Raw genomic sequence first — 72089 nt, 5'->3', positions numbered from 1 at the left:
TTTCGGCTGAATTATTTGCAATTCTAAAAGCACTATCGTTAATACAAAACAAAAACCAAGAAATATGTATAATAATCACAGATTCTCTAAATTCATTTTCCTCACTGACTCAATTATACTGTGACAACCCCCTTCTACTTCTTAGTAAAAAAGAACATAAAAACATTTCAAATAAGAAAATCCAAGTTCATTTTTTATGGGTACCTTCTCATGTCAGAATTGAAGGTAACGAAGTTGTAGATAAACTAGCTAAAAACGCACCAACTAACCTAATGTCCGAAGAAAGTAATATATTGGTACAAAACGATTAACCTATAAACTTATACTACAAAAAATAATTCAAAAATGGCAACAAACTTGGAACAACACTCCATCAAGGCTATATGAAGTCAACAAACATCCACATCTTTGGAAACCAAAAATAAAAGACAGAAGAGAGCATGTGATATTTACCCGTCTCCGTATCGGCCATACACGACTTACTCATGGCTATTTACTACAGCGCAAAAATAAACCAGTTTGTGAAGTGTGCAACCGTGTTCTAACGTTAAAACATTTTTTAATACAGTGTCCTAAATATAACAGTGAACGAAATATAGCATACCCAACTGCCCTAGAAGAAAATACAGATACAAAAAGAATAATTTCTTATCTTAAAGACTGTCAACTTCTTCATAAGATTTAAAACATACATTGTAATACACATACATATTATTATTATTAATTGTGAACTAATGTATATACACTATTTGTATCAACTGTAACATTAATCTAAATACGCTAATGTCTCTGCGTGGTAGATGCGTTTAAAAAAGAGGTATTTATATTAGACTATAGATTATGTTAGATTAGATATTCAGTTTTGTGAAAGCGCCTGTCTTAGACAAATTGAAGGAGCGCTCCTAAGATTTTTCGGGGTTTGGCTTAAAATTAATTCGTAGTTCATTTTATTATATTTAAGGCAATCATTTAGATTTTTTTTCACTTCAGCAACAAAAGTTTTGGTTGTGCAATGTATCGTCTACATGAAAGTCCTAGTATCTACTGTTATCGGTTAATCATTTGTGTAAATGTAATACAGTTACGCCATTACGCTACCCCAAGCGAGACCATTTATCTGCGTTCTTCATCTTACCATTGAATGATACGAAATATCTTCTATTCTGTAGATATACGCGGATAAAACAAGTAATGTTTTTATCCAAGGCGATGTCATGCAGCTTTGGAGAAATGTTCTCTTATTTAATATGTCGTAAGTGGCATTTATATTGACAAATACCACCCCTGATACCCGATATCTTTCGTACTCGTTGCTTTTTGCAAAAACGGGTACGTTATTACGTACGTTATTAAGTATTACGAATAAAAATAAATAAGCAAGAAGAATATAAGTGATCTATATTTAAACTAAGTGACAGAAAAAAGAATATTATATATACATTTACTTCTAAATTAAAAATTAAATTTTGATATGCCTGACAACGAAAGATACAAAAACACAATTATATAAAGTTGAAAATAATAATAGCTTGTACAAGCGACAAAGCATTTAAAACAATAAGACCGAACATATTATATGTAATTGTAATAGATATGTTGCCGAGAATCAAGATACCCTAAGGAACCCAAATATTTCTGCTTTTAGTATCTGCCATAAGTGTATCTATGTGTTTATGTGTATCTAAAATATAGTATATAGGATATTGAATTCCCTACATATAAAAATCGAAATATTGAAATTAGACGGTAAAAAATTGAAATTTTAAGAATGATTTATAAATTGTTATAATTTAAATTTTACTACTCCATGAAACAAATATTTTATACGTCATAAACTGTAGCAATCGAAACATCGGAACGTTCATTTATATAATAAATATTTCAGTGCCAACGCATTTAAAAAAAAAACTAATAAATAAAAATGAACTCTTGCCTTTTCCAAGTTTATAATAGGCACTACTTAAGTTTAAAAATAATTAAAGCAAGTAATATAAATTACCACTCTAAAATATTTAACAGCATTAACCAAGTATTTGTGAAATTTCTCGATGACTAAATTGATTGATATTTAAATAAATTTGAAGTTCCAAAATGTACCTGCTGTAAAATTTGAAAGTCTACGACTAATCAAATTCTTGGCAACATCGCAAGAGTTTAGTTGTGTACGCGAAGGTATACATACGGATCCCAAAAGTGTTTTAACCTATTACAGAGTTCACTTATTCCTACGTGTTGCTCGGAGTCTATATAAAGCGCTACGCAGATAATAATATACACGGTGTATATTCTACTGGAGTTAGTATAATACCGTTTTAGAACGGAGCTTACATTAACCGCTAGATGTATATATATATATATATATATATATATATATATATATATATATATATATATATATATATATATATACATCTAGCGGTTAATGTAAGCTCCGTTCTAAAACGGTATTATACTAACTCCAGTAGAATATACACCGTGTATATTATTATCTGCCTAGCGCTTTATGTAGACTCCGAGCAACACGTAGGATTAAGTGAACTCTGTAATAGGTTAAAACACTTTTGGGATCCGTATGTATACCTTCGCGTACACAACTAAACTCTTGCGATGTTGCCAATAATTTGATTAGTCGTAGACTTTCAAATTTTACAGCAGGTACATTTTGGAACGTCAAATTTATTTAAATATCAATCAATTTAGTCATCGAGAAATTTCACAAATACTTGGTTAATGCAGTTAAATATTTTAGAGTGGTAATTTATATTACTTGCTTTAATTATTTTTAAACTTAAGTAGTGCCTATTATAAACTTGGAAAAGGCAAGAGTTCATTTTTATTTATTAGTTTTTTTTTTAAACGCGTTGGCACTGAAATATTTATTATATAAATGAACGTTCCGGTGTTTCGATTGCTACAGTTTATGACGTATAAAATATTTGTTTCATGGAGTAGTAAAATTTAAATTATAACAATTTATAAATCATTCTTAAAATTCCAATTTTTACCGTCTAATTTCAATATTTAGATTTTTAAATGTAGGGAATTCAATATCCTATATACTATATTTTAGATACACATAAACACATGGAGACACTTATGGCAGATACTAAAAGAAGAAATATTTGGGTTCCTTAGGGTATCTTGATTCTCGGCAACATATCTATTACAATTACATATAATATGTTCGGTCTTATTGTTTTAAATGCTTTGTCGCTTGTACAAGCTATTATTATTTTCAACTTTATATAATTGTGTTTTTGTATCTTTCGTTGTCAGGCATATCAAAATTTAATTTTTAATTTAGAAGTAAATGTATATATAATATTCTTTTTTCTGTCACTTAGTTTAAATATAGATCACTTATATTCTTCTTGCTTATTTATTTTTATTCGTAATACTTATTAACGTACGTAATAACGTACCCGTTTTTGCAAAAAGCAACAACGAGTACGAAAGATATCGGGTATCAGGGGTGGTATTTGTCAATCTAAATGCCACTTACGACATATTAAATAAGAGAACATTTCTCCAAAGCTGCATGACATCGCCTTGGATAAAAACAGTACTTGTTTTATCCGCGTATATCTACAGAATAGAAGATTTTTCGTATCATTCAATGGTAAGATGAAGAACGCAGATGAATGGTCTCGCTTGGGGTAGCGTAATGGTACCTACACTGTATTACATTTACACAAATGATTAACCAATAACAGTAGATACTAGGACTTTCATGTAGACGATACATTGCACAACCAAAACTTTTGTTGCTGAAGTGAAAAAAAATCTAAATGATTGCCTTAAATATAATAAAATGAACTACGAATTAATTTTAAGCCAAACCCCGAAAAATCTTAGGAACTCTCCTTCAATTTGTCTAAGACAGGCGCTTTCACAAAACTGAATATCTAATCTAATATAAATCTAATATAATCTATAGTCTAATATAAATACCTTTTTTTAAACGCATCTACCACGCAGAGGCATTAGCGTATTTAGATTAATGTTACAGTTGATACAAATAGTGTATATACATTAGTTCACAATTAATAATAATAATATGTATGTGTATTACAATGTACGTTTTAAATCTTATGAAGAAGTTTACAGTCGTTAAGATAAGAAATTATTCTTTTTGTATCTGTATTTTCTTCTAGGGCAGTTGGGTATGCTATATTTCGTTTACTGTTATATTTAAAACACTGTATTAAAAAATGTTTTAACGTTAGAACACGGTTGCACACTTCACAAACTTTTGTTTAATGACGGTTGACGATATCTCTGATTTCTTAGGTTTGTTTGATGTCGATAGCCGGAACAGATATTGTCCATGGCGCAGGGTTGTGGATTGAGGAGGTATCATAAGTTTTTGAAAATTGAAAATTTAATTTGGATAAGTATGATCGTATACGAAAGTAAAAAGGATGATCAATTTGATGTGTTTGTTAAAATTTATTTGTAAATCGATCAGCAAAAACGTTATGCACAACTGGATTATTTCGGTTTGATGACACTGCTGCTGCTTATGTTAGGCTTAGTGGAAAATATGAATTTTACTATAACGAAATATAAACAAACCATGAAAATTTGATGATTTGAAGAAAGAAAATGTCAAATTAGGCTAGAGCAATAACTGAAACAAAAGAATCAATTGGGAATAATGTCAGTCATCATATATTTACTCTAAAAATAACTAACAAAAGATAGACATTAAATGAGAAGTAAAAAGATAGGACTAAACTAAACAGATAAAAGTCAATGTTTACAAATAAGAAATTGAGTGTGGTTATTAGATTGAGATCGTCGAATGTTATGTATGGTCGCAACTGCTATATGGGGTAGAAGCTTGGACCCTGACAGCCAAATCTGTAAAAAAATCAAAGGCATTCGAAATGTGGCTATATAGGCGTATTCTTAAAATTCCTTGGACTGTAAAAGTCTCAAACGAAGAAGCGTTAAGACGAATTGTCTATCTGGACATCGTATCTGGGCTACAGTTCGAAACGATAAATATTCTCTTCTACGCGTCATCATGCAAGGAAGAGTAGAGGGAAGAAAAGTCTTGGGAAGAAAGACAAAATCTGGCAGAGAAATATCAGAGATTGGACTAACTTCAGTGTTGAAGAAATAATATATCTAAAAAATCTAAAAGAATATCTAATATATCTATACCGGATCCTGTAAAATTTTAAATACATTAAATTAAATCTCTCGTAAATTATAAAGCCTATTCTTAGATTAAAATAACAAATTTCTTAGTATTATGATATGTAGTATTGTGATAATGTGTAGGTGTCAGTATTCTTTTAAAAGAGATTTATAGGTTGGTATATAAATTTCACGGTTATGTGTCATACAGTTTCATCTTTCATACAAACATTAAAAACCTTAAAAAGTTTCATTTTACATACAATTAGCACGTTGGCTCTGGAAATGAGCTATAAATATGCATTGTTAAAAATGGTATACATTTATATAGATTATTATATCGTCGGTATACTGCGAAAACCAGGTAAATGTCGGAATACCGAAATCGAGAAAAAACGTTTTTAAAGTTTAGTTTTTTATTGTGAATTAAGCAGTCAGCTTGTTTTTGATATTAGGTATTCTAGTGAAAGATGCATATATCTGAAATGATATTCTATCATTAGTTTGAAAAAGTTGAGACACCTATCTGACTCATCCTAAATTTAAGTTGGAAATGCTATCACTTACCTGGTTTTACCTGTAAATCTAAATAAATCAATTACTCTTCAAATAACATATTTAACACAAATATAATAAACCAAGTATAATATTTTTCAGTTTTGTGATCGATATATGAGGCTTTTACTAGGTAATAGCAATGTTTTAAGGTATTAGTCGATATTCATGACATTTAACTGGTTTTCCCTGAAAATTTTAGGCAATGATAGGCAGTTTTATAGAAAAAAACAAATTTATTTCGAATATAATAATAACAATATTCTTATTATGAGGCTTCCTCGTCCGACTTGTCACCAAAATCAGGCTCTGGCAAGATGTCTGTTACATCATTTCCCGTTTTTAAATTACGATACCACCCGTGATATTTCTCCGGTATCACATAGCTGTACCAAATCTCTCTTTTTTGCTATGCTAATTGGCAAATGTGCATCATAAAGTCGCTTAAGTTCTTCAAGATTGCTTGTATTAGTTGATAACTTGGCGTGCTTTTTTCTTGTTGACTGCCGTGCAGTATCAGTATGGAAATAATTGAAGCTTGTTGACATGTCATAATTAAAATAGTCTCTTTTAAAACATTCTCTTTGTCTCTCCTTTCATGAATCTCATTCTTTTTATCTTCAACCACATTATTTTTTCGCCGTTTTGGTCTTTTGTCCGGTTTTTAATTAAAGTGTGTGACAAATTTTTTAAATCGTAAAAGTCATAGTATTTAAATTCTTTACATTTGTATGGTTCTATACACACTTTTTATCATCAACCTTGATATTTTTAGTTCCTCTTGCATTTTGAAAAACAGACAAGTAATCTGGCATCCCACAGATAGATCTGTTTTTTAGCGGTTTCAATACTACTATGGATAGAGTCAACTTCCATATAGGAATGTCCAGACTCTAAAAATTTGTGTTCAATAATATTTAAATGATCTATGTTTTGAACAGCCCTTAATAGCAAGGCTGCAATATTCTAATTACGATTCTCTCCCTCGCAGGTATCAGAAAATAAACTTATTTCACTTACTTACATATTCTGGAACACATTTTGATAAGTAGTGGAGTATAATGTTTCCTATTTCAGAACTTTCTCGTCTACCGTTGATTTCTGACCAGGCAAAACAGTAAGCTGCATTTGGTAATGCGGCTTCATATACACACAAATTGTAGACATATAATTTTCGAGAATAATATAGTTGTCCAGTCAATTCACTTGGAATCTGTAGTACGGCCTGTAGATCGAAAGTAATTGAAACAAAATCACATTGTTCATTAGATATTTTCTTATCATTTTGTTTTTTAAGATTACGTTGGCGGTGTATGCTTGTCTCTTTTATTCATATCTGCATAACAGTCTAGAATATCAGTTTTTCTTACATCTTGTATTAACGACGCTGATATACAAAGTGTCTTACAAAAAAATTTCTCACATACCTGTATGTCTTGATCATTCAAAGAAAAGTAACAATTTTTGGAAAATGCACGTGGTTTTTTAAACTTCGACGAACTGCAAAGACTCTCTTTGGTGGCTCCGTTTTAATACGTGCAATAAGAAAATGTTTCTGGCCTATATGTTCTAACTTTCAATAATCACGACATAGTCTTTGTCTGTAATCTTCGCTGAAATAACTGGCATATATGTAAAAGCACTCTAAACAATTAACTGGTTTTGTCAATTTTGCTGGTCGATGTTCTCTTTTTTATCTTATAAGGCAAACCCTCAGCACGTCTCCTTTTTGCGACATTTATTACCCAATCTTTGGGGTTAGCTTTTCTCCAACGTTTTAGTGGACGTAGGTCTTTTCATACTTTGTCAAGAAGTAGATTTAATATCCAACTAGCTATTTCAGTTGACACTAAATTGTTCGTGGGTGCACCTATTTTAGTGTTTTTTTTTTCTCATTTAGGCTATCAAAGACAGCTGTGTGTAAATCATATAGACTTCCTAGAAAGAGCGATCCCTCTTCACTTGGCTGATATGTGGGGTCTACATCTGAAAAGTCACTATCAAAAATGGATTCCATTATTGAGACTATATTGTTATCAGAATCATCAAGAATTGAACTGCTGTCTTCAGTTATTCTATCTGTGTTTGTGTTATAAGATCATTTATTGGTTTAGCTTAATAACCATTTCTAAATTTTAACTCAACCCGTTTTCAGGTAAAATGAAGTAAGTGTACTTAAAGGTTTTTACTAGTCGATATGAAAGAGAAATTTTAATAAATCATACACGTAAAATGTATTAAAGACACTTATCACCTTTTTACTGAATATGGTATGCAGTAGTAGAAATATTATTGTTGTCCGGCATAATAATATATGTGGGCTTACTTTGTTTTACATGCAACAAAACTTTAATTTTATGGAAGTAAGTAGCGATATATTGTTTTATTTGAAAATAAAAAGTTGATTAGGTGTAACTTATTTGTTTATTACACAAATTATCTGCTGAATGGTAAGTCGTATCATTTATTGGGTTTTACCTGTATGTAGAGCGGAAAAAGCTGAGAATTTTGGTATACTTAACTCAATATTTTAAAATTTGTCATTTACCTGGTTTTCGCAGTATACCGACGATATATTATATAGATTTTCCTTTGTCGTCTTCTGATTATGTATCTCAATTCGTTCCTAATTAAGCACATGTTGTCCACAAGGTACCTCTCTCATGTTTTAATCACTACTTTTATGTCGTATGTTAATTCCATTTTATTTAACAACAAAATACTAAAAACTTTGTTTTCAAAACTTACACCAAATTAATTGTATCTTATTACTACAGCTGTTTCGGCAGAGTGCCTTTCTCAAGTCTCAAGTTTCTCGAATCCGTCAATCATCTATTGTATTTCTTATCATGATTTTGAAGCAGCTGTGCTCCATTAGTCCATTTTTGTTGCTATTTGTCACTGTTTCCCTTTTTTCTTTATTGTCATTATTACGTAGCGCTGCAATTTCTAAGATATGATTGGATGTTTTCTCTCTATTGTATACTGAGACACCCAAGTGGCATTCTTCTGTGCTAAGTTTCTTCCATACCAGTTTTACAAGTTTGACATCTTGGCGGCTATGCATGTGTCCGATCTACCTTAAGCGATTTATTTTCCTGAATAATATCGTTATAAGAGCTTTCTTTATTCAGTATATGTTCTTATTCTATACGGATTTGTAGTGATATAATAATGAGATTAAAAAATTTTAGAAGAATTATGCTCTGTATTTCTTTAGTGACATTATTATTAACCATGATTATTGATCTAAGATATTTAAAGTATTCCATACTTTCAAAATTGTAGTTGTTGACTTTATTATTTTATCTAGATGTACTGAATTGCTCTCTTCTCTTGATTCGCTTGTATTTGGTTTTCATTTTGTTGATTTTAAGTGAAACAGTTTTGGTACTCTCCTCACTTTGTTACAGATGTCGTTTGCGGATGGGAGAGAGTTTCTTATGAGATCAATGTCATTAGCATATGCTAGGAGTGCTTTGTACCTTGGTCCATTAATGGATTGCATCTTAAATATGCGTTATTTCTATTTTAGTAAGCTGTTCATTAATTTTTTTGAATATTTAAATCGAGAATCTGTATTTATTCGACTGTTTTATAATACAGTTTCTTGGCGCCTATTTTAATCTCTGTTTTTTTGACATAGGGAGTTCGGTGGTATGTCCTTAACGTTTTCATAACCAACGTTCGAAAATTTGTCTTACTGTAAAGTGATGACGATTTTACTAGAAAATATAGTGCTATTTAATAATAATAAAGTTCAAGCTACAATTCCTATATGCATTAACTTGGTACGGATATCTCTGCTCCCCGATCCCAGGTAGCAGTCAGGAAAACATTAAAACTGCTACACTCATGCTTCCTATTATCCAACGATTAGCCGGTCCAGGACTATACGCCTTATTATAGTACTGATATTGCTTCTGCCCTTCATAAGTGAATTTAATATTCAAGGAAGGTTTTGGAAATTTAATAGGATTTTGTATGTTAGAATATTATTTCTCTGAGAAAGTGAAGAATATCTATTTTCTACCCGGTTTAATCCATAAATTAAATATTAGAATGCTATAGAATAATGCTACAAGCAGCAAAAAACGGTCTAATAGTCAGTAATCAGAAAACCAAATAAATGTTCTTTAACATACAAAAGAAAGGATGTAGAGTAGGGCATAACGTAACACTAAACCCATATAATTTTGAAAGATTGCAGCATTTTGGGTATCGTAGATAACGTTGTCACATAAGAAATAAAATGGAATATTTAGGTAACTAATTGATGTATATATAACCCTCATAACACTTTTAAATCCAGAAGTCTAATACGAATCCCTAAAATAAGGATATATAAAATAGTGATTAAACCAATGCTATTGACTGGATACATGACGAGAACGCTGACAAAACAATGTAAGTAAAACTCAGGTATTAATTAGATCAGTATTACCAGAAAACCCATTAGAAGTATGGCCAAGAAATGTAGAGCATATAGTGAAATCTAAATATCGTAGAATAAGATATTCAGACAGTATCGAGCGAAAACATTATTTATGAGGAAAGAGAGATCCATCGCTGAGAAAGTGAGAAACTAATTGCCAAAAGCATAGGGTACTTTGTAATAAAGTACCCGTACTCTAAAGCATAAGCATGTCTTTTCCTACTCTTTAAGTAAGTGATGGATTCGACTGTCACTTGATGGAAATTTATTTTATCTGACAATAAAACAGGTATGGGTTTACATGTTATAGCCTGTAACTGAATAAGTTGAAGAGGGGACAACTGTTTGTCTCAAGTTGGTGATTTAGAATTATGGCTGTATTTTTTAATTTGCTGATTTCCCTAAATTCTAATTTCCATAGAATCTAAAAATACCTTAAGGCTTTTATTTTAAATATACTTTTTTAGTAATGAAAATACGTAAACAGAACCTTTAATATACCTGTAACCTTTGATTTCTGGGATAAACCCATCTTCTGAGCAATACCGTCGATATATTTATTTGAAATTTTGTACACTTATTTTACCCGTTTATGTCCTTATTATCCATATATGAGTTGTCACCGATATGATAAACTCACTTACTTTTCACAAAGAGACTCTATATTAAGTACGGTGATTACTATACATATCTGATTCGAAATATCGTCGAAAAGTAACAGTATGTAAAATTTAAATTTTTAATGAAAAGTTAAAGATTAGCTATTTATTATGGAGTTCAAAAGAGAAGCCTTTACGAAAATTTAAGTACTAATACGACCACCGCAATCTGACGTACCCTGGGTAATGAACAAAAAATTAATCGGCTAATCACCCGTTCAATATGATTTTTGTCAAATCGGCCCTTTTTAGGACCAACTATTCTAATTATGTCTATAAATATTAAGGGTGCTTAGCACAAATGTGACGTATTTCTAGTGCAGGAAACATATAGAGGGCCAAACCTAGGGTATTTGGTATTAATATGATCTGAGCACAAAGTTTATAAAATTTGTACCAAAAACACAACAATTACTGATATCCAAAGTCTGCAGACAAGCAAAGCAAAGACAAAGTTGTTACCTTGCTTAAACCTGCAAAAACTCCAACGACCACAAAAGCTATCGGTCAATATATTTATTTTGTCAGCTATATAAAATACTTCTGCACATAATCCTTAATATAATTTTACCGATAAGTTTTTTGAGATTAACGTTTTAGACTTACTTCGTCAATTTTGGGCTATCCAACAATAATTGCAGAATGTCATAAGTGAAGAATATCAATTTGCTATCCGGATTTAATCCATAAATTAAATAATGGGATGCTATAAAATAATGATATTAGCGAAAAAAAACGGTCTAATAGTCAGTAATAAAGCATATAAATGTTCTTTAACATACAAAAGAGATGACGTAGAGAAGGGCATAACGTAACAATAAACCCATATAATTTTAAAGGATTGAAACGTTTTAGATATCGTAGATAACTTTGTAACATAAGAAATAAAAGGGGCTATTCAGGTAGTTAACTGATGTATACATAACTCTTATAATACTTTTAAATTCAGAAGTCTAATACGACTCTCTTAAATCAGGATATATAAAACAGTGATTAAACCAGTGCTAATGTGTGGATATGTGACGAGAATGCTGACAAAACAATGTACGTGAAACTCAGGTATTAATTAGATCAGGATTGCTAGAAAAGCCATCAGAAGTATTTTCCGACTTACAAAGGTCCGCGTACTAACCATTAACGAACGGAAATAATGCCAAGGTCAAACACGTATATAAAGACAGCAACGTCGTACAAGAAGCTAAATCTCAATGCTAAAGTTGCGCTGGCTATATCCAAAGGCTTTATAATAACTGCATTGCCAAGTTAAATTGGGAGGATGCCCCAAAAGAAAAAATGTCCTTAGGACTTCCACAAATGAAGGGGGAAGGTAACATGAGGTCAGATTTAGGAATCATGAGACTATCTACCGACCCATCATATTTATCAACACATGCCTGTTCAACTACCTGCTATCCTACCTATAGTCAATACTCATCTGTTGGGGACTATCAAATCAATTACATGTAATCAAACAAACCAGAATAAAAAAAATTATCCCAGGAAAGGCACTTCAGAAATATTGACATAAATTTTTAAAACGTTATTTACGTGGCTTACTAAAATTTAAATTTTTAATGAAAAGTAAAAGATTAGCCATTTGTTATGGGGTTCAAAGAACAACCTTCACGATGTTAATTTTTTGAGATATGATTGGATGTTTTCTCTTCATTGCATACTGAGACGCCCAAGTGGCATTCTTCTGTGCTAACTTCCTTCCATACCAGTTTTACAAGTTTGACATCTTGGCGTCTATGCATGTGTCTGATCTACCTTAAGCAATTTATTTTCCTAAACAATATCGTTATAAGAGCTTTCTTTATTCAGTATGTGTTCTTCTTCTATACGGATTTGTAGCAATATGATAATGAGGTTAAAACAATTTTCCTTTTATTTTCCTTTCAAATATTCGTAGTTCTTCTTTATCTGTTTTAGTCATTGTCCATGATTCGCATCTATGTATTAAAATAGGTAAAAAGTTTAAATTATGATCTGTATTTCTTTAGTGGCATTATTATTAACCGTGATTATTTATCTAAAATATTTAAAGTGTTCCATATTAATGAAATTGTAGTTGTTAACTTTAATATTTTATCAAGATTTATTAAATTGGTCTCTTCTGTTGATTCGCTTGTATTTGGTTTTCATTTCGTTGATTTTAAGTAAAACGTTTTTCGTGCTCTCTTCACTTTATTGAAGATTTTTGCGGACGGGAGAGTTTCTTATGAGATCTATATCATTAGCACATGCTAGGAGTGCTTTGTACGTTGGCCCGTTAATAGATTACATCTTAAATAGGCCTCATTTCTATTTTAGTAAGATGTTCATTAATTTTTTGACTATTTGAATCGAGAATTTATATTTTATTCGACTGTTTTATAACTCAGTGTTTCTTGGTGCATATTTTCATCTTTGGTTTTTTGTTTCCCGTATCATGAGTATAAGGATTTTGCTGGATATCCACATAGGGAACCCGGTGGTATGTACATGATATTTCCATAACCAACAATCGAAAATTTGTCTTATTGTAAAGTCATGATGATTTTACTAGGAAATATAGTGTTATTTAATAATGTGTTTAATTAAACACATATACCAAAACGCAATAGCCAGTGTTAGAGTGGGTGATCGTCAAACCCAGAAATTCCCTATACAACGTGGAGTACGCCAGAGGGACACCATATCACCGAAACTGTTCACTACGCTTTTGGAATATATATGTAAAAGGGCAAAACTGACCGACAAGGGCATAAACATAAACGGAGAAAAGCTTAGCCATCTAAGGTTTGCAGATGATATTGTACTAATAGCTGATAGGATAGATGAGGCCAAAGAGCTTTTAAATCCGCTCTACCTTTCCTCGCTAGAAGGGGGATTGAAAATAAATATATCTAAAACCCAGATGATGACAAATCTTGTAGTCAGCGAAGATATATGCGTAGGAACAAGATCCATAGACCAGGTAATGGCCTATAAATACCTAGGTCATGAGATTCGCATAGGAAAAGATAACCAAACCGTTGAGCTTCTCCGTCATATAAGACTGACTTGGGCAGCCTTCGGCAAGCTGAACCATATTTTTAAATCGTCTGATATACCAATATGCCTTAAAAGAAAAACGTTTAATCAGTGTGTTTTGCCAGTGTTAACTTACGGTGCGGAAACGTTGACCATGACAAGGAGAACAGTTCAAAAGATCCGTGTGTGTCAAAGGGCGATGGAGCGTGCTATGTTGGGCATTTCACTACGAGACAAGATCCCAAATGGCCAGCTACGACAAAGAACCGGAGTGGCTGATGCAGTAGGGAGAGTAGCAACACTGAAATGGAACTGGGCAGGTCACGTGACTCGAATGACAGATAATAGATGGACAAGCGGATACTGGAATGGAGACCAAGAGATGATGACTACCGAAGCAGAGGTCGTCCACCAACACGTTGGACTGACGATCTAAAACGTTGTCATAGGAATTGGATGCAAGAGGCACAAGATCGAAATAGATGGAAAATTATGAGGGAGATCTATGTCCAGCAGTGGATAAGCGAAGATTAAATGATGTTAATAATAATAAAGTTCAAGCAACAATTCCTATATGCATTAACTTGGTAATGATATTTCTGCTCCCCGATACCTGGTGCAGTCCCGAAAGCAATAAAATTGCTAGACTCATGCTTCCTATTATCCAAAAACTAGCCAGTCCAGGACTATACGCCTTATTTTGGTACTGATATTGCTGCCCCTCATAAGTGAACAGAATATGCAAGGAAGGTTTTGGCAATTTATTAATTTTGTGTGCTATAATATTTCTTCGAGAAAGTGAAGAATATCTATTTGCTATCTGGATTTAATCCATAAATTAAATATTAGAATGCTATAAAATAATGCTATTAACAGCAAAAAACGGTCTAATAGTCACTAATAAAAAAATCAAATAAATGTTCTTAAACATACAAAAGAGAGGATGTAGAGTGGGGCATAACGTAACGCCATACGATAAAGCCATATCATTTTGAAAGATTGCAGCGTTTTAGATATCGTAGATAACGTTGTCACATAAGAAATAAAAGGGAATATTCAGGTAGCTAATTGATGTATATATAACCCTTATAACACTTTTAAATCCAGAAGTCTAATACGAATCTCTAAAATCAGGATATATAAAACAGTGATTAAACCAGTGCTAATGTGTGGATATGTGACAAGAATGTATTAATTAGATCAGGAATCAGGATGGCTAGAAAAGCCATCAGAGGTATTTTCCGACTTACAAAGGTCCGAGTACTAACCAATACGAACGGAACTAATGCCAATGTCAAACACATATATAAAGATAGCAATGTCATACAAGAAACTCAATCTCAACTCCAACGTTCAGCTAGCTATATCCAAAGGCTCTCTCAATAACTGCATTACCAAGTTAAATTGGGAGAATGCCACGAGACGATGTCTACAAATGAAGGGTGGAGGTAACATATGATCAGATTTAGGAATAATGAGACTACCTACCGACCCATCATATTTATCAACACTTGCTATTCTACCTACAATCAATACTTCTCTGTTGGAAGATATCAAATCAATTACTTGTAATCAAACGAACTAGGCTTAAAAAAATTATCCCAGGAAAGGTACCTCAGAAATATTGACAAATTTTTAAAACGTCATTTACGTGGCTGAGTTTACAATAGAAATGAGGAGACAAAAAGAAGAAAAGGCAATAGAATCTTGCTGTATTTTGACTATGCGATGACGATGATCTTTATATAACATAGAGGGAGATATAGAGAAGAATGTCTATGTTTAATCTAGAAACCGCTGGTTTTCTCCCTTTCGAATTGGGTATGTATATGTATTGCCATAGATAATAAAAGCAAGAGGACTATAATTATGAAACTTTATCTAAAAAGTAAAATCAATAAACAAATTATATATACAAAAGGATTATATAAGTAAATCCCTAATATTTACACAGACTGCTTTACAAAAAGTGAACGGATGAGCATAAAAACACAACTGTTTTAAAAACATAATATTATTAGACGAATTGTGGATTCATTTCACGCAAACTAAACCGGTTTAGTTAACATACTACAAAATAAATCAGAAGACTATGCTAAAATATGATACGGCAAAAAAAAGGCAATGACTTTTACAGCTGATTGTCGTATACATATCAATATAACGCAATTATGACGATTTGTCTACAGCATATGAATATTGTCTCGTAATTTTATATGGACGGCGTAATTCATCACTTGACCAAGTGCCAAAATATGATTTTGAGATATTTGACTTTAAAGTTTTCACTCTATTAAAATTCACTATATGTTACAATTGTCGTAATTTTTTGTTTTCGAATACAGTTTTTCATGTTTCTTATAAGTGCGAAATAGTAACTTGTCCAATATTAAAGAAAAACAAAAAAAAAAGTCTTTTGGTCGACTTACGATTTTCGCCACATTGTGTAATTGTGTTATACATCAGTAGACCAAGCGACATGGAGGTCGTTTGGTCTAGTGATGAGTAACTAAAATATCACTTTTAGTGAATTATTGGTAGGCCAGAAGCTATTATTTCTTTTTGGGTATGACAAAAATAGTCGTTGTTTTTGAATATTTTATATTACTTAAGAAATTAATCAAAAATATAAAATCTTTTAATGTCGTCTTCTATTGTATTGTTTCTGAAAAGAGAGCAATACAAAGGTTTTGCATCATTTGGTATTAGGTGCGTTAAAGATTGTCATTAAGCTTGGGCACAAAAAGTGGCTTGCCTGTGGGCCAAAGAGGAATCAAGTGGTTACTTACGGATTGCATTGCAACAGGCCGTCCTTTTTAAAAATCCTTGTAAAGATTTACTTCAACTTCACTAGTGTTAAGTTTTCATAAAAATAATGAGTGGTATATCCTTTCTTATTTAAATTTCTCTTGTTTTAAACCAGCCTTACTGTTTTCTATGTCTGACTTACGGTTTGTAATCATAGTTTCTAACTTCTTTGTTCCAACGAATTCTTCTTTTTTCATTATGTGAACTACTAGTGGTTTCTTTTTACGGGATTTTTTTATCACGTTTATTTAATCATCAACGATATATAAACGTTGTTGAAATTTTAGGGCATTTTCAAAATCTCCAAAATCACTACCATTGGGTAAAAGCTATGACTAGGAAGAAAATAGCGTAATGTAATTTTTTTAATGGTAGGATGAGTTTCCAAAATCGTTTTCAGAATCAAAACTATTTTGATTTTGCGGTTTTGGCCGCCACAAGAGTCTGACCAAAAAATTACATGTCTCGCAGAAGTAACATTTTCTTCAATATGTTTCTTAAGACAAATGCCTACGTCCTGGGCTCCCCGACCAGCTTCACCTTCTATCCAAATATAACAATGACCTTTGTTAGCCTTGGCGCTATGGATACCAAGATTGTAAATACATAATTGACGCTTATAATATACAATATTTATTAGAATTCTCGGAAGGGGAAGAGTTTTTGTTTAAATCAAAACAAAAGGTTTCCACTTCTGGTTGATAGTTGCTTATCTTCTAATGGCACATTTTTTCTTGTTTTAACTTGCTTAATTGTTCGTTATCTGCGCAACTTTTAATTTCTAATTCGAAACAATCACATCTACTACAAGTAACTTTTTTCAACTTTTTTCTTTGGAGATTAAATCGTGTTAAAAACATTTTTTTGTAAAACGAAAATTTAACAAGGTCATTGTCTGCTTCTTTAATATACAATTCATACATTTTACTTAGTGTTATGTCTTTTGTTAGGTATTCTCTTTCTGTGTTAGCTCTTCTGTAATGTGACTATTATAGAAAAATTTAAGCAATAACTGCCTCACTACTGCCTCAACAAGTTGCCAACTTCACCATTGTTAACAACGTTTATGTACATATGTTGCCAAATATTCGATTTACAATCATTAAAACGCTCGCAAGAGGCGCTTGGTCTACTGATGCAAAACTAATACACAAAAATTAGTCGCTTGCTCCAGTTATGCAAAATTCAAAATCCAAAATAAAAAGAAAGGCACTTAATCTTTTTAAATATATCTGGTTATCCATTACTAACAGGTTAATGGGATTTATTACGTAGATAGTTTATGCTTTTTTCCACCTTCTTCTTTAAGTTCCATCTTCTATCGAAGGTTGGAAATCACCATGGCTATACGGACTCTGTTGACTGCCGCTCTAAAAGGTTCTGCACTACTGCTTTCAAACCATTCCCTTAGGTTTTTAAGCCAGGATATTTTTCGTCTATAACTATTCTAATTATGTGTATAAATATTAAGAGTATATCTAGAGATAAAGACACTCCACTTTACATATGCGCTTAACAAAATGCAGGAAGCACATAGATGGCCAATCCTATGGTATTTGGTATTAAGCTGATCGCTGAAAATTACATATTAAATGCAGGCAAAGAAGCAAAGAAAAACTTATAATGAAAGAAAACAAAACCAGTCAGCTGAGAGAATCTTTCAACGATGTTGAGCTTGGATCCGCTATCCACGTATATAATGAACAATATTACGGCTCCTGGCTGAGGATCTGAGCACAAAACTAACTCTAAAATTTGAACCAAAAATACAACAATGGCTAATATCCAAAGTCTTTAGACAAGCAAAGCAAAGACAAAGTTGTTGCCTTGCTTAAACCTAATTACTATTTAACTGGAAATAAGCCACAATTAAAGGTTAAAATACGTTTATTGACGTTTCAATTTCCACTTCGGAAATCGTTCTCAAAATACAAACATTAGTAAATTAAACAAATTTGTTTAATTTACTAATGTTTGTATTTTGAGAACGATTTCCGAACTGGAAATTGAAACGCCAATAAACGTATTTTAACCTTTAATTGTGGCTTATTCCCAGTTAAATAGTAATTAATTTAAAATGCCACAAGAAAATAGCTTCAGAACAATATTGCTTAAACCTGGCAAACACTCCAACGACCACAAAAGCTATCGGCCAATATATCTATTTATTTTGTCAGCTATACAAAATACTTCTGCACATGATCCTTAATATAAATCGATAATAGAAGAAAAACTTAAATTAAAAAAAAGTGGCTATATATGACAGGTTAAATCATATACGTCACAAATACTAAATCTTGCCCAACACAGCAAAGAGAAGTACGAAAAATATCAGGTATGAGGAGTGGTATTTGTTTATCTTAATGCCACTTACGACACCTTAAATTATAGGGTATTTCTCCAAAATCTATGTAATATCCCCTGAGGTAATAAACTCACTTGTATTATCCGCGTATGCCTACACAACAGAAAATTTTTCGTATCACTCAATGGTAAGAATAGCAGATGGAGAACGTAGAATAACTGTCTCTTTGGGGTCCTGTAATGGCACCTACTCTGTATAACATTTACACAACTCATACCAGTAAATACTAGGACTTTTATTATGTAGACGATACATTATCTATTGTTGCACAGCCAAAAACTTTTGTTGGTGAAGTGGAGAAAAATCTAAATCATACCTTAAATACAACAAAAATAGATTAGAACTCAATTTTAAGCCAAACCCCGAAAAAAGTCAGGTGTGCTCCTTCAATGTCCCTAACAGAGACACTTTTACAAATCTGAATATATACCTGAACCAATAGTGTCATGAAATCCTTAAACTCTGGACTCGCTATAAATAGCTTGAAGATAGTTTCTATCACACTTTGTCATTCACAGTACTTTTTTTAAAATCAAATGCCAAACTAGAACCAGAAAATAATATTCTCTGCAAACTTGTCAGCTAAAAATGTGAAGAACATCCTTCCACCCTTAAAACGTAGACGCTTGAACTCTATGCTTCTGCTGCCTAATATACCTTGATAGTATAAGAGACACCAACACATACTTAACACGTAGATTTAGTTATAAATTAGTCAGCCAAATTCAGCAAATATTAAGACTCACATCCATACATAAGCTCTACAATATCGTAGCTATCAATCCACCTAATATCCGAAGATAAGTAGCTAGAGAGCAAAAGAAACAAAGTCCAGATTCGTAACATCCACTCCACGAATATCAGCCCATTTTATGACTAAAATCAAGGAAAAAATAGCTATATCAACAAATCTGCAAGATATACAAACAAAAATAAGCTGCTCCTCGAAATCTGATCCCTCGAAAGGAACTTCCTTATGGTAGTTATCTTTCTTAAATCTGCCAGGAGGACTCTGGCCTGCAAACACCGGTTAACTTGTGTGCATGTGGGGTGGTACAAGACTTATTACACTTTCTTAGTAAACTTTACCATTCGAATCGCTCTTTTCTGAAGGGACAAGGTTTATTTATGTGAACTGAACATGTAAAGTACAGTCAGTAAGCTATTACTTATAAAGATCATTGCAAATTTGACACTAACTCCACTTATATTGATTACATATTACCCCTAAATAGGAGATAAAACATTCAGAAATATGTAATATTGGTGAAGTTGTATAATTCGTGTTAGATAAATTAATCAGTCTTCCCTTTTTTGTGCACTACTACCCATTTTAACAAAAAATATCTATTTTAGCACATAAATATTTATTTTGAGATAACCTTCCATCCAGAATTATATGTAGTACACAGATAAAAAAATAAAATAATAAAATAGAAGAAATAAAATAATAAAAAGCTGTATATAAGATATCATGAAACAATGGATGAAATAAAAGAAGTTCTTATTAACCGGATTCTTAAATAAAACGTATAAAGACATACTCACGTTAACAAAATATATTAGATAATTTTCGCATATGAAAAAACACATCCAACTTGGTAATGAAATCCTTTTGTATCTATAAATCTATTTTTAGAAAAGCACGTACCTACCAAAAACAGGTATTTGGTAGTACACATATCTGTTACATACTGTAATGCGTATGAATGATAACAAAAGTAAGGAGTCCATATGAACCGTTTAGAATATCCGCTGGAAATAAACGGCTTAATCCCATAGTTGCCAAACTATCAGAGCTTACTTAAACCTATATACTTATGGTTCCAATATACACGGAAAAAGATCTGAACGACCCCTATAATATATACACGTGAACTAAGCGATATACATTCATGATACAGGGGTACTTAGGGGCTCCACAAAATTTTTAAAAATTATGAAACTATACATGTTGACGAATCGACAGAGCCAATATTATGGAATGGTCAAGTGAGCTCCGTATATCGGTGGCCACTTGACCACGGAGCTCACTTGAACCTGAATTTTAACATGGGCGGAGTCCACTTTATGCCGTAGATATATATATATATATATATATATATATATATATATATATATATATATATATATATATATATATATATATATATATATATATGTTCGGAAAGATTTCCGCGGTTAGTACAATTAAACTTAGAGCTAAGATTAATATTATTATTATAAAAATTAATATTAAACTCACCAGTCTTCCGGGTTGAACCGCGTCGATATCCATTTTGCCGAGCTTTCGACATCCTCTCTGATGTCTTCTTCAGGGCTTCCGAAGTCTCAGTCTCCCGAGCCCCCAGACACTACTACACTCACTAGTCACTTCTAGTTCACTCACTGTAGTGAACTAGTGAGTGAACTAGAAGTGACTAGTGAGTGTAGTAGTGTCTGGGGGCTCGGGAGACTGAGACCTCGGAAGCCCTGAAGAAGACATCAGAGAGGATGTCGAAAGCTCGGCAAAATGGATATCGACGCGGTTCAACCCGGAAGACTGGTGAGTTTAATATTAATTTTTATAATAATAATATTAATCTTAGCTCTAAGTTTATATATATATATATATATATATATATATATATATATATATATATATATATATATATGTATATATATATGTATATATATATATATATGTATATATATATATATATATGTATATATATATATGTATATATATATGTATATATATATATATATAGATCTAGCGGTTGATGTGGGCCCCGTACTAAAACGGTATTATACTAACTCCAGGAGAATATACACCGTGTATATTATTATCTGGGTAGCGCTTTATGTAGACTCCGACCAACACGTAGGATTAAATGAACTCCGTAATAGGGTAAAACACTTTTGGGATCCGTATGTATTCTTCCCCGTACACAACTAAACTCCTCCGATGTTGCCAATAATTTGATTAGTCGTAGATTTTTAAATTTTACAGCAGGTACGTTTTGGAACTTGAAATTTATTTAAATATCAATCAATTTATTCATCCCGAAATTTCACAAATACTTGGTTAATGTAGTTAAATATTTTATGGTGGTAATTTATATTACTTGCTTTAATTATTTTTAAACTTAAGTTAGTGTCTGTTATAAGCTTGGAAAGGGCAATTTTTATGTATTAGTATTTTTTTAATGCATTGACACTGAAAAATTTATTATATAAATGTACGTTCCAATGTTTCGATTGCTACGTTTTATGATGTACAATATTTGTTTCATAAAGTAGTAAAATTTAAATTATAATAATTTGTAAATCAATCTTAAAATTATAATTTTTTACTGTCTAATTTCAATATTTCAATTTTTAAATGTAGGGATTTCAATATCTTACTATAATACTTTAGTATCTAACTTGTAACAGATACTAAAATAATAAGTAGGCATAACACCTAATTTCGCTTTAACTATAAATGTATCGTATAACGTAACGTAGCAATCAGTAGTGAGTCATTACTCAGATAAAATATTTCGGTGGCTTTATGGTAATTTGATTATAGCCAACATATCTATTACAATTATTACATGTAATAATATGTTCGGTTGTTTTAAAAAATACTTTGTCGCTTGTAAATTTTGTATCTTTCGTTATCAGACATACGAGTATTTTATTTTTAATTTAGAAGTAAATGTATATATAATATTCTTTTTTCTGTCACTTATTTTAAATATGGTTCACTTATATTCTTCTTGCTTATTTATTTTTATTCGTAATACTTATAACGTACGTAATAACGTACCCGTTGTTGCAAAAAGTAACAACGGGTACGAAAGATATCAGGTATCAGGGGTGGTATTTGTCAATCTAAATGCCGCCTACGACACATTAAATTAGAGGACATTTCTCCAAAAACTGTATGACAAACTGTAAACATCGTTTTATCTGCGTATATCTACAGAACAGAAGATTTTTCGTATCATTCAATGGTAATATGGAGAACGCAGACAAACGGTCTCGCTTGGGGTACCGTAATGGCACCTACACTGTATTACATTTACACAAATGATCAACAGATACCAGTAGATACTAGGATTTTCATGTAGACCATACATTGCACAACCAAAAACTTTTGTTGCTGGAGTGGAAAAAAATCTAATAGATGCCTTAAATATAATAAAAATGAACTACGATTTAATTTTAAGCCAAACCCCGAAAATCTTAGGAACGCTCCTTCAATTTTCCCAACACAGGCGCTTTCACAAAACTGAACATCCAATAGTGTGATGAAATTCTTGAACTCTGAATTTCCTATAAATACCTTGTAGATAGTTTATATCGCACGTTGTCAATCACAGAATCTTGTTTAAAACTAAAAGGCAAACTAAGGACCAGAAATAGTATGCTCCGCAAGCTTGTCAGCTAAAAATGGGGCGCACATCCTTTCACCCTTAAAACGTAAATGCTTGCACTTTTCTTCTTGCTTAACTGTCTTTTTCCTTTTATTTCGATATACTCTGTACGAGTACTAGAAACCAATTCGTTAAGGATTTTTGCTTAGTTGAGGAGATATGTTGTTCAATGCAATTTTTAGATTCCCCATGTCTCTAATAACAGTTTTATCAACGTCTGTTTTTCCTTGCAATTCTTAAAAGGCACAGATTAAAGCAAAATACTGAATTTGGTTTCAAAAATTAGTTTACGTTTTTTAACCAAGTTTGACATCTTGGCGTCTATGCATGTGTCCAATCTACCTTAAGCGATTTATTTTCCTAAACAATATATTTATAAGAGCTTTCTTTATTTAGTATGTGTTCTTATTCTACACGGATTTGTAGCAATATGATAATGAGGTTAAAAAAGTTTTCTTATTATTTTTCTTTCAAATATTCGGAGTTCTTCCTTATTTGTTTTAGTCATTGTCCATGATTCGCATTCATGTATTAAAATAGGTCTTAAGTGAATTATGCTCTGTATTGAATTGCTTTCTTCTGTTGATTCGCTTGTATTTGGTTTTTATTTTGTTGATTTTAAGTAAAACATTTTTCGTGCTTTCTTCACTTTGTTGAAGATGTCGTTTGCGGAAAGAGTTTCCTATAAGATCAATATCATTAGCAGATGCTAGGACTGCTTTGTACCTTGAGCCATTAATGAATTGCATTTTAAATAAACGTTATTTCTATTTTAGTAAGCTGTTCATTAAATTTTTGAATATTTGAATCGAGAATCTGTATTTTATTCAACTGTTTTATAACACAGAGTTTCTTGGCGCCTATCTTCATCTCTGTTTTTTTTTGTTTAGCGTATCACTATTTTTCTACCTATGCCGTCCCCATTAACGGAGGTTGGCGACCACATTTCTAAAAGTATCTCTGTCTTTTCCAACGTGGAATAATTCGTCTACAGTCATCTTTGTCCAGTCACGAAAATTTCGCAGCCATGACTTCCTCTTTCTACCTATTCCCTTTTTGCCATCGACTCTACCCTGCATGATGGCCTGCAGAAGACTTTATATTTCTTAGTATGTGTTCCAGGTATGCAGTCCTGCGTACTTTTATTGTTCTCAACAATTTTTTGTCTCGACCCATCCTTCTCAGCACTTCCTCATTGGTGACCCTGGCAGTCCATTCTCAACATTCTCCGGTATATCTAAAATTCAAAGGCTTGAAGCTTCCTAACTATTTGCGCTTTTACCGTCCATATTTCTACTCCGTACAATAGTTGAGACCAGACGTAACATTCAACAAACCTCAGTCTCAGCGCAGTATTAAGATTTTTGTCACAGAACAATTGCTTGAATTTTAAGAACGCTGCCCTTGCCATTTCTATTCGTACCCTGATTTCTTAGTCTGAATCTAATTCTTTGTTGATGTAAGCTCCCAGATATTTATATTTTTACTCCCGCATCATTATTAAAAGAATTTTGCTGAATGTCGATCTAGGGAATCCGGTGGTATGTACATGATGTTTCCATAACCAACGTTCGAAAATTACAATATAAACAATACTTGAGGCAACTGTTTGTCTTAATTTTGTCATTCAGAATAATTATGTCTGTATTTTTTAATTTGCTAATTTCCATAGAATCTAAATATATCTTAAGGCCTTTATTTTAATTATACTTTTTTAGTAATGAAAATACGTAGATAGAACCTGGAATATACATTTAACCTTTAATCTCTGGGATAAATCCATCTCCTAAACAATGGCGCCGATATATATTTAGTTAAAATTCTGTGCACTTATTTTAACCGTTTATGTCCTTATCATTCATATATGAGTTGTGACCGATATTACAAACTCATTTACTTTTCACAAAGAGACTCCATATTAACTATACTTATTACGCAGCTTTTACGAAAATTTGAGTACAAATAAGACCACCGTAATCAGTTGTACCCTGGGTAATGAATAATTAATTAATCGGCTAATCAGAATCACCCGGTCAATATGATTTTTGTCAAATCGGTCCTTTTTAGGATCAATTATTCTAATAATGTCTACAAATATTAAGGGCATATCTAGAGATAAAGACACTTTACTTTACTTAACCTTATCAGACATATGCGCTTAGCACAAATGTGACGTATTTCTAGTGCAGAAAATACATAGAGGGCAAAAAATAGTGTATTTGGTATTAAGCTGATCGCTGAAAATCACATAATAAATGTAAAAGTGCTATCTCTGCCGGCAAAGAAGCAAAGAAAAACTTAAAATGAGAGAGGACAAAACCAGTCAGCTGAAGGAACCTTTTAACGATGTTCAGCTTGGATCTACTATCTACGTATATAATGAAGAATAGTACGGCACTGACTGAAGATCTGAGCACAAAGCTTATTATAAAATTTGGACCAAAAATACAACAGTTACTGATATCCAAAGTCTTCAGACAAACAAAGCAAAGACAAAGTTGTGGCCTTGCTTAAACCTGACAAAAACCCCAACGACCACAAAAGCTATCGGCCAATATATCTATTTATTTTTTCAGCTATACAAAATACTTCTGCATATGATCCTTAATATAAACCGATATTAGAAGAAAAACATCAATTTAAAGATAAAAGTGGCTATATATGACAGGATAGATCATGTTAGGATGTTTCGAAAGAAAAATACTAAGGCGCATCTATGGAGCGGTAAATGAAAACGGTGTCTGGAGAAGACGATACAACTTCGAACTCTATAGAATATACCAGGAACCAGATATCGTAAAACACATAAAGATAGGACGTCTGAGGTGGGTAGGCCATGTAATGCGGATGGAGCAAACCGACCCAGCTAGAAAAACGCTCCTTGATAGACCTATTGGTCAAAGAAGAAGAGGAAGACCCAGAACAAGATTCCTAGATAACATCGATGAAGACATGAGAAATATGGAAATACGTGCTTGGCGGAGGAAGGCGATGCATAGGGACGACTGGAGAAAAATTCTTGGGGAGGCTAGGACCCACACAGGGTTGTAAAGCCAAAATGATGATGATGATCATGTTCGTTACACATACTAAATCTTGCCCAACACAGCGAAGACGCATATGAAAAATATCAGACATGAGGAGTGGTATTTGTCAATCTAAATTCTGCTTACGACACCTTAAATTAAAGCACATTTCTCCAAAATCTATGTGATATCCCCTTAGGTAATAAACTCACTTGTATTATCCGCGTATGCCTACACAACAGAAAATTTTCCGTATCACTCAATGATAAGAATAGAAGATAAAGATGGAGAACGTAGTAGAACGGTCTCCTTTGGGGTACCGTAATGGCACCTACACTGTATAATATTTACACAACCCATACCAGTAAATACTAGGACTTTTATTTTGTAGACGATCCATCTATTGTTGCACAACCAAAAAATTTTGTTGCTGAAGTGGAGAAAAATCTAAATATCATATCTTAAACACAATAAAAATAGATTATAAATTAATTTTAAGCCAAACCCTGGAAAAAGTCAGGCGGGCTCCTTCAATGTCCCTAACAGAGACGCTTTCACAAATTTGAACATATACCTGAACCAATAGTGTCATGAAATCCTTAAACACACTTTGTACTTCACAGAACTTTGTTTAAAACTAAATGGAAAACTAGAACCAGAAAAATAATATTCTTCGCGAACTTGTCAGCTAAAAATGGGAAGCACATCCTTCCACTCTTAAAACGTAGACGCTTGAACTCTATGCTTCTGCTGCCGAATATACCTTGCTTGTATGGGTGATATCAATACATACTTAACACGTAGATTTAGCTATAAATTAGTCAGCCAAATTCAGCGGATATTAAGACTCACATCCATACATAAGCTCTACAATATCGTAGTTATCAATCCACATAATATCCGAAGATAAGTAGCTAGAGAACAAAAGAAACAAAGTCTAGATTCGTAACATCCACTCCACGAATAACAACCCATTTTATGACTAGAATTGAGGAAAAACTAGCTAGACCAACATATCTGCAAGACATACAAAAAAAAATAAGCTGCTTCTCGCCATCTGAACCCTCGAAAGGAACTTCCTTATGGTAGTTATCTTCCTTATATCTGCAATGAGGACTCTTGCCTTCAAACACGGGGACAAGGTTTATTTATTTGAACTAAACATGTAAAGTACAGTCAGTAAGCTATTACTTATATTGATCATTGCAAATTTGACACTAACTACACTTATATTGACTACATATTACCCCTAAATAGGAGATAAAACATTCAGTATGTAATATGGGTGTAAGTATGTAATATGGGTGAAGTGGTATAATTGTTGTTAGATAAATTAAGCATTCTTCTTTTTTTGTGCACTACTATCCATTTTTACACAAACATATTTATTTTAGCACTTCAATATTTATTTTGAGATAACTTTCTATCCAGAATTATCTGTAGTACACAGATAAAACAAGAAATAAAATAATAAAAAATCTGTATAAAAGATATAAAACAATGGATAAAATAAAAGAAGTTCTTATCTATCGAATTCTTAAATACGTATGAAGACATACTCACGTTAACAAAATACATTAGGAAATTTCCGCATGTGAAAAAAATCCAATTTGGTAACAAAATCCTTTTGTATCTATAAAGCTATTTTTAGAAAAGCACGTACCTACCAAAAACAGGTAGTTAATAGTATTCATATCTGTTACACAATGTAATGCGTTTGAATGATAACAAAAATAAGGAGTCCATATAAACCGTTTAGACTATACGCGAGAAGTATACAGCTTAATGGCAGAGTTGCCAAACTATCAGAGCTTACTTAAACCGATATACCTATGGTTCCAATATACAATGAAAAAGATCTGAACGACCCCTATAAGATATACACGTGAACTAAGCAATATACATTCATGATACAGGGGTACTTAAGGGCTTCACAAAATTTTTAAAAATTATGAAACTATACATGTTGACGAATCGACAGAGCCAATATTATAGAATGGTCAAGTGAGCTCCGTATATCGGTGTCGACTTGACCACGGAGCTCACTTGAACCTGAATTTTAACATGGGCAGAGTCCACTTTATGCCGTAGATATATATATATATATATATATATATATATATATATATATATATATATATATATATATATATATATATATATATATATCTTTTCTAATATTTTACCTCTGCTACATGTGAGTGATATCGGTTGCTATGTTTGTGGATCTGATTTTAGTTTAGTTGGTTTTAGAATAGGTATTATGATTGATTTTTTCCATAATTTAGGAAACACGTTTCTGCATAGGATTATATTGTAGATTTTGAGATGATGTTCTTTAGATTGAGGGCTGAAATTTTTAAGAAATATAAACGGTATATTGTCGGGTCCAGGACAAGTGGTTTTACAATTCTGAAATACATTTTCTAATTCTTCCTGTGTTATTGGTATATTTAGATCGTAATATTCTATGGGATTTTTTTCTTCTTGTATCTTGATATCTAAGAAGTTGGAAGTATAATTTAAGTTACTTGAGTTATATTCATAAGTAGATGCTAGTATATTGGATATTTCTTCAGGTCTTTTATAGATCGTGTTATTTTGAGTTAGAAAGTTAATTGATTTATGGGGTTTGAATCTAGACATTTTGTTGACTTTTTTCCATATATTTGTTATAGGAGTTGAACTATGTATTGTGGTGACATATTCTCTCCATGAGTCACGCTTGGCTTTTTTAATGGTATACCTAGCGACCGCTCTTAATTTTTTAAATTCTATAGAGTTTTCTTGAGTATTGTCTCGTTTGAATTTATTAAAAACTTGTTTCGATTGTTTTAATGCTTCTTTGTAGTCATGATTCCACCAAGGTACCGACTGATGTTTGTGATCGTACTTAATTATTCCAACGTACTTATTTGCCGATTCTATGATTACGTTTGTCAGAGAGTATATTGTTTTGTCTATATCTACATTGTCATTTAGGTTTTGCAGATTGTTTTCAACGTAATTTTGAAATTCTGTCCAATTTGCGCCTTTTAAGTTCCATTTTAGTTATTGCGAGGTAGTTGATTGTAGTTCATTGCTTATTATGATAGGGTAGAGATCACTATCATATAGATCTATACTAGTGCCTTCACCTGTTCTTATGTCAAAGCGCGTATATTGTCCGTCGTTAAGGATAAGTTGACTTCTATTATTTTTTCCATTTTTCGACCTAGAAATGTTAGTTTTGCTGAACCCCATAACGGATTGTGTGCATTGAAATCTCCAATTATTATCCGTGGAGCAGGTAGTTGATTTAATAGGTTTGAAATTTCTTTTGAATCGGGTTCTTTATTGGGGGGAATGTAAATATTGCAAATTAAAAAAGAAATTGTGTCTGTGCCCCTAATTCCAATTGCTTCGATAGTTGTTGTGAGTTTTATTGGTTTAGCATCAAAGCTTTTTTTTATGTAGATTGCTACCCCTGCGCTTGCAATTTTCGTATTTTCTCGATTTCTACAGAAACAATTGAAATTCTTTAAGTCATAAGCTTTGTTGTTTTTGAAGTTGGTTTCTTGTAAACATATCAAACTGGGTTTATGTTTTGAAATTAATAATTTTAACATTTCTAAATGGGTATAATACCCATTTATGTTCCACTGAATTAGAGAGTTGAAAATGATATATTAATAAGTTTCTGTAGATGCGTCGCTTTCTAAGTCTGTTTGAAGGTGTGAGATGATTTGCTTTAATATTTTATTTTTTATTCGAGTGCATTTGACTTTAATTTTTCGGTCCTTCAGGTAAGGATATATATATTAGTTAATAGATCTGTGACCTCTGCTTCTTCTGTATACATTTTGGCGATACTTTACAGGTCTGGTGAGTTCTCGCAGTTTTCAAAAAAGTCTAATAACTGTTCATAAGTTATAGGGTAGTTAGATTTTGGGTTCTCAAATAAAGTGTTTCAGTATCTTAGCATTTCTTCTATTGTGTTTTGTGGTTTGACATTTTGAACTGATTTTCCTTTCTTCTCTTTATTTTTTGGTTTAATAAAAATGGGTTCCTTTTTAGATGTAGTAGCTGGTGGAGAGATTTGGGAGATTGTGCGTTTGTTTTGTGCTTTGTTTGTGTTTATATGCGTTGTCTTATTTTCTAGATCTATTTTTGAATCGCTTGTTGTTGTTGAATCTTCTTTGGTTGGATGCATGTGTGGTTTCTCTTGTTGGGTAGCTTGAGTTTGGGGTTCTTGTTGTGTGCTTTCTTCTTATGATTGTTGTTGTTTAGTGTTTGTCTGGGTTTTTTAAGTTGATAAATTAGTTGTATTTTCAATTGGGTCTATATTTGGAATTGGATTATTTGATGTTGAATTATGTGTTGTAATTGCGGTATACATTGGACAATTTTTTGTTAAGTGGTTGGTTTGCTTACATATTTTGCAAGCTTGGTTATCTAATGATAGGTAAATCCTGTATATCGTTACCTCAAGTGTGATAAGAAAAGAATCAAGTTATTTAGTGGAGATATGTATGTTTAGCATCTGAAACTCAAAATATGCTGGAATTGTGGTGTTGATGTGCCTATTCTTAGGAATGTTATAGGTGACAGAAGATTTAATCCATGTGATTTTATTGCAGATATTAGGACTGAGTGTGGGATTGAGGGACAGACATTGGACAATACTAATCGCTTACTGGGGCTAATTAGTCTACGAGCTTGTAAGAGTTGTTGGTTTATTTGAATTTTTTCATTTTTGTTCATAAAATCCTCAGCTAGTTTTTCGTTTGCTAAATATATACATACTCTATTATTTGATAATTTTGAACAGAAGATGATCTAGGTTGGTTGTATCAGACGACTCAGAGCGGACAAGTAATCACATAGTTTGATATTTTCAATTGAATCAAAAAAAATTGCTTGTTTTCTTGATGGAAATATATTGGATTGTGGTGTTTGATTGGTTACGGAAGAATATGTAGGTGATCCATTAAATTGATTTGATGAGGAGCTGTTTGGTGTATTATTAGTTGTAGGAATTTCATGTTGGATAGATCTATCCATTTTTAATAATCAATTGTAATTGGAGTACGGTCCTGGCAAAATAACCTTCGTAGTCTGTAGTGGAACAGGTTTGGTATACCTGTCCTAGCTTTTGTAAGTTAAATGATTATAATCCGAAATAATATTTGATACTATTAAAAACTGTTATGATTAAAGTAACTTACTCTCTCTGTTGTATTTATTTTTGTTATTTCACTACTGGATCACTAATAAACGAAAAGATTTTTAGTATTACACTAGTTTTTAAATTAATTTTAAGAGCTCGATTTTAAAACACGTATTAGTTACTATGTTCAGAGGCGAATCCTATAAATACCTTGTAGATAGTTTATATCGCACGTTGTCAATGACAGAATCTTGTTTGAAACTAAAAGGCATACTATCAGACCAGAAATATTATGTTCCGCAAGCTTGTCAGCTAAAAATGGGGCGCACATCCTTCCACCCTTAAAACTTAAACGCTTGCAGTCTATGCTTTGCTGCCAAATATACAAAAAGCATTTGACATAGTTTAACCTGGTAAGCTCATACACGCATTAAAACACATACACCTAGATACCAAGGATATTAATTTAATAAAAAATCTGCTAAAATCAAACAGCGGTCATGCGGGTGGAAGATAGTAAGACAAATCAAGTAGAAATTCAAAAATGAGTCAGACAGAGATGTGTGCTGTCACCACAATTATTTAATGTGTACTCCCAACTAATATTTTAGGGAGGCACTATGGGAAAGAACTGAAGATGTAAGGAATGGAACGAGCATCATTATTAACATAAAATTTGCAGACGATACCCCAATTATGACAGAAAATATAGACGATTTACTAATTCTTATAGAAATCATTAACAGATAAAGTAAAAAGATAGGACTAGCAACGAATATAGATAAAACCAAATACATGGTGATCTGGAAAATCCCTGTTGACAACATACATCTGACATTGGAGATTAAACCGTTAGAGAGGGTCGACCAGTATAAATATCTCGGAGCAATTATAAACTTAAAGAGGAGATAAAGCTTAAAATTGAAGTACCTACCTCGAAATGGATTTATAAAATAAAATTCAATGTTTACAAATAAGAAATTGAGTATGGTTATTAGATTGAGATCGTCGAATGTTATGTATGGTCGCAACTGCTATATGGGGTAGAAGCTTGGACCCTGACAGCCAAATCTGTAAAAAAATCAAAGGCATTCGAAATGTGGCTATATAGGCGTATTCTTAAAATTCCTTGGACTGTAAAAGTCTCAAACGAAGAAGCGTTAAGACGAATTGTCTATCTGGACATCGTATCTGGGCCACATAGTTCGAAACGATAAATACTCTCTTCTACGCGTCATCATGCAAGGAAGAGTAGAGGGAAGAAAAGTCTTGGGAAGAAAGACAAAATCTGGCAGAGAAATATCAGAGATTGGACTAATGTTGAAGAAATATTATATCTAAAAAATACAAAAGAATATTTAAAGTCAAATTTAACACGCTTTCATGCCTTGAACTGAAATTTTGTTTCTTATTACGATACCGGATCCTGTAAAATTTTAAATACATTAAATTAAATCTCTCGTAAATTATAAAGCTTATTCTTAGATTAAAATAACAAATTTCTTAATATTATGATATCTTATATACTAAAACGCTAAGCCCTTTTCTTGTCCACCACTTTACTCAAAAACCATATTAGATAATTAAAATATTTTTTCGGAATATTATTAGTATTACGTATGAGATTGTCAAGATATACTTTTGGTACAAAAATTCACTTCCGGTTTTGAGATGACCGGAAGTTAAAATTTACTTTAAGTTTTAGACCCCACAATGTATATATGGATCGAAAGGTCTCGTCGAGACGAATCTAAATATGTACTTCCGATTGCGATCCGGCACCGGAAGTGACCCGAAACGCGCATAAAACATCAAGATAGAGCAAATTTGACACCAGATTCGTAATCAGCATGCAAAATTAACTGCTAAATGATAACATTGTAACAAAAAACATTGTTTTCGACGAAATATTTCGTGATATTTAATACACTTTTTACTTGCATTATTATTGATGAATATTATATATATATATATTCTTGCTTATATTGTTTGTATTGATCTCTTAATTTTTCTCGTAAAATAAAAATTTCATTTAAAAAACTCGATGTCGAGTTGGTCCGCTAGTTATGTAGTATTGTGATAATGTGTAGGTGTCAGTATTCTTTTAAAAGAGATTTATAGATTGGTATATAAATTTCACGGTCATGTGTCATACGGTTTCATTTTTCATACAAACATTAAAAACCTTAAAAAGTTTCATTTTACATACAATTAGCACGTTGGCTCTGAAAATGATCTATAAATATGCATTGTTAAAAATCGTATAGATTTATCAATTTAAAATTTTCTTTGTCGTCTTCTCATTATTTATCTCAATTCGTTCATAATTAAGCACATGTTGTCCACAAGGTACCTCTCTCATTTTTTAAACACTACTTTTTTTACCTTTTGCCATAGTTTTCCTCATTTTCTTTATTCATATCGTTTTCACTCACAACGAATATTGGGTAGTTTATTGTTTCATTAAACTTTCTCCTTATATGTCCGTATCATACAAGTTGTCTAGTTATTATAGCGTATATAATGTCGTATGTAAATTCCATTTTATTTAAAAACAAAATACTAAAAACTTTGTTTTCAAAACTTACACAAAATTAATTGTATCTTATCACTACAGCTGTTTCAGCAGAGTGCCTTTCTCAAGTCTTAAGTTTCTCGAATCCATCAATCATCTATTGTATTTCTTATCAAGATTTTGAAGCAGCTGTGCTCCAGTAGTCCATTTTTGTTGCTTTTTGTCACTGTTTCTTTTTTTCTTTATCGTCATCATTACGTAGCACCACAACACTGGGTGGATCTTCGCTAACTTCAAATTTTTTCCAAGTTTATCGATTTTCCACGAATCTGCAATCAAATGAAATATTAATTTTTTAAGATATGATTGGAGGTTTTCTCTCTATTTTATACTGAGACACCCAAGTGGCATTCTTGTGTGCTTTTCTTCCATACCAGTAGTTTTACAAGTTTGACATCTTGGCGTCTATGCATGTGTCCGATCTACCTTAAGCGATTTATTTTCCTGAACAATATCGTTATAAGAGCTTTCTTTATTCGGTATATGTTCTTATTCTATACGGATTTGTAGCGATATAATAATGAGGTTAAAAAATTTAAGAAGTGAAATTAACCGTGATTATTGATCTAAGATATTTAAAGTGTTCCATACTTTCGAAATTGTAGTTGTTGACTTTAATATTTTATCTAGATGTATTGAATTGCTCTTTTCTCTTGATTCGATTGTATTTGGTTTTCATTTTGTTGATTTTAAGTGAAACATTTTTCGTGCTCTCTTCACTTTGTTAAATATGTCGTTTACGGATGGGAGAGAGTTTCTTATGAGATCAATATCATTAGCATATGCTAGGAGTGCTTTGTACCTTGGTCCATTATTGGATTGCATCTTAAATAGGCGTTATTTCTATTTTAGTAAGCTGTTCATTAATTTTTTGAATATTTAAATCGAGAATCTGTATTATTCGACTGTTTTATAACACAGTTTCTTGGTGCCTATTTTAATCTCTGCTTTTTTGTTTCGCTTATCATTATTACAAAGATTTTGCTGGATATCGACATAGGGAACTCGGTGGTATGTACATAACATTTCCATAACCAACTTTTGAAAATTAGTTTTACTGTTAAGTCATGGCGATTTTACTAGGAAATATAGTGCTATTTACTTTAAACTGACACTACTATAGGAAATTAACTAGATTAATCTAGTTAAAATATTTTATATGTCATATTTGCTCAGTTAATTTGCTATAGTAGTGTCAGCTGGACCTTTGGTCAATGCGTAGTTACATAGAATTTTGAAATGCGTAGATCAGATCTACATGATTGTGACTGCCCATCCAAGCTGTCATATGTCATATGTCACCTTAACATTTCCGTTAATACCGGGAGACATTCTCTTTCCTCTTGCCAACCAGAATAGCTCCGAATTTTTTAAATAATTTTAAACTGTCTAGTGTAGTGTTATGTTCAACTTTATGTTTAATTTTATGTTTATGAGATTCTGCAATTATTGTTGGATAGCCCAAAATTGACGAAGTAAGTCTAAAACGTTAATCACACAAAACTTATCATCCATTAACTTCGAGTTTTTATCAAGGTTAATCAATGTCTTCATTTAAAAAAAAAACGTTTCTTGGCTTATTTTAGATGCCCCTGAAGATGCTCTAGGAAGCGAAAGTACTTAGGCAAGATTTAATTAATAAAACTGTGCTCAATATCTGTCTTTATTGTATCAAAGTACAATAAAAATAGACGATGAATCAATTTTAAGCCAAACCCCGAAAAGAGTCAGGTGTGCTCCTTCAATGTCCCTAACAGAGACGCTTTCACAAATCTGAACATCCAATAGTATCATGAAATTCTTAAACTCTGGACTTGCTATAAATACCTTGAAGATAATTTGTATCACACCTTGTCATTCACAGAACTTTGTTTAAAACTAAATGGTAAACTACAACCAGAAAAATAATATTCTTCGCAAACTTTGCAGCTAAAAATGGGAAGCACATTCTTTCACCCTTAAAACGTAGACGCTTACACTCCACGCTTTTGCTGCCGAATATACCTTGCCAGTATAGATGATACCAACATATACTTAACACGTAGATTTTGCTATAAATTGGTTAGCTAAATTCAGCGGATATTAAGACTCCATACATAAGCTCTATAATATGGTAGCTACCAATCCACCCAATATCCAAAGATAAGTAGCTAGAGAACGAAAGAAACCAAGTCTAGATTCGCAACATCCGCAAAAGAATAAGCTGCTCCTCGTCATCTGAACCCTCGAGAGGAATTTCCTTATGGTAGTTATCTTCCTAACATCTCCCAGGACGACTCTTGCCTGCAAACACTGGTTAACCTGTGTGAATGTGGGGTGATACAAGATTCATCACAGATTCACCTTCTTAGATGACTTAGCCCTTCAAATCGCTCTTTTCTGAAGTGACAAGGTTTAAGTATTTGAACTGAACATATAAAATACAGTCAGTAAGCTATTGCTTATAAAAATCATTGCAAATTTGACATTTCTTCCACTTATATTGATTACATATCACCCCTAAATAGAAGATAAAACATTCTGAAGTATGTAATAGTGATGAAGTGGTATATTCTTGTTAGATAAATTAAGCATTCTTCCCTATTTTGCTCATTACTACAAATTTTTACACAAAAATATCTATTTTAGCATTTAAATAGTTATTTTAAGATAAACCATCGTAAAACAATGGATGAAATAAAAGAAGTTCTTATTAATCGGATTCTTAAATGAAACGGTTAAAGACATACTGACGTTAACAAAATACATTAGGAAATTTCCACATATGAAAAAATTCATCCAATTTGGTAATGAAATCCTTTTGTATCCATAAAGCTATTTTTAGAAAAGCACGTACCTACCAAAAACAGGTATTTGGTAGTATACATATCTATTACATACTGTAAAGCGTATGAATGATAACACAAATAAGGAGTCCGTATGAACCGTTTAGAACATACACTGGAAATATACGGCTTAATCGCATAGTTGCCAAACTATCAGAGCTTACTTAGACCGATATACTTATGGTTCCAATATACAGTGAAAACGATCCGAACGACCCCTATAATATATACACGTGAACTAAGCAATATACATTCATGATAGAGGGCTACTTATGGGCTCCAAAAATTTTTTAAAAATTATGAAACTATACATGTTAACGAATCGACAGAGCCAATATTATGGAATGGTCAAGTGAGCTCCGTATATCGGTGTCCACTTGACAACGGAGCTCTCTTGAAACTGAATTATAACATGAGCAGAGTTCACTTTATGCTGTAGATATATATATATATATATATATATATATATATATATATATATATATATATATATATATATATATATATATATATATATATATTGATACGATTGGGGTTTATAGAAAATAATTTATAAGTTATATACTACATAATATTAGATATTAAAAGTATTTGGTTATTTTAATAAGTTATATACTAGAGAATTTTATAAAAATATATTTATGTGAGGGCAATTTTAAGAAATTAGCATATAATAATTGTAAAAAGTGTATTTTAATGTTGTAAATATATTTAAGTGAGCCATGTGACTAGGCAACCAACTATACATGTGAGTGATAGACAGATATACATACTCTCCAAGTGACATTTTAAATAATTAGGAATATAAAGTGGGGTTATAATAATAATGTTAGTTTAAAATGTTTAATTCATATATATTTACTGATTTAAGTGTTTATTCTGATCTGAAAAGCCTAAATGTCAACAAAATTATCAATAGAACATTAACGAATTCTCCAGAATGCAGAATTTGACCTTTGTTTATGTTGGAACATTCTGGAATAATGATTATGTCGGTGGATCGAACAGATACTTTTTTCGAGAACATCCATATAGAAGAAATAGAACTAAATCGAACATGATCTCTTACCAGATGATTCTAGAACATCCAGAAAGATATAAATACCCGGTGATTTGGATTAGGATCGATCAGTTATGAGTTACAGTTACTGTGAGTCCAGTTTATTATGAAAGTTAGTAGAAGATAGACTCATTTAGTTAGTGAAGTCAATTGTTCAGAATTTTCAAGACAGTCAATCAGTTACAAATAGTCCAATTGTTTAATATAGTGAGTTAAATGAAGATTAAAAATTATGCACATTTATAATTATACACAAATAATTATTGAAGATTAAAAAAGTATATTAGAAGAATATTGGAAGAAATTAAAATTATATTATGATTGGAGATTAGTATAAATCAACTTATAATAATTGGATATTGGTATATTGAAAAGAAGAATAAATATAAATGCTGTTTTGCTGGTTTGCTTGGTGGTTTATAAATGCTGGTGAAGAAAAATATATCTTAAATTGGTAGAAGCTGATAATTGGAAAAAGTAATTTCACAAAAACAAGGATAACCGAAGTACGAAGACATTCAGTGGTGATTAGAATCTATATAGTGGAAAACAGTTCATTTAGGCATTCAGTGAAAGAAAGGTACAAAATTTTGTTAATATAATTTAGTTAGTGTCATAACAGTTTCAATTTTGAAGAGATAGTTTGTTTAAATTTTACATTGTCTATAGAATTTAATTAGTTTTATAAGAATATCAATTTCAAGATAGTTTATTTTAAATTTACATTGGCTAGGTTAGATATATATATATATATATATATATATATATATATATATATATATATATATGTGTGTATTTCATAATAGTTATAATAAAGATAATTTAAAAAAGTACTTACAAACTAATTCTTTGAGAACCGCGATAAAAACCCTATATTATTAAAAATACTCATTGCTCATCATTCAAACAAACAATACATCATAACAATATATATATATATATATATATATATATATATATATATATATATATATATATATATTGAGATATTAAATATAGGAGAAACAAAGATAGTATTTAAAAAATAATAATTTATAAGTTATATACTAGAAAATATTATAAAAAGTATTTATATGAGGGCATTCTTAAGAAATTAACATAATAATAATATTGTATATATACTGTTTACAATATTATAATATTGTAAATATATTTGAGTGAGCCATCTTTGTAGGCAACCAAGTATACACTTAAGTGAATCGGGTGGTAGGAACTTTTATATAGAATTATGGATTAAAAAATAGTGTTATTTATTAATTTAAGATGTAATTTATATATAAATTTGTATTCTGATCTAAAAAGCCTAAATTTCCATAAAATTCTCGATAGAATTTTAGTTAGAATAGTAATTTTCTTTATAGAATGGGAAAGAACTATCTAGAAATATTAAAACGTGTTGTCAATAGAAAGAATTTAACCTTTGTTTGCAGTATAATCTTCGCGAACATGGTTATGTCTATGAAATAGAAACATTCGAACATATATTTTTTCAAGAACATTCGTGAACAGAAAAAATGATGTAAATATGATGTGATTTTTATTAAAAATGGTCAGTTTTCCAATATAGTCAGTCGGTCAGTCAGTTAGTATATAGTTGGTCAGAAGGTCTAGTGAGTTAGTTAGTCAGATTTTCAATATGGTCAGTCAGTTGGTCAGATCACAGGTCAGATGTTCAATATAGTAAGTTCAGTAAGTCAGAATATAGTCAATCAGTATAGTTCAGTCCAGATACACAGTTATCAGTGATTTAGTATATTAGATGAAGATTAAGAAACAGAATAAAGAGAATATTAATTGAAGATTAAAAAGTATGTTAATATATATTGTATATTGTGATTGGAGATATATTTATTGGAGTTAATGTATATTGGATTGGAGTTAATATATGGTGATTGGAGATTGAAAGAAAAAAAAAGATTATTAGAAAGAAGAATAAATAGAAAAGAAGAAAGAACAATATTTTACTGATTTATAAATACTATTAAGAAGAAAAATATTCTAAAATGGTGGAAGCTGATAATTAAAACATTGTGGTGTATTTGGCAAGGCAAGTTTACAAAAGAAAGATAACCGAGGCTGACAACGAAGACATTGAGTGGTGATTAAAATCTTTATTGTGGAAAACAGTTTCATTTAGGCATTCAGTGACAGAAAGGTACCAAATTTTGTTAATATAAGTTAATTAGTGTCATAAGAATTTCAATTTAAAGATAGTTTGTTTTAAATTTACATTGTCTATATAATTTAATTAGCTTCATAAGAATTTCAATTTAAAGATAGTTTGTTTTAAATTTACATTGTCTATGTTAGATATATATGTGTGTTTCATAATAGATATAATAAAGATAATTTCAAAAAGTGCTTACAAACTAATTCTTTGAGAACCGCGATAAAAACCCTATATTCATGTTATATAAAAACACTCATTGCTCATAAAACATCATTCACAAACAAAACATAATTACAATATATATATATATATATATATATATATATATATATATATATATATATATATATATATATATATATATATATATATATATATATATATATATATATATATATCTACGGCATAAAGTGGACTCCGCCCATGTTAAAATTCAGGTTCAAGTGAGGTCCGTGGTCAAGTGGCCACCGATATACGGAGCTCACTTGACCATTCCATAATTCCATAATATTGGCTCTGTCGATTCGTCAGCATGTATAGTTTCACAATTTTTAAAAATTTTGTGGAGCCCCTAAGTACCCCTGTATCATGAATGTATATCGCGTAGTTCACGTGTATATATTATAGGGGTCGTTCAGATCTTGTTCCGTGTATATTGGAACCATAGGTATATCGGTTTAAGTAAGCTCTGATAGTTTGGCAACTATGGGATTAAGCCGTTTATTTCCAGCTTATATTCTAAACAGTTCATATAGACTCCTTACTTTTGTTATCATTCATACACATTACAGTATGTAACAGATATGTGTACTACCAAATACCTGTTTTTGGTAGGTACGTGCTTTTCTAAAAATAGATTTATAGATACAAAAGGATTTCATTACCAAGTTGGATGTGTTTTTTCATATGCGAAAATTTCCTAATGTATTTTGTTAACGTGAGTATGTCTTTATACGTTTTATTTAAGAATCCGGTTAATAAGAACTTCTTTTATTTCATCCATTGTTTCATGATATCTTATATACAGCTTTTTTATTATTTTAATTCTTCTATTTTATTATTTTATTTTTTTCTGGATTCTATTTCTTATTATTCTATTTTTTAATTTTGGATAGAAGGTTATCTCAAAATAAATATTTAAGTGCTAAAATAGATATTTTTTTGTTAAAATGGGTAGTAGTGCACAAAAAAGGGAAGAATGATTAATTTTTCTAACATGAATTATACCACTTCACAAATATTACATTTTTCTGAATGTTTTATTTCGTATTTAGGAGTAATATGTAATCAATATAAGTGGAGTTAGTGTCAAATTTGCAATGATCTTTATAAGTAATAGCTTACTGACTGTACTTTACATGTTCAGTTCACATAAATAAACCTTGTCCCTTCAAAAAGAGCGATTTGAACGGTAAAGTTAACTAAGAAAGTGCGAAAAGTCTTGTACCACCCCACATGCATACAAGTTAACCGGTGTTTGCAGGCAAAAGTCCTCCTGGCAGATTTAAGGAAGATAACTACCATAAGGAAGTTCCGTTCGAGGGATCAGATGGAGAGGAGCAGCTTATTTTTGTTTGTATATCTTGCAGATGTGTTGATATAGCCAGTTTTTCCTTGATTCTAGTCATAAAATGGGCTGGTATTCGTGGAGTGGATGTCACGAATCTGGACTTTGTTTTTTTTTGCTCTCTAGCTACTTATCTTCGGATATTAGGTGGATTGATAGCTACGATATTGTAGAGCTTATGTATGGATGTGAGTCTTAATATTCCCTGAATTTGGCTGACTAATTTATAACTAAATATTTTATAAGTTATTTAAATAACTATTTATAAGCGGCATTTAGATTAACAAATACCACTCCTCATACCTGATATTTTTCGTACTTCTCTTCGCTGTGTTGGGCAAGATTTAGTATTTGTAACATATATGATCTAACCTGTCATATATAGCCACTTTTGTCTTTTAATTTGAGTTTTTCTTCTATTATCGGTTTATATTAAGGATCATGTACAGAAGTATTTGCCAGGTTTAAGCAAGACAACAACTTTGTCTTTGCTTTGCTTGTCTAAAGACTTTGAATATTAGCCACTGTTGTATTTTTAGTTCAAATTTTATAGTTAGTTTTGTGCTCAGATCCTCAGCCAGGAGCCGTAATATTGTTCATTATATACGTGGATAGCGGATCCAAGCTCAACATCGTTGAAAGGTTCTCTCAGCTGACTGGTTTTGTTTCCTCTCATTATAAGTTTTTCTTTGCTTCTTTGCCTACATTTAATATGTAATTTTCAGCGATTAGCTTAATATCAAATACCATAGGATTGGCCATCTACGTGCTTCCTGCATTTTGTTAAGCGCATATGTAAAGTGGAGTGTCTTTATCTCTAGATATACTCTTAATATTTATACACATAATTAGAATAGTTGGTCCTAAAAAGGACCGATTTGACAAAAAACATATTGAACGGGTGATTTAAGAATTAACGATTACTTAATTATTCATTATTCAGGGTACGCCCGATTGCGGTGGTCTTATTAGTACTTCAATTTTCGTGAACGCTTCTACTTTAAACTTCATAAAAAATGACTAATCTTTCACTTTTCTGTTACTGTTATTTTAAGACGATATTTCGAGTCAGATTTATATAGTAATAACTATAGTCAATATAAAGTCTCTATAAGTAAATGAGTTTGTGGTATCGGTTACAACTCATATATATTGATAATGAGGAAATAAACAGGTTAAAATAGGTGTAGAAAATTTTACCTACATATATCGGCACCATTGTTCAGGAGATGGGTTTATCCCAGAGATCAAAGGTTACATACTTTTACAGGCGTATTCTAGGTTCTATTTATATATTTTTATTACTAAAAAAGTGTATTTATAATAAAGGCCTTAAGCTATCTGTAGATTCCATGAATATTAGAATCTATGGAAATTAGCAAATTAAAAAATACAGACATAATTCTGAATGACCAACTTGAGACAAACAGTTATCCCCTCCTCAACTTATTTAGTTACAAAATATGACGTGTAAACGCATACCTGTTTAATGGTTAGATAAAATGAATTTCCATCAAGTAACGGTCGAATCTATCACTTACTAAAAGAGTAGGAAAAGACCTGCCTATGCTTTAGAGTATGGGTACTTTAGTACAAAGTACCCTTTGCTTTTGCCAATTGCTTTGTCACTTTCTCAGCGATGGGTCTCCCATTTGCTCATCAATAATGTTCCCGCTCGATATAGTTATTCTAAGATATTCAGATTTCACTATATGCTCTACATTTGGCTTTATCTCCTATTAATTTACAACTACGACGAAATCTTTATAATATATCTGATGCATTGATATTAAAGTGGAGTAGAATACTTGGTAGATAATATTTATTTGTTTTGAGTATACTTTACGACCTAGTACATAAAAAAATTAATACTTGTGTGCTCAGTGCTTTCTAAGTCTGTAAAACATGAACATGCTTCCATATTAGATTATACATTTATTAAGAATGTCCAGTCTCTGAATTGAAGTTTTTATCTTAAAATATGACTGTGTCCCACAATCTTTCACAAAAGTTATTCTTTTCTAAAATTTTCTGAATAAGGTTCAATAGGTTTAGAACCGAAACTGAAACGAAGACACGAAACTGAAACAAATAATGAACAAGGAAGGAACAATAATAAACGACGATAAGACAATAATGGAAAGATGGAGGGAACATTTTCAGCTGATACTGAATGGAAATCAAGCGAATACAATGGAAAAGGAAAGTCACAACAGGAGAGTATCCATGAGAAACACGGAAAATACAGAAACTATAGAAAAAGAAGAACTGGAAGAAGCAATAAGAAAGATAAAGATTGGAAAAGCACCAGGAAGCGATGAAGTAGCACCAGAAATGATGAAATATATAGGAGTAAAAGCAAAAGAAAAATTGTTATACATATATAACCTAATATGGAAGAGAAAAGTAATACCCAGAGAATGGACAAATGCAGTAATTATACCTATATACAAGAAAGGAAACACAAGAGACTGTAGGAACTATAGAGGTATATCACTACTATGTGTAGCAGCAAAAGTATACGAAACCATAATAGAAAGGAAAATTAGAAAAGAAATAGAACATAAATTAGAGGATGTACAAAGTGGATTCAGGAAAGGACACAACACACAAGACCATATATTCACCATGCAACAAGTAATAGAAAAAGCCTTAAAGAAAAATAAAGAAATACATCTGAGCTTTATAGACATGGAAAAAGCATTCGACTCAGTCAAAAGAAAAGATATATGGGAAAGCCTAAAGAAGAAACAAGTAAGTGAAGAACTGATAGAAGCAACAAAGAGTATATACATGAAAACAACAAATACAGTAAGAATGTTAAATATACAGTCAGAACCATTTGAAACAACCCAAGGAGTTAGACAAGGGGGAAGTCTCAGCCCAGTACTATTCATAAATGTAATAGATGAGATAGTGAAAGAATGTAAGAAAACATTCAAGAAATACTGCATCGGTTGGAACAGAATGCAAATAATAAATGCTGAGATGTGTATATTTGCAGACGACATAGTATTAATTGCGGAAACTGCAGAGAAACTGAAATACAACTTAGAGAAATGGAACCTAGAAGCAAGCAAATACAACTTAAACGTAAACAAAGAGAAGACTCAAATAATGAAAATATCAAGGAAACAAGGGACGGAAGATCAAATAGAAGTAATGATAGACCATCAAAAAATAATACAGACAAATTCATACAAATACTTAGGAACAGTAATCAACAAAAAAGGAGACATCGAGGATGATCTTAACAACAGAATGGAAAACACAGGAAAACTATTCCAAGCACTAAATAGAGGATTCCTTAATAACAAAGAAATATCAACAAAGACCAAGATGACAATATACAAAACAATATATAGACCTACAGTGACATATGGAGCAGAAAATTGGATATTAAACAAAAGACATCAGAGCAGAATTCAGGCAGCAGAGATGAAATACCTCAGAAGAACGATAGGAGTAAAAAGAACTGATAGAATCAGAAATGAAGAAATAAGAGAAAGACTCAAAATCAAACCGATACTCGAGTCAATCAAAGAGAAAAAATTGGCATGGTTCGGACATCTAACCCGGATGGACAATAATAGACAAGTTAAAAGAGTGTGGGACGCCAAACCAATAGGGAAGAACAGAAGAGGAAGACCCATTAAAGAATGGAACAGTGACATCTCGCAGATACTACAGAGTAAGGGTAAGACTTGGCAGGAAGCAACACAGATGGCATCCAATAGGAAGGAATGGAGAAAGTTCGTTAAGAGCTAGGACACCTCAGAAGACTGTCAAATAGTGTAATGTAATGAATTGTATTTTAAACGGCCCAACACCGAAAGGTACAAATGGGTCTACTGATTAAGTAAGTATTTTAAGACGATATTTCGAGTCAGATTTATATAGTAATAACTATAGTCAATATAAAGTCTCTATAAGTAAATGAGTTTGTGGTATCGGTTACAACTCATATATATTGATAATGAGGAAATAAACAGGTTAAAATAGGTGTAGAAAATTTTACCTACATATATCGGCACCATTGTTCAGGAGATGGGTTTATCCCAGAGATCAAAGGTTACATACTTTTACAGGCGTATTCTAGGTTCTATTTATATATTTTTATTACTAAAAAAGTGTATTTATAATAAAGGCCTTAAGCTATCTGTAGATTCCATGAATATTAGAATCTATGGAAATTAGCAAATTAAAAAATACAGACATAATTCTGAATGACCAACTTGAGACAAACAGTTATCCCCTCCTCAACTTATTTAGTTACAAAATATGACGTGTAAACGCATACCTGTTTAATGGTTAGATAAAATGAATTTCCATCAAGTAACGGTCGAATCTATCACTTACTAAAAGAGTACGAAAAGACCTGCTTATGCTTTAGAGTATGGGTACTTTAGTACAAAGTACCCTTTGCTTTTGCCAATTGCTTTGTCACTTTCTCAGCGATGGGTCTCCCTTTTGCTCATCAATAATGTTCCCGCTCGATATAGTTATTCTAAGATATTCAGATTTCACTATATGCTCTACATTTGGCTTTATCTCCTATTAATTTACAACTACGACGAAATCTTTATAATATATCTGATACATTGATATTAAAGTGGAGTAGAATACTTGGTAGATAATATTTATTTGTTTTGAGTATACTTTACGACCCAGTACATAAAAAAATAAATACTTGTGTGCTCAGTGCTTTCTAAGTCTGTAAAACATAAACATGCTTCCATATTAGATTATACATTTATTAAGAATGTCCACTCTCTGAATTGAAGTTTTTATCTTAAAATATGACTGTGTCCCACAATCTTTCACAAAAGTTATTCTTTTCTAAAATTTTCTGAATAAGGTTCAATAGGTTTTTATATTTTGTTTTAAGTTTTAATCTTTAAATCGGAGTTCATTTTTTGAAAAACTATAAACATGTGACAACAAATTGCTATATGAACGGCGTTATGCATCACTAGACCCAGCCCCAATTTCTTAAATTGTGGATTATGGCGCTCTCTGGTGGAAAAGAGGAACAACAGGATAACATCAGATGTAGACCAAACAAAAGAAATTAGGACACGCATTGAAATAGCACGTGCATTATTTTTTAAACTTTAAAAGTTTCTTTGTTTTCGGGATATAAAGTTAGAGCCTGAGAATGCTTCGATGTTACGTGTTCTCTACTTTTCTTTATGGCTTGGAAGCGTGAACACTAAAACAAGTCCATCTGAATAAGTTGGCCGCCTTTGAATTTTGGTGTTACAGAAGAATCCTACGAATATCATGGATTCAAAGAATGTCAAACGTGGAAGTAACTAGAATGATAGGAAATGGGGCGGAAATATTATTAACTATCAAAAGACGAAAACTTGAGTACTTAGGACATGTGATGAGAGGGCAAAAATACGCATTATTACAACTTATTATGCAAGGCAAAGTCCGAGGAAAGCGAAATGTGGGAAGATGAAGAATATTCTGGCTTAAAAACTTAAGGGAATGGTTTGAATGCAGTGGTGCAGAACTTTATAGAGCGGCAGTCAACAGAGTCCGTATAGCCATGATGATTTCCAACCTTCGATAGAAGATGGAACTTAAAGAAGAAGATAGAAAAAGGCATAAACTATCTACGTAATAAATCCCATTAACCTGTTAGTAACGGATAACCAGATATATTTAAAAAGATTAGGTACCTTTCTTTTTATTTTGGATTTTGAATTTTGCATAACTAGAGCAAACGACTAATTTTTGTGTATTAGTTTTGAACCAAGCGCCTCTTGCGAGCGTTTTAATGATTGTAAATCGAATATTTGGAAACATATGTACATAAACGTGGTTAACAATGGTGACGTTCCCAACTTGTTGAGGCGTTTAGGTTAAGAAGTAGTGGCAGTTATTGCTTAAATTTTTCTATAATAGTCACATAACAGAAGAGCTAACACAGAAAGAGAATACTTAACAAAAGACATAACATTAAGTAAAATGTATGAATTGTATATTGAAGAAGCAGACAATTACCTTGTTAAATTTTCGTTTTACAAAAAAATGTTTTTAACACGATTTAATCTTCAAAGAAAAAAGTTGAAAAAAGATACTTGTAGTAGATGTGATTGTTTCGAATTAGAAATTAAAAATTGCGCAGATAACGAACAATTAAGCGTTAAAAAAAGAAAAAATGTGCACTTAGAAGAAAGAAAGCTAGACATGAAGATAAGCAACGATCAACCAGAAGTGGAAACCTTTTGTTTTGATTTAAAGATAAACTCTTCCCCTTTCGAGAATTCTAATAAATATTGTATATTATAAGCGTCAATTATGTATTTACAACCTTGGTATCCATAGCGCCAAGGATAAAAAAGTCATTGTTATATTTGGATAGAAGGTGAAGCTGGTCGGGGAGCCCAGGACGTAGGCATTTGTCTTAAGAAACACATTGAAGAAAATGTTACTTCTGCAAAACATGTAATTTTGTGGTCAGACTCTTGTGGCGGCCAAAACCGCAGCATTAAAATAGTTTTGATTCTGAAAATGATTTTGGAAACTCATCCTACCATTGAAAAAATTACATTACGCTATTTCTTTCCTAGTCATAGCTTTTACCCAATGGTAGTGATTTTGGAGATTTTGAAAATGCCCTAAAATTTCAACAACGTTTATATACCGTTGATGATTACCTAAACGTGATGAAAAAATTCCGTAAAAAGAACCCACTAGTAGTTCACAGAATGAAAAAAGAAGAATTCGTCAAGCTAAGAAGAAATACAAGCGAATCAACAGAAGAGACCAATTTAATAGATCTTGATAAAATATTAAAGTTAACAACTACAATTTCGTAAATATGGAACACTTTAAATATCTTAGATAAATAATCACGGTTAATAATAATGCCACTAAAGAAATACAGATCATAATTTAAACTTTTTACCTATTTTAATACATAGATGCTAATCATGGACAATGACTAAAACGGATAAGGAAGAACTACTTGAAAGGAAAATAATAGGAAAATTGTTTTAACCTCATTATCATATCGCTACAAATCCGTATAGAAGAAGAACACATACTTAATAAAGAAAGCTCATATAACGATATTGTTTAGGTAAATAAATTGCTTAAGGTAGATCGTACACATGCATAGACGCCAAGATGTCAAACTTGTAAAACTGGTATGGAAGGAAGTTAGCACAGAAGAATACCACTTGGGCGTCTCAGTATGCAATGAAGAGAAAACATCCAATCATATCTCAAAAAATTAACATTGTGAAGGTTCTTCTCTGAACCCCATAACAAATGGCTAATCTTTTACTTTTCATTAAAAATTTAAATTTTAATAAGTCACGTAAATAACGTTTTAAAAGTGCCTTTCCTGAAATAACGTTTTTTAAGCCTGGTTTGTTTGATTACATGTAATTAATTTGATAGTCCCCAACAGATGAGTAATGACTATAGGTAGGATAGCAGGTAGTTGAACAGGCATGTGTTGATAAATATGATGGGTCGGTAGAAAGTCCCATTATTCCTAAATCTGACCTCATGTTACCTTCCCCCTTCATTTGTGGAAGTCCTAAAGGCATTTTTTCTCTTGGGGCATCCTCCTAATTTAACTTGGCAATGTAGTTATTATAGAGCCTTTGGATATAGCCAGCGCAACTTCAGCATTGACATTTAGCTTCTTACACGACGTTGTTGTCTTTATATATGTGTTTGGCCTTGGCATTAGTTCCGTTCGGTATTGGTTAGTACGCGGACCTTTGTAAGTCGGAAAATACTTCTGGTGGCTTTTCTAGCAATCCTGATCTAATTAATACCTGAGTTTTACGTACATTGTTTTGTTAGCGTTCTGGCCACATATCCACACATTAGCACTGGTTTAATCACTGTTTTATATATCCTGATTTAAAAAAGTCGTATTAGACCTCTGAATTTAAAAGTATTATAAGAGTTATATATACATCAGTTAGCTACCTGAATATTCCCTTTTATTTCTTATGTTACAACGTTATCTACGATATCTAAAATGTTGCAATCCTTTAAAATTATATGGGTCTATTGTTACGTTATGCCCTACTCTACGTCATGTCTTTTGTATGTTAAAGAACATTTATATGCTTTATTATTGACTATTAGACCGTTTTTTTTTTATGCTAATATCATTATTTTATAGTATTCTAATAATTTATGGATTAAATCCGGATAGCAAATTGATATTCTTCACTTTCTCGGAAAAATAATATTCTAACACACAAAATCCTATTAAATTGCCAAAACCTTCCTTGCATATTCTATTCACTCATGAGGGGCAGCAGCAATATCAGTACCATAATAAGGCGTATAGTACTGGACTGGCTAATCGTTGGATAATGGGAAGCATGAGTTTTAATGTTTTCGGGACTGCCATCTGTTAGCGGAGAGCAGAGATATTAGTACCAAGTTAATGCATATAGTAATTGTTGCTTGAACTTTATTATTATTAAACAACACTATATTTTCTAGTAAAATCATCATGACTTTACAGTAAGACAAATTTTCGAACGTTGGTTATGGAAACATCATGTACATACCACCAGGTTCCCTATGTCGATATCCAGCAAAATCGTTGTAATAAGGAGACGGCAAACAAAAATCCAGAGATAAAAATATGCATCAAGAAAGTCTGTATTATTCAACAGTCGAATAAACTACAGATTCTTGATTCAAATAATCAAAAAATCAATAAACAGCTTAGTAAAATAGAAATAACGCCTATTTAAGATGTAATCCATTAACGGGCCAAGGTACAAAGCACTCCTGGCATATGCTAATGATATGGATCTCATAAGAAACTTTCTGCGGTCCGCAAACATCTTTAACAAAGTGCACGAAAAATGTTTTACATAAAATCAACGAAATGAAAACCGAATACAAGCGAATCAACAGAAGAGACCAATTTAATAAATTTAGAAAAAACATTAAAGTCAACAACTACAATTTCGAAAGTATGAAACACTTTAAATTTGCTGTGGCAAAAATCATCATACTTGGGTTACATTGATATTTATGTAGCAATCAGCTGTAAAAGTCATTGCCTTTTTCGTGTCGTATCATATTTTAGCATATCATATTTTGAGTGAAATTGATCCTAAATGCGTCTAATAATATTAAGTTTGTAAAACAGCTGTCCGTTTATGCTCATTCGTTCACCTTTTGTAAAACAGTCTGTGTAAATATAAGGGACTTATATAATCTTTTCATTTCGTAATCGTTTCGTTTTATAATTCTAGTTCTCTTGCTTTTATTTTCTATGGTAATACATATACATACCCAATTCAAAAGGGAGAAAACCCTTTTTCTCCCTTTCGAGTTCTAAATTAAATATAAACATTATTCTCCCTTTCTCCCTATATGTTATATAAAGATCATCGTCATCGTATAGTCAGAACGCAACAAGATTCTATTGCCTTTTCTTCTTTTTGTCTTCCCTTTTTTATTGAAAATACAGCTAGGTAAATGACGTTTTTAAAATTTATGTCAATATTTCTGAAGTGCCTTTCCTTGGATAATTTTTTTTAAGCCCAGTTCGTTTGATTACATGTAATTGATTTGATATTCCACAACAGATAAGTATTGATTGTAGGTAGGATAGCAGGTGTTGATAAATATAATGGGTCGGTAGATAGTCTCATTATTCCTAAATCTGACCATATGTTACCTCCTCCTTCATTTGTGGAAGTCTTAAAGGCATTTTTTCTCTTGGGGCATCCTCTCAATTTAACTTGGCAATGCAGTTATTATAGAGTCTTTGGATAAAGCCAGCGCAACTTTAGCACCGAGATTTAGTTTCTTGTACGACGTTGCTATCTTTATATAATATGTGTTTGACCTTGGAATTAGCTCTGTTCCGTATTGGTTAGTACTCGGACCTCTGTAAGTCGGAAAATACCTCTGATGGCTTTTCTAGCAATCCTGGTCTAATTAATACGTTCTCCTCACGTATCCACACATTAGCACTGGTTTGATCACTATTTTATATATCCTGATTTTAGAGATTCGAATTAGACTTCTGGATTTAAAAGAGGGTTATATATACATAAACATCAGTTAGCTACCTAAATATTCCCTTTTATTTTTTATGTAACAACATTACCTACGGCATCTAAGACGCTGCAATCTTTCAAAACTATATGGTTTTATTGTTCCGTTATGCCCTACTCTCGATCCTCTCTTTTGTATGTTAAAGAACATTTATTTGCTTTTCTTATTAGTGACTATTAGACCATCAGTCAGACTATCAGTCAGTCCCACGGATTCTGGGGGGGCAAAATTCTGACATATTTTAGAAAACCATCTAACAGACATATATCTCTAAAAATTGCAACTTTCAAAGCAAGAACCCTGCTATCAGAAGAAAAATTCATAGAAATGGAATCTGAACTTGATAAAATCAATTGGGACATTGTTGTAGTCGCTGAGGTCAGAAGGAAAGAAGAAAGCCTAACCACTTTAAAATCCGGTCACATTTTCTATCAGGTCGGAGAAAACTATGGGAATGGAGGCATTGGGCTCTTTATTAATAAAAAACTAGCTGAGAATATCATATCAGTAAAAGCAGTTTCCACAAGAGTTATACTTGCAAAATTACAACTTAACACCCGTTACTCCATAAAGATCATTCAAGTCTATGCACCAACATCGAGTCACGCTGACGAAGAAATAGAACAGTTCTATGATGACTTGTACACAGCTGTTTCAGAAGACCAAGAACATTTTACGGTAATATGTGGCGACTTTAATGACAAAATAGGAATAAGCACTGACCCAGCTGAAAATGCCCTCGGAAATTTTGGCACACCAGGTAGAAACGAAAGGGGCGAAATACTCTTAAATTTCCTATTAGAAAACAATCTATATTTAAATCATGAATGTGTTGCTTGTGTGAGTCCATTTCAAAAGGTAAAAGAAATAATAAGTTAGACTTACTCACAATCAATTTAATTTAACTAATCGGACGACCGGTTTCGCTTTCTATAATATGCAAAGCATCTTCAGGTCACGATACAAAGTTAAAATGCTGAAAATAATAATCCCATATTAGGGTGTTGTCCAATAAAGATAAAAACAAAGATAAAAAACATAGGTAGGTGATATAAATTATATAAATTACAGTAATTATGCCAATATTACATGTCTGTGGTTTTATAAATGAATAAAATGTTTAAGCAGACAAGGTACGACCCACAAATTGATAACATAGTCTATTAAACTGTATAAATAAACCAATAAATAAACATTACTTACATGCCGGTACTCTATTAGTTGCTGGTTGAAAGAACATGGTTCAAACTATCTTGGATTGTAGATTGGATAGCTCAGGTCAACTATTGTAATTATTTAACAATAAACGGGGAAGTTCTTGAGGAGACAGATTGTATGATCTTCAAAGGATGTACAGATTGTGTGGGTGTGCAATAGTATAATCTTGAGATATATAATACAAGATTATACTATTGCACACCCACACAATCTGTACATCCTTTGAAGATCATACAATCTGTCTCCTCAAGAACTTCCCCGTTTATTGTTAAATAATTACAATAGTTGACCTGAGCTATCCAATCTACAATCCAAGATAGTTTGAACCATGTTCTTTCAACCAGCAACTAATAGAGTACCGGCATGTAAGTAATGTTTATTTATTGGTTTATTTATACAGTTTAATAGACTATGTTATCAATTTGTGGGTCGTACCTTGTCTGCTTAAACATTTTATTCATTTATAAAACCACAGACATGTAATATTGGCATAATTACTGTAATTTATATAATTTATATCACCTACCTATGTTTTTTATCTTTGTTTTTATCTTTATTGGACAACACCCTAATATGGGATTATTATTTTCAGCATTTTAACTTTGTATCGTGACCTGAAGATGCTTTGCATATTATAGAAAGCGAAACCGGTCGTCCGATTAGTTAAATTAAATTGATTGTGAGTAAGTCTAACTTATTATTTCTTTTACCTTTTTAATCTATATTTAATAAATAGCTTCTTCTATAAGAAGATCCATAGAAGATGGACTTGGAAGAGCCCCCTATGGTAAGACAAAAAATGAGATCGACTTCATCATCACTGACAAAAAACATACAGTCAAAGATGTTACAGTCTTAAATCAATTTTCGGTTGCAAGCGATCATAGAATGGTCCAAGCAACTGTAGAAGTCAATATTAAGCAAGAAAGACTGAAGATGATAAAAAGTAAAAAATTCAAACCTTGGATGCGCCCAACGAATGAACTTGAGTTTGAAAAATATATCACCAGTAACTTACTCAGAAATACAACAAGAGAAGACATAAATAACCTAAACGAAGAAATAGTAGATACATTAACACAAGCTCAGGAAAAATTTGGCCCTAAACATAGAAAAGAACAAAAAAATAGTAAAGAAACGAAACAAAAAATGAAAGATCGTAGAATGCTGAGAAGTCAAGGAAATGTTTACTCACAAGATATAAACAACATAAATAAAGAAATCTCTAAAGCCATCAGACGGGATATTAGAAAATACAACAACGAGAAAATTATAAAAACTATAGAAGACAACAAAAGCATGAAAGCATTGAGGAGAAAAATAGAAAATGACAAAAAAGAAATCTTCCAACTTAAAGACAAAAATGGAAATATTATCTCAGATAGACCCAGCATATTACATATAGTGGAAAGTTTCTATGAAACATTATATAAAAGTCAACTTATTCCAGAGCTCATCGAAAAACCAATACAAAAGGTACATAATGTAGGATCGGAGGATATACCAGATATATCACGAGAGGAAATTCAACATGCCCTCAAAAATATGAAAAATAATAGAGGTCCGGGGGAAGATGGTGTAGTCATTGAGACAATTAAACTAGGAGGTCTACTTTTGATGTCCCGAATCCAAAGACTTTTTATTCTATGTCTGCATAGTGAAAACATTCCAAGTAAATGGAAAAATTCGGTTAAAATCATCCTCCACAAAAAAGGGGATAAAGCAGATCTCGAAAACTATAGGCCAATTAGTTTGCTTAACTACCTATACAAACTCTTTACTCAAATACTGACAAACAGATTAGAAGCAAAACTCGATTTCTATCAATCAGAAGAACAGGCAGGATTTCGAGCGGGACACGGAACAAACGACCATTTGCAATGCCTTAAAACTCTAGTTGAAAAGTCTATCGAATATAACAGACCCCTTGCTCTTACCTTTGTCGACTTCCACAAAGCATTTGACACAGTCGAAACAGTTGCTATCTTAAAAGCACTATCAGAATGCAGAATATATCAAAGGTATGCAAATATTATTCGAAATATATACGAAAATGCGACAGCAACCGTTAACCTCCATTGCACTGAGAAGATAAAAATTGGTAGAGGGGTGCAGCAGGGAGATACCTTGTCGCCAAATCTATTTATAACAGTTATGGAGTACGCATTTAAAAGGCTAGAGTGGGAATCAAAGGGTATTAGAATCGATGGAAAGATATTCAATCATCTCAGATATGCCGATGATATTGTTCTCATAACAGACAACTTAGGAGAAGCCAGAGTTATGCTACAACAACTACAGCAAGTGACCCAGAAAGTCGGTTTATAAATAAACTATGGAAAAACAAAAATGATGACCAATCTCGTCCCCAATGAGCTAATAGAAATCAAAAAGTCGCCCATAGAATTTGTAGAAAAATATGTGTATTTGGGTCACGAAATAAGGTTAACGCGAGATAACCAAACATGCGAGCTACTCAAAAGAATAAGTCTGGGTTGGGCTGCATTCGGAAAAATGAGAGACGTATTTAAAACAAATATACCGATCCATTTAAAAAGAAAAGCTTTTAACCAGTGCGTTCTACCAGTCCTCACATACGGAGCAGAAACCTTAACTCTCACAAAAACATCAGCCGAAAAATTGAGAAGGAAACAACGAAAGATGGAGAGATCAATGCTTGGAATAAACTTAAGCAATAGAATAAGAAACGAGGAAGTTCGTAAACGAACCGGAGTGGAAGACATTATCGAACATATTACAAAAAAAAATGGAGATGGGCAGGACATGTTGCAAGAATGAAAGACAACAGTTGGACAAAAAAATTGCTTGAGTGGAGACCACGGGCTGACAAGCGAAGCCGAGGAAGACCCCCAAAGCGATGGACCAACGACCTCAAAAGAAACGTGACCAATTGGATACCAGAAGTGCAGAACAGAAGCAGATGGAAAAGTCTAGAGGAGGCCTATGTTCAACAATGGACAACTCAAGGCTGATTGATGATGATGATGATGACTATTAGACCGCTTTTTTTGCTGCTACTAGCATTACTTTAGAGCATTCTATTATTTAATTTATGGATTAAATCCGGATAGCAAATAGATATTCTTCACTTTCTCGGAGAAATAATATTCTAATACACAAAATCCTATTAAATTGTCAAAACCTTCCTTGCATATTCTATTCACTTATGAGGAGCAGCAGCAATATCAGTACCATAATAAGGCGTATAGTTCTGGACTGGCTAATTGTTGGATAATGAGAAGCATGAGTGTAGCAGTTTTAATGTTTTCGGGACTGCTACCTGGTATCGGGAAGCAGAATTATCATTACCGACTTAATGCATATAGGAATTATTGCTTGAACTTTATTATTATTAAACAACACTATATTTCCTAGTAAAATAATCATAAATTTACAGTAAGAAAAATTTTTGAACGTTGGTTATGAAAACATCATGTACATACCACCGGGTTCACTATGTCCATATCCAGCAAAATCCATGTAATAATGATACTGGAAACCAAAGATGAAAATATGCTCCAAGAAACTCTGTGTTATAAAACAGTCGAATAAAATACAGATTCTCGATTCCAATAATCAAAAAATTAATGAACAGCTTACTAAAATAGAAATAACGCCTATTTAAGATGTAATCCATTAACGGCCCAAGGGACAAAGCACTCCTAGCATATGCTAATGATATAGAACTCATAACTCTAATGAGAAACTCTTTCGTCCACAAACTTCAATAAAGTGAAGAGAGCACAAAAAATGTTTGACTTAAAATCAACGAAATTAAAACCAAATACAAGCGAATCAACAGAAAACCAATCAACCAATTCAATAAATTTAGAAAAAACATTAAAGTCAACAACTACAATTTCGAAAGTATGGAACACTTTAAATATCTTAGATCACTAATCACGGTTAGTAATAATGCCACTAAAGAAATACAGAGCATAATTCAAACTTCAGACCTATTTTAATACATGGATGTGAGTCATCGAGAATGACTAAAACAAATAAGGAAGCACTCCGAATATTTGAAAGGAAAATAATCAGAAATTTTTATTTAACCCCATTATCATAACTACTATTTAAATGGGAATAAGCCACAATTAGAGGTTAAAGTTGGTTTATTGACGTTTCAATTTCCACTTCGGAAATCATTCTCACTAATGTTTGTATTTTGAGAACGATTTCCGAAGTGGAAATTGAAACGTCAATAAACTAACTTTAAGCTTTAATTGTGGCTTATTCCCATTTAAATAGTAGTTTTTTTTTTTTTTTTTTTTTTTTTTTTATATATACCTTTTATAAAGGATTTTATTCAAAATTTAAATAGTAATTACTTTAAAATGCCACAAGAAAATAGCTTCAGAACTCATTATCATATCGCTACAAATCCGTATAGAATAAGAAAACATACTGAATAAAGAAAGCTCGCATAACGATATCGTTCAGGAAAATAAATCCTTTAAGGTATATCGGACACGTGCATAGACGCCAAGATGTCAAACTTGTAGAACTGGTGTGGAAGGAAGTTAGCACAGAAGAATGCCACTTGGGCATGTCAGTATACAATGGAGAGAAAACATCCAATCATATCTCAAAAAATGAACATTTCATTTAATTGCAGATTCGTGGAAAATCGATCAACTTGGAGATAAGTTGTAGTCAGCGAAGACCTACCCAGTGTTGTAGCGCTACGTATTGATAATGATAAATAGAAAGGAGAAACAGTGACAAAAAGCAACAAAAATGGAGTATGGAGCAAAGCTGCTTCAAAATCTTTGATTGGAGAGGATTTAAATGAAAGTATAAGAAATACAATGGAGGATTGATGGATTCGAGAAACTTGAGACTTGAGAAAGGCACTCTCCGAAACAGCTGTAGTGATAAGATAGAAATAATTTTGTAGAAGTTTTGCTGTTTTATTGTTAAACAAAATGGAATTAACATACGACATTATATACGCAAATGGAATTAACATACGGGGGTAGCGGGTAGGAACTCCTTTGGAGTCCCTTGGATTCTATTGGATAGTCCTATCAGGGAAAGTGAATCAATTCCTGCCCTCCGCAGATTCCAGGAGCTTCTTGACCCGGGAAGCTAGCACCTGCTAAGGGTCCCTTGTCCAGGGTCACGGATGAAGTCCAGAACGGCATCCAAGGCGACGAAGAATACTTTCGATACGGCGAAGATGGCGGAGCTGGCAACCCTTGATTTTAGGGATAGTATAAGATCACAAACTGTAGCGTCTGATCCAGAGTGGACGGCTACGAACAGCGTCTGATCCAGAATGGACGGCTGAATACACACTCACCAACACGTCTGGCCAGCGCGGTGTTTTAAGGCTAATAACCTTCCCAAAATGATGGCGAATTCTAAAACGATAGGAATAAGTCCCCAGGTGGGTAGATCATACAATATTGGCAAGTCCCACTCCTTTATAAAAAAGGACAGCTTCATGGAATCTGGGGGAAGCAAGAAATCGCTAAAAACAACAAACTTGAATATAGCAACACTCAATGTAAGGTCCTTAAACAGAGATGAAAAAATCTATGAGCTGGAAGAAGAAATAAAGGACCTAAAGTGGGACATACTTGGTCTCGCAGAGGTAAAAAGGAAAGGTGAGGAGCGCATAACATTGCAATCAGGTAACATCTTGTATTACAAAGGACACAAAGAACAAAGTCTAAACGGCGTAGGATTTCTGGTTTCTAAGAAACATGCTAATAAAATAGAACAATATGTGGGAATCTCAGAAAGAATTGCAATGATTGTGATGAATATAAACGAGAAAATCACCCTAAAAATCATTCAAGTGTACGACCCAACTTCAACACACCCCGATGAAGAGATAGATGAGTTCTACGAGAAAATAATAGAAATCAACACGAACTATCACAGCACTTACACACTTATAATAGGAGATTTCAACGCTAAGATTGGACAACGACTAGAAGAAAGCGAAAACTATATTGGTGAATTCGGCTATGGTGTTAGAAATGAGAGAGGAGAAACCCTGGTTAACTTCCTACATAGCAACAAATATTTCGTAATGAACACATTTTATAAGAAAAAACCGCAAAGAAAGTGGACGTGGTTATCACCAGACGGAAAAACAAGGAACGAAATCGATTACATCATGTGTAACAAGAAAGGTATCGTAGAAGATGTAACAGTAATAAATAATGTCTCTCTGGGTAGTGATCACAGAATGGTTAGAGCTAAACTAAGGATTAAGTATAGCAAACGTAGAATTAACTTTAATAACACGATACAAATAGACACAGAAAAGCTAAAAGTCGATAAAGAAAAATATGCTAGCAAATTAAAAACCGCCCAAGCACTGAATCTAGAACAACTCAGCGTTAATAAAATTAACTCAGTTATAACAAAAGAACTATTGAATGCTAGCTCAGAAGTAGCAACCCGCCATAACAACAAAAAATCCAAAATAAGTGCAGAATCGAAGAATATGCTGAAACAACGAAAAGAGCTCCTGTCACTAAACAAAAGAAATACCACAGAATACAAAGAACTTAATCGAGCCATACGAAAACAGATAAAAGACGATATTAAAAAACATCAACAAGAACATGTAGAAAGAGTGATAGAGAAAAATCAAAGTCTGAAATATACCAAACCGAAATTAGGAAAGAAAAATATTATAACTATGAAAAATCAACAAGGCCAACTAGAAACAAGCAAAGCTCAGATATCAAACATAGTTGAAAACTTCTATACTGAGTTATACCGCTCAAGAAACGATCCCCCCGACTCTTCAAAGCAAAATCTGAAAAGACAAATAAAAAACGTAAATTCTGAAGTAATGCCCGAAATAAGCGAAGTAGAAATAGAAAATGCAATTAAAGAATTGAAAAGAAATAAAGCACCGGGTAGTGATGGAATTCTGGCAGAAATGTTGAAAGAAGGAGGAGAAGAAGTCATCAGGTACCTAAAAATACTTTTTAATAAATGCCTATTTGAAGGAAACATACCAAGGGAATGGAATACTGCTAACACAATATTAATACACAAAAAAGGGGACAATACAGATCTGAAAAATTATCGTCCAATATCACTACTATCACAACTTTATAAAACATTCACAAAAATAATTACAAATAGATTGACAACAAAGTTCGATGTATATCAACCAGTAGAGCAAGCCGGATTTAGAAAAGGGTTTAGTACATGTGACCATCTTCACACACTAAAGGTCCTAATAGAAAAAGTTAACGAATACAATTTACCAATCTGTTTAGCATTTATTGACTACGAGAAAGCTTTTGACAGCATAGAATTATGGGCTATTGAGGAAGCACTGGTCAACAGCAGAATAGATTCTAGATATAGGATATTAATACATAATATATACCAACACGCTGAAATGGTAGTCACGATGGATAACGGAATGAAAACGAGGCCAATAAAAATCAACCGAGGAGTAAGACAGGGAGACACCATATCTCCAAAACTATTTACTGCCGCACTTGAAGATATCTTTAAATCACTAAATTGGGAAACGAAGGGACTGTCGATAAACGGAAAGTATTTAAACCATCTAAGATATGCAGATGACGTAGTACTAATAGCCGACAACTGGAAAGAACTGAAGACGATGATCGATGAGCTTCATACGGAATCCATAAAAAAAGGACTGAAAATGAATCTGAGTAAAACTAAGCTAATGTCGAATAAAGATGATCAACCGACGATAACCATCCAAGGAACAAAAGTGGAACATGTAGAAGAATACATATATCTGGGTCAGAATATCAAGGCAAACAAAGAAAACCAAACTACCGAAATAAGCAGACGAGTAAGAATGGGATGGGCCGCATCTGGAAAACTCTCATACATACTGAAAGACAAAAAGATACCCCAAAACCTTCGAACCAAAGTGTTCGATTCTTGTATCCTTCCCGTTCTCACTTACGGAGCTCAAACCTGGACATTCACAAAAAAGAACATGGACAAGATTCGAAAAACTCAGCGAGCCATGGAACGACAGATGCTTGGTATCTCACTAATAGATCGGCAAACGAACGAAGCAATCCGGAACAAAACAAAAATAAAGGACGCCGCGAAACAAGCAGCTAAATTAAAATGGAAATGGGCTGGACACAACGAACGTCTCGAAGATGGTAGATGGAACAAAGAAGTCGGAAACTGGCGACCGTACGATGCGAAGATACCAAGAGGAAGACCTCAAATGCGCTGGAGCGACGATATCAAAAGAGTCGCAGGACCAATGTGGAAACGCCTAGCACACAACAGGGATGAATGGCGAGAAATGGGAGAGGCCTTTATTCGACAATTCGGATAGAAAAACGGGCTAAAAAAAAAAAAAAAAAAATTATATACGCTAAAATAACTAGACAACTTATATGATACGGACATATAAGGAGAAAGTTTAATGATACAATAATCTACCCAATATTTGTTATAAGTAAAAACGATATGAATAAACAAAATAAAGAAATCCATGGCAAAAGGCAAAAAGAGTAATGATTTAAAAATGAGAGAGGTACCCTGTGGATAACATGTGCTTAATTAAGAACGAATGGAGAATGTATATTTATAGGTCATTATTACGGCCAACGTGCTAATTTTATGTAAAATAACACTTTTCAAATTGGATCGGTAACAGCATGGTGGAATCAAATACATCCAAAGTTAAAAACTATCGATGTTTATATGAAAGATGAAACCTTATGGCACATGACCGTGCAATCTTGACACCTACACATTATCACATAATTGTGAACGGTATATTGTACCTAATTACTAAGAAGTTTGTTATTTTATTCTAAGAATAAGTTTAATAATTTACGGGAGATTTAATGTATTTAAAATTTTACAGGATCCGGTACCGTAATAAGATTTCAAATTTCACTACAACTCCATTAAAACGTGTTAAATTTTACTTTGGATATTCTTTTTGTGAATATAATAAGTAAAAATACAGTAAGTTTCATCTTCTTATTGTGCCGTATTCTAATTAAGGTTGGCGATTACTTCTTTAAACGCTTTCCATAAATTATTATAGTTTAAATTTAACTACTTTATGAAACAAATATTGCAAGAATAAATTGCAGGAATTGAAAAATTACAAAGATCTCCTGTTTACAGAGTTTCTTTTAATTTTATGTAGTTTATTATAATCCTACCGAAGGGCTTCTACTTTCTTAAACTGTTACACGACTACTCTACTCGATGTTAGTACATTTAAGGACTAAATGTTTAAGTGCATATTCATTTTAACAAAAAATAATAATAAATAAAACGAAAACTAGCCATTTCCAACCTTATAATAAATACTTTTTTAAGTTTGAAAATAATTAAAGCAAGTAATATAAATAACCACCATAAAATATTTAACTACATTAACCGAGTACCTATTTGTGAAATTTCTCGATGACTAAATTGATTGATATTTAAATAAATTTGCAGTTCCAAAACGTACCTGCTGTAAAATTAAAAAATCTACGACTAATCAAATTATTGGCAACATCGGAGGAGTTTAGTTGTGTACGCAAAAAAATGTATAAGGATCCCAAAAGTGTTTTAACCTATTACGGAGTCCACTTAATCCGACGTGTTGGTCGGAGTTCACATAAAGCGCTACCCAGATAATAATATACACGATGTATATTCGCCTGGAGTTAGTATAATACCGTTTTAGCGGTTAATGGGGGCTCCGTACTAAAACGGTATTATACTAACTCCAGGCGAATATACATCGTGTATATTATTATCTGGGTAGCGCTTTATGTGGACTCCGACCAACACGTCGGATTAAGTGGACTCCGTAATAGGTTAAAACACTTTTGGGATCCGTATACATTTCTTTGCGTACACAACTAAACTCCTCCGATGTTGCCAATAATTTGATTAGTCGTAGATTTGTAAATTTTACAGCAGGTACGTTTTGGAACTTCAAATTTATTTAAATATCAATCAATTTAGTCATCGAGAAATTTCACTAATAGGTACTTGGTTAATGTAGTTAAATATTTTATGGTGGTTATTTATATTACTTGCTTTAATTATTTTCAAACTTAAAAAAGTATTTATTATAAATTTGGAAATGGCTAGTTTTCGTTTTATTTATTATTATTTTTTGTTAAAATGTATATGCACTTAAACATTTAGTCTCTAAATGTACTAACATCGAGTAGAGTAGTCGTGTAACAGTTTAAGAAAGTAGAAGCCCTTCGATCTTTGTAATTTTTCAATTCCTGCAATTTATGACGTGCAATATTTGTTTCATAAAGTAGTTAAATTTAAACTATAATAATTTATGGGAAGCGTTTAAAGAAGTAATCGCTAACCTTAATTAGAATACGGCACAGTAAGAAGATGAAATTTACTGTATTTTTACTTATTATATTCACAAAAAGAATATCCAAAGTAAAATTTAACACGTTTTAATGGAGTTGTAGTGAAATTTGACTTCTTATTACGATACGGGATCCTGTAAAATTTTAAATACATTAAATCTCCCGTAAATTATTAAACTTATTCTTAGAATAAAATAACAAACTTCTTAGTAATTAGGTACAATATATCGTTCACAATTATGTGATAAAGTGTAGGTGTCAAGATTGCACGGTCATGTGCCATAAGGTTTCATCTTTCATATAAACATCGATAGTTTTTAACTTTGGGTGTATTTGATTCCACCATGCTGTAACCGATCCAACTTGAAAAGTGTTATTTTACATAAAATTAGCACGTTGACCATAATAATGACCTATAAATATACATTGTTAAAAATTGTATACATTTATCAATTTAAAACGTTCTTTGTCGTCTTCTGATCTTCATCTCCATTCGTTCCTAATTAAGCACATGTTATCCACAGGATACCTCTCTGATTTTTAAATCATTACTCTTTTTGCCTTTTGCCATGGTTTTCTTTATTTTGTTTATTCATATCGTTTTTACTCATAACAAATATTGGGTAGATTATTGTATCATTAAACTTTCTTCTTATATGTCCGTATCATATAAGTTGTCTAGTTATTTTAGCGTATATAATGTCGTATGTTAATTCCATTTTGTTTAACAATAAAACAGCAAAACTTCTACAAAATTATTTCTATCTTATCACTACAGCTGTTTCGGAGAGTGCCTTTCTCAAGTCTCAAGTTTCTCGAATCCATCAATCATCCATTGTATTTCTTATACTTTCATTTAAATCCTCTCCAATCAAAGATTTTGAAGCAGCTTTGCTCCATACTCCATTTTTGTTGCTTTTTGTCACTGTTTCTCCTTTCTCTTTATCAGTATCAATACGTAGCGCTACAACACTGGGTAGGTCCTCGCCGATTACAACTTATCTCCAAGTTGATCCATTTTCCACGAATCTGCAATCAAATGAAATGTTCATTTTTTGAGATATGATTGGATGTTTTCTCTCCATTGTATACTGACTTGCCCAAGTGGCATTCTTTTGTGCTAACTTCCTTTCACACCAGTTCTACAAGTTTGACATCTTGGCGTCTCTGCACGTGCCCGATATACCTTAAGGGATTTATTTTCCTGAACAATATCGTGCGAGCTTTCTTTATTCAGTATGTTTTCTTATTCTATACGGATTTGTAGCGATGATAATGAGTTCTGAAGCTATTTTCTTGTGGCATTTTAAAGTAATTACTATTTAAATGAGAATAAGCCACAATTAAAGCTTAAAGTTAGTTTATTGACGTTTCAATTTCCACTTCGGAAATCGTTCTCAAAATACAAACATTAGTGAGAATGATTTCCGAAGTGGAAATTGAAACGTCAATAAACTAACTTTAACCTCTAATTGTTGCTTATTCCCATTTAAATAGTAGTTATGATAATGGGGTTAAATAAAAATTTCTGATTATTTTCCTTTCAAATATTCGGAGTGCTTCCTTATTTGTTTTAGTCATTCTCCATGACTCACATCCATGTATTAAAATAGGTCTGAAGTTTGAATTATGCTCTGTATTTCTTTAGTGGCATTATTATTAACCGTGATTAGTGATCTAAGATATTTAAAGTGTTCCATACTTTCGAAATTGTAGTTGTTGACTTTAATGTTTTTTCTAAATTTATTGAATTGGTTGATTGGTTTTCTGTTGATTCGCTTGTATTTGGTTTTCATTTCGTTGATTTTAAGTCAAACATTTTTTGTGCTCTCTTCACTTTATTGAAGTTTGTGGACGGAAGACTTTCTCATTAGAGTTATGAGTTCTATATCATTAGCATATGCTAGGAGTGCTTTGTCCCTTGGGCCGTTAATGTATTACATCTTAAATAGGCGTTATTTCTATTTTAGTAAGCTGTTCATTAATTTTTTGATTATTGGAATCGAGAATCTGTATTTTATTCGACTGTTTTATAACACAGAGTTTCTTGGAGCATATTTTCAGCTTTGGTTTCCAGTATCATTATTACAAGGATTTTGCTGGATATGGACATAGTGAACCCGGTGGTATGTACATGATGTTTTCATAACCAACGTTCAAAAATTTTTCTTACTGTAAATTTATGATTATTTTACTAGGAAATATAGTGTTGTTTAATAATAATAAAGTTCAAGCAACAATTCCTATATGCATTAACTCGGTAATGATAATTCTGCTCCCCGATACCAAGTAGCAGTCCCGAAAACATTAAAACTGCTACACTCATGCTTCCAATTATCCAACGATTAGCCAGTCCAGTACTATACGCCTTATTATGGTACTGATATTGCTGCTGCCCCTCATGAGTGAATAGAATATGCAAGGAAGGTTTTGGCAATTTAATAGGATTTTGTGCGTTAGAATATTATTTTTCCGAGAAAGTGAAGAATATCAATTTGCTATCCGGATTTAATCCATAAATTATTAGAATGCTATAAAATAATGATATTAGCATAAAAAAATGGTCTAATAGTCAGTAATAAAGCATATAAATGTTCTTTAACATACAAAAGAGATGACGTAGAGTAGGGCATAACGTAACAATAGACCCATATAATTTTAAAGGATTTCAACATTTTAGATATCGTAGATAACGTTGTAACAAGAAATAAAAGGGAATATTCAGGTAGCTAACTAATGTATATATAACTCTTATAATACTTTTAAATTCAGAGGTCTAATACGATTTTCTTAAATCAGGATATATAAAACAGTGATTAAACCAGTGCTAATGTGTGAATATGTGGCCAGAACGCTAACAAAACAATGTACGTAAAACTCAGGTAGTAATTAGATCAGGATTGCTAGAAAAGCCATCAGAAGTATTTTCCGACTTACAAAGGTCCGCGTACTAACCAATATCGAACGGAACTAAAGCCAAGGCCAAACACATATATAAAGACAACGTCGTGTAAGAAGCTAAATCTCAATGCTAAAGTTGCGCTGGCTATATCCAAAGGCTCTATAATAACTACATTGCCAAGTTAAATTGGGAGGATGCCTCAAAAGAAAAAATGCCTTTAGGACTTCCAAAAATGAAGGGGGAAGGTAACATGAGGTCAGATTTAGGAATAATGAGACTATCTACCGACACATCATATTTATCAACACATGCCTGTTCAACTACCTGCTATCCTACCTATAGTCAATACTCATCTGTTGGGGACTATCAAATCAATTACATGTAATCAAACAAACCAGGCTTAAAAAAAGTTATCTCAGGAAAGGCACTTTTAAAACGTTATTTACGTGACTTATTAAAATTTAAATTTTTAATGAAAAATAAAAGATTAGCCATTTGTTATGGGGTTCAGAGAAGAACCTTCACGATGTTAATTTTTTGAGATATGATTGGATGTTTTCTCTTCATTGCATACTGAGACGCCCAAGTGGTATTCTTCTGTGCTAACTTCCTTCCATACCAGTTTTACAAGTTTGACATCTTGGCGTCTATGCATGTGTACGATCTACCTTAAGCAATTTATTTTCCTAAACAATATCGTTATAAGAGCTTTCTTTATTCAGTATGTGTTCTTCTTCTATACGGATTTGTAGCGATATGATAATGAGGTTAAAACAATTTTCCTATTATTTTCCTTTCAAGTAGTTCTTCCTTGTCCGTTTTAGTCATTGTCCATGATTAGCATCTATGTATTAAAACAATTTTCCTATTATTTTCCTTTCAAATATTCGTAGTTCTTCCTTATCCGTTTTAGTCATTGTCCATGATTAGCATCTATGTATTAAAATAGGTAAAAAGTTTAAATTATGATCTGTATTTCTTTAGTGGCATTGTTATTAACCGTGATTATTTATCTAAGATATTTAAAGTGTTCCATATTTACGAAATTGTAGTTGTTAACTTTAATATTTTATCAAGATCTATTAAATTGGTCTCTTCTGTTGATTCGCTTGTATTTCTTCTTAGCTTGACGAATTCTTCTTTTTTCATTCTGTGAACTACTAGTGGGTTCTTTTTACGGAATTTTTTCATCACGTTTAGGTAATCATCAACGGTATATAAACGTTGTTGAAATTTTAGGGCATTTTCAAAATCTCCAAAATCACTACCATTGGGTAAAAGCTAAGACTAGGAAAGAAATAGCGTAATGTAATTTTTTCAATGGTAGGATGAGTTTCCAAAATCATTTTCAGAATCAAAACTATTTTAATGCTGCGGTTTTGGCCGCCACAAGAGTCTGATCACAAAATTACATGTTTTGCAGAAGTAACATTTTCTTCAATGTGTTTCTTAAGACAAATGCCTACGTCCTGGGCTCCCCGACCAGCTTCACCTTCTATCCAAATGTAACAATGACCTTTTTTATCCTTGGCGCTATGGATACCAAGGTTGTAAATACATAATTGACGCTTATAATATACAATATTTATTAGAATTCTCGAAAGGGGAAGAGTTTTTCTTTAAATCAAAACAAAAGGTTTCCACTTCTGGTTGATCGTTGCTTATCTTCATGTCAAGCTTTCTTTCTTCTAAGTGCACATTTTTTCTTTTTTTTAACGCTTAATTGTTCGTTATCTGCGCAATTTTTAATTTCTAATTCGAAACAATCACATCTACTACAAGTATCTTTTTTCAACTTTTTTCTTTGAAGATTAAATCGTGTTAAAAACATTTTTTTGTAAAACGAAAATTTAACAAGGCCATTGTCTGCTTCTTCAATATACAATTCATACATTTTACTTAATGTTATGTCTTTTGTTAAGTATTCTCTTTCTGTGTTAGCTCTTCTGTAATGTGAGTATTATAGAAAAATTTAAGCAATAACTGAAACTACTTCTTAACCTAAACGCCTCAACAAGTTGCCAACGTCACCATTGTTAACCACGTTTATGTACATAATAATATGTTGCCAAATATTCGATTTACAATCATTAAAACGCTCGCAAGAGGCGCTTGGTCCAAAACTAATACACAAAAATTAGTCGCTTGCTCTAGTTATGCAAAATTCAAAATCCAAAATAAAAAGAAAGGTACTTAATCTTTTTAAATACATCTGGTTATCCGTTACTAACAGGTTAATGGGATTTATTATGTAGATAGTTTATGCTTTTTCTATGTTGCCAAATATTCGATTTACAATCATTAAAATGCTCGCAAGAGGCGCTTGGTCCAAAACTAATACACAAAAATTAGTCGCTTGCTCTAGTTATGCAAAATTCAAAATCCAAAATAAAAAGAAAGGTACTTAATCTTTTTAAATATATCTGGTTATCCGTTACTAACAGGTTAATGGGATTTATTACGTAGATAGTTTATGCTTTTTTCTATCTTCTTCTTTAAGTTCCATCTTCTATCGAAGGTTGGAAATCATCATGGCTATACGGACTCTGTTGACTGCCGCTCTATAAAGTTCTGCACTACTGCATTCAAACCATTCCCTTAAGTTTTTAAGCCAGAATATTCTTCGTCTTCCCACATTTCGCTTTCCTCGGATTTTGCCTTGCATAATAAGTTGTAATAATGCGTATTTTTGCAATCTCATCACATGTCCTAAGTACTTAAGTTTTCGTCTTTTGATAGTTAATAATATTTCCGCCCCATTTCCTATCATTCTAGTTACTTCCACGTTTGACATTCTTTGAATCCATGATATTCGTAGGATTCTTCTGTAACACCAAAATTCAAAGGCGGCCAACTTATTCAGATGGACTTGTTTTAGTGTTCACGCTTCCAAGCCATAAAGAAAAGTAGAGAACACGTAACATCGAAGCATTCTCAGGCTCTAACTTTATATCCCGAAAACAAAGAAACTTTTTAAGTTTAAAAAATAATGCACGTGCTGTTTCAATGCGTGTCCTAATTTCTTTTGTTTGGTCTACATCTGATCTTATCCTGTTGTTCCTCTTTTCCACCAGAAAGCGCCATAATCCACAATTTAAGAAATTGGGGCTGGGTCTAGTGATGCATAACGCCGTTCATATAGCAATTTGTTGTCACATGTTTATAGTTTTTCAAAAAATGAACTCCGATTTAAAGATTAAAACGTAAAACAAAATATAAAAACCTATTGAACCTTATTCAGAAAATTTCAGAAAAGAATAACTTTTGTGAAAGATTGTGGGACACAGTCATATTTTAAGATAAAAACTTCAATTCAGAGAGTGGACATTCTTAATAAATGTATAATCTAATATGGAAGCATGTTTATGTTTTACAGACTTAGAAAGCACTGAGCACACAAGTATTTATTTTTTTATGTACTAGGTCGTAAAATAAGTATACTCAAAACAAATAAATATTATCTACCAAATGTAGAGCATATAGTGAAATCTGAATATCTTAGAATAACTATATCGAGCGGGAACATTATTGATGAGCAAAAGGGAGACCCATCGCTGAGAAAGTGACAAAGCAATTGGCAAAAGCAAAGGGTACTTTGTAGTAAAGTACTCATACTCTAAAGCATAAGCAGGTCTTTTTGTACTCTTTTAGTAAGTGATAGATTCGACCGTTACTTGATGGAAATTCATTTTATCTAACAATTAAACAGGTATGCGTTTACACGTCATATTTTGTAACTGAATAAGTTGAGGAGGGGATAACTGTTTGTCTCAAGTTGGTCATTCAGAATTATGTCTGTATTTTTTAATTTGCTAATTTCCATAGATTCTAATATTCATGAAATCTACAGATAGCTTAAGGCCTTTATTATAAATACACTTTTTTAATAATAAAAATATATAAATAGAACCTAGAATACGCCTGTAAAAGTATGTAACCTTTGATCTCTGGGATAAACCCATCTCCTGAACAATGGTGCCGATATATGTAGGTAAAATTTTCTACACCTATTTTAACCTGTTTATTTCCTCATTATCAATATATATGAGTTGTAACCGATACCACAAACTCATTTACTTATAGAGACTATATACTGACTATAGTTATTACTATACAAATCTGACTCGAAATATCGTCTTAAAATAACAGCAACAGAAAAGTGAAAGATTAGTCATTTTTTATGAAGGTTAAAGTAGAAGCGTTCACGAAAATTGAAGTACTAATAAGACCACCGCAATCGGGTGTACCCTGGGTAATAAACAATTAAGTAATCGTTAATTCTTAAATCACCCGTTCAATATGTTTTTTGTCAAATCGGTCCTTTTTAGTACCAACTATTCTAATTATGTGTAAAAATATTAAGAGTATATCTAGAGATAAAGACACTCCACTTTACATATGCGCTTAACAAAATGCAGGAAGCACATAGATGGCCAATCCTATGGTATTTGGTATTAAGCTAATCGCTGAAAATTACATATTAAATGCAGGCAAAGAAGCAAAGAAAAACTTATAATGAGAGAAAACAAAACCAGTCAGCTGAGAGAACCTTTCAACGATGTTGAGCTTGGATCCGCTATCCACAAAACTAACTATAAAATTTGAACTAAAAATACAACAATGGCTAATATCCAAAGTCTTTAGACAAGCAAAGCAAAGACAAAGTTGTTGCCTTGCTTAAACCTGGCAAAAACTCCAACGACCACAAAAGCTATCGGCCAATATATCTATTTATTTTGTCAGCTATACAGAATACTTCTGTACATAATCCTTAATATAAACCGATAATAGAAGAAAAACTCAAATTAAAAGACAAAAGTGGCTATATATGACAGGTTAGATCATATATGTCACAAATACTAAATCTTGCCCAACACAGCGAAGAGAAGTACGAAAAATATCAGGTATGAGGAGTGGTATTTGTTAATCTAAATGCCGCTTATAAATAGTTATTTAAATAACTTATAAAATATTTAGTTATAAATTAGTCAGCCAAATTCAGGGAATATTAAGACTCACATCCACACATAAGGTCTACAATATCGTAGCTATCAATCCACCTAATATCCGAAGATAAGTAGCTAGAAAGCAAAAAAAAACAAAGTCCAGATTCGTGACATTCACCCCACGAATACCAGCCCATTTTATGACTAGAATCAAGGAAAAACTAGATATAGCAGACTACCCTGCTATACTCCCAAAGCCGCGACAGCGGTATAAAACGGGAGACTATTATTATATCAAGGAAAAACTGGCTATATCAACACATCTGCAAGATATACAAACAAAAATAAGCTGCTCCTCGCCATCTGATCCCTCGAACGGATCTTCCTTATGGTAGTTATCTTCCTTAAATCTGCCAGGAGGACTCTTGCCTGCAAACACCGGTTAACTTGTGTGCATGTGGGGTGGTACAAGACTTATCACACTTTCTTAGTTAACTTTACCGTTCAAATCGCTCTTTTTGTAGGGACAAGGTTTATTTATGTGAACTGAACACGTAAAGTACAGTCAGTAAGCTATTACTTATAAAGATCATTGCAAATTTGACACTAACTCCACTTATATTGATTACATATTACCCCTAAATACGAGATAAAAATTCAGAAATATGTAATATTGGTGAAGTGGTATAATTCATGTTAGAAAAATTAATCATTCTTCCCTTTTTTGTGCACTACTACCCATTTTAACAAAAAAATATCTACTCGTATTTTAGCACTTAAATATTTATTTTGAGATAACCTTCTATTCAGAATTAAAAAATAGAATAATAAGAAATAGAATCC

The sequence above is a fragment of the Diabrotica undecimpunctata genome, chromosome 8 (assembly GCF_040954645.1).
Source record: "Diabrotica undecimpunctata isolate CICGRU chromosome 8, icDiaUnde3, whole genome shotgun sequence".
Lineage (NCBI taxonomy): Eukaryota > Metazoa > Arthropoda > Insecta > Coleoptera > Chrysomelidae > Diabrotica > Diabrotica undecimpunctata.
The sequence above is the reverse complement of the archived record's forward strand: the minus strand, read 5'-3'. Positions refer to the sequence as shown.